The sequence below is a fragment of the Arachis hypogaea genome, chromosome 15 (assembly GCF_003086295.3).
Source record: "Arachis hypogaea cultivar Tifrunner chromosome 15, arahy.Tifrunner.gnm2.J5K5, whole genome shotgun sequence".
Taxonomy (NCBI): Eukaryota; Viridiplantae; Streptophyta; class Magnoliopsida; order Fabales; family Fabaceae; genus Arachis; species Arachis hypogaea.
The window spans coordinates 28,291,353-28,363,441 of NC_092050.1; the positions used below are offsets into that span (position 1 = coordinate 28,291,353).

The window sequence follows — 72,089 nt, forward strand, 5'->3', positions numbered from 1 at the left end:
GAGGGGGAAAAGAGAAAGAGATTAAAGAGGAGAGAAGAGAGAAGATAGGAGAGGAGAACCGCATCCAAAACTCAGGTGACGATGACAACCTTCAACAAAGCTTGGTGTTCGTTTGCTCTTCATAGGAGAAAGAGGTTTTCTCAACCAGAGAGAAAGACAACTTTTTTTTCGTCCAACATCTTTATTATGACATTTTTTTAGTAAAATATGCTTTTTGGGCCTAACGTTTTTGAAATTTTTTAAAATTGTTCCTAACGTTTAATTTGATTCAATTTTATTCTTACCGTTTCAAATAAGTTTTAGTTTTATCCCTGCCGTCAATTTTTTAACTGTTAATAGTTAATAAATATTTTTTCTTCCAATTTTACTCTTATTCAAAATTCTAATTTTAACCCCAATCTACTTAAAAGTTCTAATCTAATCCCAATCCCATCAATTCCACCCTCTATTATCTCATCTCTTTTTTGGTTACTATCAACATCTCTCTTCCATTAACAATCACCACTACCAATACATCCCTACTGCCACTCTCACAACCAACACAACTTAACTTCTAAATTTAAAATCATCATCATTAACTTCATTTATCACTGACAGAAGAATAGAAGAAGAGAAGAATCAAAGGAGGAAGAGAGGGAGGAGAGAGAACTGGTGGAGGACGCCATTACCGCTGCTATCACTGTGACACACGCAGAGAGAGAGAGAGAGAGAGAGAGAGAGAGAGAGAGAGAGAGAGAGAGAGAGAGAGAGAGAGAGAGAGAGAGAGAGAGAGAGAGAGAGAGAGAGAGAGAGAGAGAGAGAGAGAGAGAGCTCACCGGTAAGGTGCTAGAATAGCCATTACAAGTGTCTCTGCTTTATGTGATTTGTCTCTTTCTCCTCTTAGACTCGTCGGTGGTTCAATGGCAGCGGCATTCCTTGGCCGGCAGTTCTTTACTTCTTTCTTCATTTCCTTTTTCCTCTCTCTTTGTGTGATGCTGACAATGGTTATGATGCGACTGAACGAAAAATGAAGTTGAACGAGGGAAAAAGATTAAGTTTTTAAATTGGCATTAGGCGATGAATGGGTTCTAGTCATGGGTTAGGTTGGGTTCTTTAGGGTTTAGGTAAGTTTGGTCTGGTCCGACTCGGATAATGTCCAAAAAAAAAGTTAAAATTAGAATTTTGAATAAAGGTAAAATTAAAAGAAAAATATTTATTAACTATTGACTATTAAAATATTGACAGTAAGGGTAAAATTGAAATTTATTTGAAACGTAAAGGATAAAATTAAATCAAATTAAATGTTAAGGACAATTTTAAAAAATTTCGAAAATGTTAAGGACAAAAGTCATACTTTACCCCATTATTTTTTAAACCCAATAAACTTCCATTTGCAATTTCATTTATTTTATTTTTCTTTTTCAAACAATTAATTTTGCAAGTTGCTTTTTCTTCTCCTATTCTTCCCTTACTCAACTATATTATCAAATTCTTTAAAAATTTTAACTTAAAATTATTAAAACCATAATCATTATATACTAATCAATAAAACACTAGTAAGAATGGCGTAATTATATTTGCAAACCCTTTCTCCCATTTCAAAGTGGTTAGGCTGGCTCATTGCAGAATCCATCTAAAAAAATTTTATTGACATTGGTGATTGATGCACAACTACCCTAGCCCACTAAAAGCTAAATCCAGCTAGAGCTTAACGACAACTTCCATTCCTGGCCCAGAAGGAATATGTTGACATGAGGAGGGACATATTTACTAGTTATATCATCGGCAATCGCCTGAATCTCAAGACGTTCTTCGAACCAATCATAGACTTTATTGAGATAGGTAAACCAAAGGAACTCCCTCCCGGGGAAGAGTTAGGAACAGGAACAAGGAGAAGAGTTAGGAACAGGAACAAGGAGAAGCGAGAACCACTTAAAATTTCAGTTAAAAATAACTTTTGATAAAATATATCCATGTTCTAGTGTAACTTTGATGGTTTCACTTGATATGGTTTAAACTTTAAACAATTCACCAAGTACTAAATTGTTTGGATTGCATGTACAGATAATATCATGAATTATTGTCGTGGTCTACAACTGTGTTTACCTCATTGTAGAACTGGCCATATTTTATATTTGCATGTTTTAAATTAAAAATCAGCTGTGTTGCAAGTTGCAACCAACTAATAGACCATTTTTATTTTTCCAATTTAAGGTAATTAATCAGCTTCTTCCCTTGATTTTAGTTAATTAATAATTAAACTAATTAAGTTGGAATCGTCTAACAACATAGGCATATAATGATATAAACAATTTATTTTCTTATATCTCCACCTGGGAAGATGGAATAAATAGTTATAATCCGTTAAAACAGTTAAACTAAATTAAGCTGTATGTAGAAGAAATGCTTAATTTGGTCACCAACTAACATAACAAAAATATGTAAATAAGAAAAAATATATGAAAAGGTATAAAGAGAAAAGGGGTTCTTCCTTCATTCTCCATCCATTCAACGCATATTCCCTTCTTTACCCTCTCAGCTCATAACCTTTCTCTAAACCTCGATCAGTGTTTATTTTGGTTCCGTCCACCATGAACACGATCTTCAACAGGTTCCGTAATTTAGACGCGTATCCAAAAGTCCACAAAGAATTTTATAACCGCACAATCACCGGCGGTGTCATCACTGTTGTATCGACCATCGTCATTGTTTTTCTTTTCATTTCTGAACTAAGTTTGTACCTTCATACTAACACAGAGACTAAGCTTTTGGTGGATACTTCTAGAGGAGAAACCCTAGACATCAATTTCGACGTCACTTTTCCTTATGTTAGATGTTCGTTGCTCAGTTTAGACGCAATGGATATTACTGGCGAGCAACATCGTAATATAAGACATAATATCCTGAAAAAAAGAATTGATGCTCATGGTAACGTGGTAGCAATGATGCAAGATGGAATTGGCGCCCCGAAAATCCAGATGCCTTTACAAATACATGGTGGCAGATTAGGGTACGACGAAGAGTATTGCGGTTCTTGTTATGGTGCTGATGGCAATTGTTGTAATTCTTGTGAAGAAGTTCAAGAAGCGTATAACAAAAAGGAATGGGCGTTGCCGGAGAACTTGGACTTGTTTGATCAGTGTCAAAGAGAAGGGTATGTTCAGAGGGTAAAGGATGAAGAAGGTGAAGGATGCAATATTCATGGATCTCTTCAAATTAATAAGGTTGCTGGAGATTTTCATTTTGCAATTGGGAAAAGTATTCTTAACCATTCAACTTCTTCATTTCTTGTTGATTTGCTTGCTTTACGAGATAATAATCATTTTAACATAAGCCATCAAATCAACAAATTCAGTTTTGGAGCCCAATATCCTGGATTAGTAAACCCTCTTGATGATGATGATGCAAAATGGGTGCAAGGACCGGTTCATGGACATGGAATATACCAATATTTCATCAAGGTAGTTCCGACAATATACGAAGATGTTACAGGTCATGTTATCTATTCAAATCAGTATTCTGTGACAGAACATTTCACGAATACAACAGAGCAAGGTTCAGTTCCTGGAGTATTCTTTTCTTATGACATATCTCCAATTAAGGTTATTTTCAAAGAGAGCCATACTCCTCTTTTACATTTCTTGACCAACATTTGTGCAATTATTGGAGGGGTGTTCACTGTTGCTGGAATATTAGATTCATCCATATATTATGGTCAGAGAAAAATCATGAAGAAGATGGAGCTTGGCAAATATAGATAACAGATGAGATCCATGTGTTAACATCAATATTTAGCATAATTATTGTTTCTGTATATTGGGAAATTACCACTTTTAAAAACATAAGACTTGTTAGATTGAATGTTTTGTATCTGATAAATTTTGTATATACATCTTCTTTTTAATACAATACCCTTATATTATACATTCTGCTATCCAGAAAATTCTGTCCTTCAAAATATTCTACATAACTAAGATGGTATTTTGGTTTTTCCTAAGATCTGACAGACTCAAATAATTTACATATATAATAGCACTTTATTGAGAAACCAAATGAAGATAATGGAGGATTCATGGTATTAATTATTCAAGGATCAGAGACATGAGGCGTGGACCAGGATAGTGTGTTTGGTAGGGAGCCAAGATTGTATGTGAATTCATATGCTGCCAACCGACACAGTAGCATTACCATTGTTAAGTATAAAATGTTCTAATAGTTTTAGAAGGGTATAAGCAAATAGTATTAAGTATGAATTGCAGGCGTATGCATTTACCAAAATATCACATAGAGAGGAATATGTATTTTGTTTTTACACCTACTTATGCCCAAAAACACCTCATAAAGATCTTTATTTAAAAATATATTTATTTATTTATTTAGCTATATTTTAAATAAAAATAATAATTTTATAATATATTAAAATCAAATCTTATAATCTATTATTTAATGATCAAAATAAAATATCTTCACATAAAAATAACTATAAAATTTTTATTGGAATATCTATCATTTTTTTTTCTCACAATCTCTTAATCTATCAAGTTAAGTATTATAATTTGTTATAAATCTAAATTCTATTTAAAAATAAAAACTTATCATTAATCAATAAATTATTACAAAAAATAAAATTTGAACTTCAATACTTAAACATATAAGTGGTGAATGGCATGTGAAAAAATGAAAATAAACAAATATACATGATGAATTGATTGGTCTATAAAATTAGGACGGTCAAACAAACTGATCCGTTTTATTTAAGTAAGTGAGTTAAATGGGTTAATCCGTTTTAAATTTATTTTATTTATAGGTCATAATAATTTTTATGATTCGAACTATTTATGGCCAATCTAATAGATTAAATGAATTGGTCCGTTTACTATTTTATTATATTTTTTAAAAAATATTTTAACAAAAAATATTATTTTTATGTCAAAAATTTAAATAAATAATATTTTTTAGTTAATGAATCAAATTTTTAAATCAAAATAAAAAAATATTGGCCAAAACTATCCAAAAATACAACTATTTTTGGAAAAATATATATAAAAAAATTAAATAAATTATTTGTTTAACCCATTATTTATTTTTAGTTAATTGAACTCAACCCATTTAAAAATAAAATTTGTCCGTTTAAACAAATAAACATTTACATTTTAGCGTCCTATAGAGTGCATGAAGTGCTTGACCTTGAGATATTACAGGCAGCACCGAGAAAGGAAGTAAGGAACACATAATTAAGTCAATATGCATAAAATTTCCAAGGGGATGAAGATTGTTATAGCGTGGGTAATAATAGTAGGAGAACTTGCCTATTACCCAAATCAAATTTTATAGTCACGAAATTAAAATATAATTACTAGTACTTTTATTAAAAGTTATAATCATGTGTCTAGATGATTAAAATTGATATAGGATCCACCTTTTCTTTACCTTTAAAAAAAAAACACAAGAGGGTCGTTCTCACAATAATATTTTGATAAAATATCTAATATTCCGGTATAATTTTTAAGAGTTTAATTTTTATACAAAATAATATTATAATCTTTTAGATTATCATTTGAATAAGAGTAGCAGAATTTATAAAAATTTGGAAAGATAGAAAACTCGAACCCGCAACCTCTTAATTGAGTATGGGGAGTTTATGCCATTTGAGCTATTACTCAATTAAGAGGTCGCGGGTTCGAGTCTCATATCTTTCCAAATTGCCAATAAGTAATAGCTCAACTGGCATAGTCTCCCCATACTCAATTAAGAGGTTGCAGGTTCGAGTCTCCTATCTTTGGTAAAAAAAAAAAAAAGTAGCAGAATTTATACACTCAATTTAGTATTTAATTATTTGATCAAGCTAATAATCTAAGAGTAAACAAAATAGGAAAAAATAATATTATGTTGACACAATTTAATTTATAGTGATAAGATTTTTTTTTTGGTGACATTTATAGTGATAGATTGAATAGTTATACATACCTTTGTACACCAATTCTATGGTATACAAATAACATTTTCCTTCAAATAAATGATTTTATTTGAAAGACTTTTAAGTTGGTGGATGTTTGAACACTTTTGCTAATGTTTCAATTTATGATTAAATATATTTTCATACACTAATCATGCATAAAAGTTAGATTTTGCCTGTTAATTCTCTAGTACCATATTTATTTTTAAAACTCGTTAGTTCACTTTATTGAAATTGATAATTAAAAATTATTAGATGATAATTTATTTATTTAAAATCTTAAATTATTTAATAATTTTGAATTATTAGTTTCATATAAAAATTCATGTGACATCTAAATGTCCGTGTTTTTGTTTTCTTAGTGTGCCATTTGTCTTTGGTATTCAAACCTGGTCAAAGCCTAATTCTTCAGGAGTCAGGACCCATATCATTTATGGTATGCCAGAAAAATATAAGAATACCTTGAGCCCAATATAAAAAAGAAAAGAAAAACATAGAAAAAGAGAACATGGCGTCGCCCGGACTCGAACCGGAGACCTTCAGTGTGTTAGACTGACGTAATAACCAACTACACCACGACACCTTGTTGTTAGAGTTATTACAGATTTAGTAATAATAATAATATATGTAATTTAAAAATGTTAAATTAATTACACTTTTTGGTTTGGGTAACGATAAACTGAAGCAGCAAGGAGGAGGAGCTGAAAATCGGAGAAGGAAGAAGCTATGCTCCGTTCAGCTTTGCTTCCGGCCCCCTACAATTTTTTGCCGGTTCGAGTGAGAACCGGCACGTGCCATTCCTTCGCTCTCGCACGTGCCTCTCAGGCTATTGTCTCCCCACTCTTTTCGCGCTTTGGTCTCCACTTCCATCGGTTCCGACAACCCCGTGTGAGTTTACGCGCCGCGCGTCGCTCCCCTGTCACATCTTCGAGGAGGCGACGGCGTCGTGGCACGAAAACGAACGACGATAAATTCGATTACTACGACGACGACGACGAAGACTTTGAGGACGACGACGTCGTTTTGGGCGTCGATAATGAGTACTACGACGACGATGATGATGAAGACGAAGACGAAGACGAAGAAGGTGGTGATGAAGAGGGAATGATGCCGTTTGAGAAGATGAGGAAGTGGTTGAAGCACAAACCCAGAGGGTTCGGGGAAGGGAAAGTGTATGATACTTCCGTTGAGGACAAGCTGCTCGACGAAATGCGTCAGAGCAGAGAAGCACAAGCTGCTAACTTGAAGAAGCTCAAGAGCGGTGTCGTTAACTCCAAAAAGAGTGAAGAAAAGAAGAAAGGTTTAGTTACATTTGAAAACTGTTCGAATTTTATTCCACAGAGTGATTGCTTTTGTGCTATTATTCACTTGTTTGTGTTTCATGTTACTATGTTTGGTGAAATAATACATTCGTTTTAACCTTTAAGCAGATTTTGATGGTTTCTTAATTTTTTCTTCTTATCATGAATTCTGTAATCTTTGTTGATCCAGAAGTGCAGATTTTATGGAGCCTGAAAAGAGAATATGAGAACTTGGTAATGGTCAAAGGAAATTGCTAGTGGTCTAGTGTTGTTTATATGTTGTTGATGTTGTTGTTTGTTTGTTTGTTTGTTTGTTTGTTTGTTTGTTTGTTTGTGTTTGGCCTTTGGATGAAACAGGCCATTGTTTACTTCTTTTTTCTGCGGTGTCTACAATTTGGCATTTGACTATTACTGTTGTCATGAAATTTTGAAGATGCCCAAGTTGTTCCTATTGGTGGTCGAGTGCGCTTGGTGAACCTGCCGAAAAAGAAGAACATTCATAGGGATCTGAAATCTTCATTTGAAGGGATTCCAGGCATAGTGAATATCGTCCCGGAAGTTATTGGAAACAAGAAGACACGGGACCCTATTTGCAAGGGTTTTGCTTTTGTTGATTTCAAGTGTGAAGCAGATGCAGTTAGGTAGGTGTGTTCTAGAACTCTAGTCTATACACAGTGCATGGAGTTCTTGCAATGAGAGAGATATTATGGTGATAATTTCTTTGTGGTGCTAAGGGTATTTGAGAATTTGGACTTTTAACCCAGCTTAAAAGTTTTTTCCCTTTTAGAAACTCTTATTTTATTTATCACAGTGAAAATATGTAAAACTTTAAAAGATTGTTTTCTTCTCTTGGTTAACAAATTCAAGCTTCATTTCTTTTACTCGGGTGAAGTGGAATGATTTCAGATGTGTATTTCTAGGAATTAAGGATCTAGTGATAATGGTTGTTGATTTCTTGTACCATTATCAATGCCAGAAAGTGTTGCTGGCTCACAGTGATTTTAATTGTTTTTCCTGTGGTGGCATATTTTACTCAAATGATCATTCCTTCAGGTTTATAGAGCTATATTCTGGACAAAGTATTGCTTTTGGCAAGATTCAGAAGCCAATAAAATGTGAATTTGTAAATGCACATTCTTCCTCTCCTGTTTCTCCGAAATCAAGTGCAAATCTCAACACTACTCCACTTCTCATGGTCTCTGGTGTTGAAGAGGACTCAAATGAGGTTTCGAACGTGAAGGATTCTGCCCTTAGTTCTTGGGATGGGACCACTTCGGATGATTCAGATGAAGCAGACAATCAAATATACGGAGAAGGAGAAGAAGAGAGTGCTGGAGAGGATCCTGATTCTGCCACTGTGTTCAAAGGAGATTATGATGAGAGTGAAGAGGATGAAGAAGAGGGTTCTGTAGGGGATCAGGTTGCTGCCACAGCTTTCATGACAGATTATGATGATAGTGTAGAAGAAGAAGAAGAAGAAGAAGAAGAAGAAGAAGAAGAGGGTTATGTAGAGGATCTGCATGCTGCCACCGCTTTCATGGCAGATTCTGATGATAGTGTAGAAGAAGAAGATGAAGAGGGTTCTGTAGAGGATCAGGATGCCGCCACTGCTTTCATTGATGACGATGATGATGATAGTGTGGAAATGCAGATCAATTCCGAAATTGGTTCACTTTCCTTAGAGCAGATAGACAGAAACCCTACAGCTGAACCAAATTCATCTGCTGATGTTGGACAAGAGAGCGTGCAGAAGAAAAAGCGAGCTAAGAAACAGAAAGGCAAGAAGGTTCCAAAGTTAGATGTTCCTGGATCCGCAAAGAGGTAATTATCTCATTATCTGTGTGCATTTTACACATGTTTATCAGATGATGATTCTCATGCTTGCTTTTCATTCTAAAATGTTTATTCCATTGACATTGGTGCAGGTTAAAGATCAAGGAAAAGGCTGTACTAAGTGATGTTTTCGCCAAGTATGGATTAAAAGCTGCCGTAGCTGCTTCCAAGGAAAGTTAGTACTATGCCAAATTCGAGAGATTTGCAAGGCTAAAACCATTATCCAGCATGTTGGAAATTGAGAATCAGAACTAAAAAGCCACATTGCATGCAAATGGACTTTCTAGCTGGCCATAAATGCCAGTTTTTGGATCAGTGTACAATTAAACAGTTCTGTAGTAACATAGGGGCAGCATTATTTCTATGACTGCCAAATCATTCTTTATTAATATCATTTCTCTCTTCACATGAGTTGGAATCCAGATGTTCATCGGAAGCTTTCATATCGCAAACTGCCATATCAAAACGACGACTGATCTATTGGCCACTTGGAAAATCATACTACTAAATGTGATTGAAATCACACGTTTCAACAATAAGAATTGAGCATGCATCTATTGAAATTTTCATTCATTATTGATTAATTTTATAATTTTTTTAACAAGTCTCCAAGTTAGTGTTTCAAAAAGAGACAAAGACAACGATTGAAAGAAGTTTTAGTATTATATTTGGTGTAAAGTGAGACATATACTGAAATAAGAATTTAGTTCTAATTTAATTTGCATAAAAAATAAAAATGGAATTAATTAATTGAAATGAAGGTATTTTAGGTATAAGATATTATTAAAATTTTAGTTTTTGTCCCAAAAATTTTTAATTCCTGTCTCTACTTTTTAGAAGTACTAAAATTCTAGAGATAAAAATTAAAATTTAGTATCAATATCTGAACTAACAAACATATATTAGAATTAGCCTCTCAATTTCCGTTCCAATGCTTCAAATGATTCCAATTATTTCGGGAATGAAGTTTAGTTTAGTTGGATTAATAGTACTGCGCCATTTGTCATGTTATTAAAAAAATTGTTTGATTTTTTCGTTAACAATATTTCCTAAGACTAAGAATCTAAGATATTAAGAATTACATCGACCTTCTCCTTTACCAACAAAGAAGAAAAATCTGCGTCCGTTTTTTCCTTCATTAAAGAAGGTATTAATATAAATTAAAATTATAATTATCCAAGCTGGAGTAGCTCAGTTGGTTAGAGCGTGTGGCTGTTAACCACAAGGTCGAAGGTTCAAGCCCTTCCTCTAGCGTATTATACTTTCCTTTGCAGTTCTTATAATCTTTCGTTTTGCTATGCGTATGATCCATTCAAAAACAGACTTCGGGAGCAAGAAAAGCACGGTTTATGTTCTGGCCCCCTTCAGAACGCTTTCGAGGCAGTGGCTGAGTGACACGCACACTTTGACATTCTCCCAAGTCCCAAACCGTGGCATTCTCCAACCTCCACGCAGCCCAAAAAAAATGAACATTGTGCTTAAACGAGGGCTCCGAAGCTTATCAACGACTAAAATCACTGCTGAACCTTCCTTCGTACTCTCACGTTCCTCACTTCGCTTTCTATCTTTGAAACCCTCCTCCAACTACGTCGTCCCCAGCACCGCGGCCAAGATCGCCGACGCTGACGATGACGACGAAGCCGGAGATGATGTCACTCGTTCGCGCGGCTCTTCATCTTCCATTGTCGAACCACCTGTCACCCCAACCCTCCTTCAGCCGAGAGTCGTGGTTTACGACGGAGTTTGCCATCTCTGTCACGGAGGTTTATTCCCCTTTCTTGCCTTCTCTACTTTGATCATACTCATTTTATTCCATTTTTCAATATATATTTTTATTTTTCGAGAAATTTCCGAATTATTTTTTTTATCTGATTCTGGATATTAGCGGCTGGTTAAACAGAAGTGAAATTTTATTAGTAGAAGCTGCGGGAAGAATAAGGGTAATTAGGGAAATATAAAAGCCTTTCGATTATTTTTTTAAGCTCTAGAACTTTGTTGTATAAATTATGATGGTTTACAAACGCGTTTTTTGTTTATTTTATTTTATTTTTTAAAAATTAAAATTGTGTGTCTTTAACGCTCAATGGTTTTTTATTGTGTGCTCTGTTTTGTGGACCCTTGAGCCTTTTGTTTCTATACAGCCTTGTGCTCCAAGGGGAATTAGGAAACAACAATATTGGAGGGAATGCTCTTATCTTGGGGATTTCGTGAATACCAATGCATATCTAATTGGCATCCATGGTTTGGATTTTTTTTTCTAGATCAATAGGGATTGGACAGTTGCTTTCCCTTGTTTGTTGTTCCCACGAAATTTATATCTTTAAAGTTTAGACTGTTAGTGTCCAACATTATCATTATAAACCCGAGCGGTGAGTTTTCCAGTAGGTTATTGTTACTTTGCAAATGCAATGGTGAAACTGTAGTATAATTTATCTAATCTCTTGTAATTTATTTAATCTCTTGAGGATAACTTTAGTTATGGGGGATGGAAACTGCCTCTATAATGTTATATGAATCACAAATCAAGCATGGGGGAGTTAAGTGTTGTTCATAGTGATTTGAGCACTACAGTATTAAAAATTGAACCTGGACTAATTATTAATTTTTCTAAAATCTGGCTTTACTTGCTGGCCTGTCCACTGAAAGAAAAAAAGACTGGACTACGTTTTACTTTGTATGTGAAGAAAGAAAAGTCAATTTTGCAAGCCTTGTTTACCTCATTGTTCCACGTTTGATGTGTAGTCTAGTGTTTTGGTCTCTTATATCTTGACAATTCTGTATTGACAGGAGTGAAATGGGTAATCAGGGCAGACAAGGACAAAAAGATAAAATTCTGTTGTGTTCAGTCTGAAGCCGCGGAGCCCTATTTGAGAGCATGTGGTCTTGAAAGAGAGGATGTACTCCGCCGCTTTTTATTTGTTGAAGGCCTCAACGCATATTCTCAGGGATCTACTGGTCAGAATTCTCTTATTCATTCTGTTTTAGCTTCACTGATATCCATTTTGTCCTTTTGGTTGTCTTAAATTATCTGCATGACATTATTTTTGGCCATGCCTATGTATGCACAATATTTTTAACATAAATCCAGCAGATTGCTAACTTAGAAGGGACCATTATGCGATTTGTCTTGGATGTTGGTATTAGATCATGGATAGTAAATATTTCTTGGAAAATCTTGCTTTCATTAATTTTTGTGTTGAATTGACTGGGTAATAAATGTGTTTCTATTATTAGAAAAGGTGATTTAGTGCATGTCTCCCACTAATGGTAGGATGGAGAGGACTAATTCACTTAGATGCACAGCTGTTGCTCACTGCCATATATGCCATCTTAAAATCAAAAGTAAAATACTCTGAGTTGTGCTAATGGATCCAAAATTACAAACTATTTTCTTGGAATCATGATGGAGTTCTGGTTTTGTTTGAATAGTTAGGCAATTTAGGCTGTGAAAGAGTAGACCTTGCTTTATTTTTTATTTGAATATGCTATTTACCCGAATAAATATTCTGTCTAGATCAGTTGTTACTCGGGGGAAGTCTCAGTGAATAGAAGAATTATTTGTGTCAATAAATTCGTCCTGTTAAACATATTGAGACTGTTTTCCACCCTCCCTCCCTCCCTCCCTCTTGTTTTTGATAAATACTTTTGTCTTCTGTGTAGGCTCCTATTTAGTGAATGTCTTCTTTCTCATTATGCTTACTGTTCAGATTAATAGTTTTCAACAGAGAAGATTAATGAGAGAATATATTGGTATGTTGTGATGTAAAGGATAAAATACTAACACTGATCTATGAGAATACTAGACTTAAGTCTTCAGACTGATTAATGTCAATATATATCTAATATTAAAGATATCTAATATGCTCATGATATTTAAGATAAAAGTATAAAACCATTACACAATTTACAAAGGTGTTGAGGTATAGTTCATCTCCGATTCATGGGTGATACTTCTCATTCTAAGTTTTTTACTCGCATAAAACAAGCTCAATAATTACGCTGTCCAATTGTGTGCCATTTCAAAGTTGCGTTTGATTCTCAACATGTAAAATTTCAAAGTTACATCATGATAAATCTCTAAATCTAAACCCAGTTACCTTGTCAATGACATTTGCATGATGCTTGGGATAAATATCAGAACATATTAGCTAGACATTAATCACAAATGAGCAATTGTAAAATATATTATCACCATTCTCTCCTGGTTTCCATGTATGTGAGTGTGTCCATCATTGTGACTCATGACTCTGCAGCTGCATTGCGAGTACTATCATACTTGCCACTACCTTACTCTGCTTTGAGCACACTCTGGGTGATTCCAACTCCAATCAGGGATGCGGTCTATGATTATGTGGCGAAAAAGCGGTATGAATGGTTTGGGAAGGCTGAAGATTGTTTGGTTTTGCAAGAGAAAGAGCTGCTTGAGCGTTTCATAGATAGGGAAGAAATGATGGGCCGAGATCAACATTTGTAGTTCTAGTTGGCTAGTTGTTGCTGCCAAAATGTATCAGTCACGCTCACTTTTCTGATATCTTCTCTTCGAGAGAGGTAAATTGTAAATTCCATTTGCCTGAATGAATGGTATCCTTTCCTTCATTCAGAAAACAATTTGCTTTTCAACGTAGTTAGGATTAGGACACGACATTCTTAAGATTTAGGTTAGGGAAATACTATTTGTACATTAAAATTAGCCACTAAAATCAGCCACCAATGTATTTATGTATAAATACATGTATGATTTAATTTATTTTCAATATGTATTTGTATTCCAACATATATTTTATACTGGTGGCTGACTTTGGTGACTGATTTTGGTGTACACGTAATATAACCTTTTAGGTTATTGGCAGTTTAGAGTGTTGATATGTCAATACTATAGGTGCAATCTAGATAACAATCTCAAAATAAATAAATAAATAAATAATAAAGAAAAAGAAAAATGTTATTTATGCCCTGAATCTAGCTCGCTCTCTATATGTATACGGCAACAATTACACAACTACCACTTTTCTTTTTTTCTCAAAATAAAATGTAGTTTTTTTTTTGGTGACTAAATAAAATGTAGTTAATATAACATAATTAGTTTTTAATAGCGAACAATTATTTTAATAATGAACAATACCCCGAATCTAGATTTGCTTTCTCAACTTTATACATTGCCAAAATATTGGAGCTTACAATGATTTAGTATCATGACTTCGAAGTTTGAACGCTTACTAAATTGTTGCAGGATAGAGCGATTAACGTGCAAGTCTAAATTGTTACGCCTGTAATGATTTATATAAATTAAAACAAAACAAATATGTAACTAGAAAACAATTTAGGACATTCATGTAATATATGGTCATTTTTACCCAATCCTCTCATAAATGGTGAAAATTTAGGTAGTTGACTTCATGTGAAGTTGATAGTTGAGAGTCATTAGATGAAATTTTAGTCAAATCATCTAATGGCTCTCATTTATCAACTTCACGTGAAGTCGAGTTTCAATAGGGGATTAATTACCCTCTATGTTTTGTTTAATTGTTATTGGAGAAATTTATTTGAAGATAATGTCTAAAATGGTCTATGAAATTCTCAACTCACATCAAATAAGTCCCCCACTTTTTAAAAGATCAAATATATCCTCTATTCTTGGAAACGCGAGTCTCCGTTCGTCCAAAAGTCACCATCTATATTAACGTTGCTAATGTGTACTGTCAAGTGTTGATATGGATAGACAATGAGTTCAACTAAAAATAGTGTCTAAACTTTATTTTAAAAAACATAAATTGGTCCATTCTCAATTTTAAAACCCTGATTCCCAAATTTTCATCTTCATAATTTGTTCTGATATGTTTTTCGTCTTCTCTTTTGCACTGCTTAAACTAAATTTTGATGAATGCAATTATGAACAATAGCAATGATAAATGTGACGAGAAAATGTTAGAACGAGTGTATATTTTGTAACCCCACATACTAGCATACATCTGATTACACTAAAGGGCACAAGACCACCAATAAAAAGGACTATGAAATGCCGACTAAAACTAGAGATGCAGTGGCCAGTATCCAATGGACAAGCTGTTGAAAGAGAAGCAATTATTAGCAGGTTGCGTTAAGTTTTCCATCATAGGCACAATAAGACTTAAAGAACCTTTGGAGGAATAAAAAAATGAGATTTGAAATCAAAACTTCTCCTACCAAGACACACTTAAAGTGGATGAATATATGGCTTTCATGTCAAATATAGGTTCTTCAAAAAGCATTTCTTAACATCGACTTCAAATTTCACAATTTGAACGTTTTCATTTATATCAGCAAAGATAATTTACCTGCACAGTTGTATTCTCGAAGAAATTCCGAATTAGAGGTGTCATTTCAAAAATGTCATCTGGTATTCATGTATCGCCCATCTCTGGAAATGTATTAAATGCATGCCCCTGGTAATCAACATGCAAGCAAAACAATTATCCTGACTATGAATATAGCAAGAATCACCATAATGGAAATAGGAGAGCAGTTGTGGCACCATAAGATATTACAATAATGTTGAGGATAGAGACTATGAAAATGGTCCAGTGTAAAGAATCGCTGCTAAACTAACACTCCTTTACTGGAATCATAATCAAATCACACAATAGACATAGGATGTTGATAGAAAAATATAACGAGACATCATTTACTTTCCATGTTAAATGCGGATAGGATTACCCGTCCATTTCCAACAAACTGGCCATAGAAGGATGCTGATGAGTACCCGGCAAAAACAATTGAAAGGGCATATAGCAGGACAAGGTAATTCAACTATCCTCCACGACTGTAGGGATAGAGGGTTCCAATAAATGCTAGAAATAGCAAGACAAAAAGCCTACCAGACAAGTCGACAGACAAATGATGCAGCAAAATATATAGATGAAAAAATTAGAAATTTGTATAACTTTTTTTGAGAATTACAATTTCTCTCTATAACAAAGAGATTATAATAACATCATCTCTTGACAAACGGAGAATACACCTCTTTCTGTAATCTAAGAGAAAATCTCTCAAAGAAAAAATTCTTTATATAATTCAATGTTACTAATTTTTATTGGATGAATTGATTGAAATGAATTAAAAAAATACTTAATTTATAGATGAATTTGTTTAATATGAACAATCCGTCAATTAGAGGTATATAATTTTTTTTCCAATCTTTAAACTTCTATGATTATAAATTAGGATTGTTTATCACCTTTTATTTTATTTAGCTATTATTTATTTATTTTCTAAAATTAGCCTTACTAATTTTCACAATCTCTCACTTAAAGCTAATTTTGGTAAATTTTCAAAAAAAAAAAAAAAATTCATGTTGCTCATGTATTCAATAGGCCATATAAGGATCTACACCATTTAAACTTTTCAGTATTGATTGGTTTTATCATGGCATCTACTAGGTTATCTTTTAGTGTGAACCTTTTGCATATCAACACTCTCTTCTTCTACTACTTCTTATATTGTACTCCAATGTGTTTTGTTTTTGAATGAAAGACAGGATTTCTTGCAATGTGCAAGGCACTTTGATTGTTACAATATACAGAAATTTTCTATTTTTGGTGTCCGAGTTCCTCCATCAACATTTGGATTCAAATAGCTTCCTTGCATGTTTGTGTAGCTACCATATATTCACCTTCTGTAGTAGATAGAGCAACAATAGTCTGTAATTTTAGATAGCCATCTCACAGCTCCTCCTGCAAGTATGAATACATATCCTGTAGTAGATTTTCGTTTATCAAGATCACATGCTATAAAGTACATCAACGGCCTCGAAAGATTGAAAAGAATGAAGCAAAGAAGACAATTTGGAAAGCAATTCAGAAGGGAAGCTATCTGGCATCTTGCTGAAATGAGCTTTTCTCACCCAAACGAGAAGCTCGCTTAAACGAGAGTTTCTTGTACAAATGAGAATCACGCTTAAATGATATTTTCTCGCTTAAGCAAGAATCGTGCGTGCGCGAGACGACTCTACGTGCTGAGTTAATGAAACACGTGCATTCTCATATTTTGGGCTTTCCAAAAGCTCCCAATAGCTATTTTTTTGATATATTTTGAAGTCAAGATGAAGAGGAAGGAAGAAACACTCATACACTTACTCATTATTTTTACATTTTCTTAGAAGGAATTGGATGTCGGGTGACAATGTGAATCAAAGTTCACTAGAGGTAGAATATCAAGATTTGGAGACCAAAAATAGTGCAAGGCTAAATTCATGGGATTTTGAATGAGGATTTTGAGGTTAAAGGAGAATTCAAAAATTTTGTCACACGAATAGAAGTTTGAAGATTAACAAAAATGCGAATGGACAAATAAGGTTTGGGACCTCCGGTATACAATGTGACATTCAACAAGTTGGGGGACTCTTTCCTTGTCTTGAAATTCTTAGAAGTTTGTTGCTAGTAATTTAAAATCCTGGAGATCATTGGAAATTCAAGCGTTGGTGGGAATTAAAGGATGAATTTAAGCGTAAACCGCCTTGACAAAAGCCTCATTAACTGTCCAACTTAAAGACGATAAATAAAAGTATTAGGTAGGAGACACTCTACCATAGTAAAACCTTTAAAATTTCACTTTTTTTTATTATTCTTGTAAATATTTATCTTCTTTATTAACTCATTTTGGTAGATTTTTTTTGTTAATTGCATGTTTGAATGGTAGAAATAGTTTTTGGAGATTGAAAATTTTATTAGAGGTAATATGTAAAAAAAAATCGTTCTGTTCATTGTTTTTCTTAATTTGATTCTTCTTTTTGGTTGTATTTGTAAAGTTTTTAGTTAACTATTTATTTTAGATTTTAATTTGATTGTAGAAGGTAAAAATATAGATTAAAAAATCCTTTTTATGCTTAGGTGGCTTTTAAAAAAAGAGAGGAGCTTGCGTACATGAGCTTATGTCTCGCGAAGAGGGAAAAACAAATGGAAAACGTCGCTTTTGCGCGAGCATTTCTCGCGTAAGCGAGCCCCCCCCTCCCATCTTCTCTTGTGCAACAGCCCCTCTCCCTCTCTCATCTTTACCCTCCACCTCCATCACCGCCGTTGAGCCTCCCGATCACTACCATGAACCACCGCCGCAACCCTTTTGCTTTTCTTCTCTTCTCCTCTTTTCTCTTCTGCTTTGCCTCGCTGCCATTATCTTCGAGCACCTTTATCGCAATTGCTCCATCGCCACCTTCGTCGACTGCCACACCACAGACCACCACCCTCTTTTTTTCTTTTCCCCTTCTTCTTCTCCTTTGTCGACCAACCTGCCGCGAAACCCATTTCTCTCTCTTTCTCTTCCCCTATCCCTTGCCTTCTTTGTCTCGCCGCCGGCTACCATCCAACGCCGATGCGGGCGTCTTCTTCTTCCTTTCCTCAAAACCTCGCATTCTGGCTCTCTAGCTCGCCCTTATTTCTCCCTGAGACAGAGCCTTCAGAGTAGGGCACATCTGGCAGCTCGCTTAACCGAGAATCTCGCTACGCGAGATGACTCCACGTGCTGAGTTAATGGAACACGTACATTCTCATGTTTTGAGCTTTCCAAAGACCCCAATAGCTATTTTTTGATATATTTTGAAGCTAAGATGAAGAGAAAAGAAGAAATACTCATACACTTACTCATTATTTTTACATTTGCTTAGGTTTTTAGTTGGATTCTAATATGAGAAGTTTCAACTTCTCTCTAAAATCCCTAGGGTTTTACTTGATTTTCCTGTTAGTTTAGGTTTTAGTTTTGTTTAATTGTAGTTTTAGCTCTTATTTTCTTGTTGTGTTATTATACTTCTCTTAGAATTTAGTGTTAGTTTAGCTTTCTTTAATTTTGCTACTTTATGAATTATGTGAATTTATTGTTTTATTTATGCTTATTTGAGTTATTATTATCAAATTTCTATAGTTGATTGTTATAGTTTTTACTATTTTTTACAATTTATGAAATTTTATATTTATGCACACCAAGTATTTGATAAAATATTTGGACTAGTTATAGAGTAGATTTTCTCCTTCTTGGCTTAGGGTTGAGAATTTGGGTGATTTTGAGTCATTAATGTCTAAGTTGATTGATAATTTAGAGATATTAATTAATCTTATTTTTCTAACGCTAATCTTTTACTAATTCAATTAGTAAGTTAGTTAGGACTTATGGATTAGGATTCATTAAACCTAATTGACTTTTCTTAATTTGCAGAGGTTAACGAACTGGGTTTTCTCTTTGTAATTATCATGTTGTGGTTAGTGACAAGGATAGTGATCCTTAACTCTCAAACTCTTGCCAAGATCTTTTTAGCATTTGAATTTACTTTTTTTTACTAGTTAATTGTCTTAATTGTTCTTAGTTTAATTTCTTGTTGCTTCTTTAATTTCTTACTATTTGAATTCCTGTTAATTATGATCAAAATCTCTTTTTTCTGCATAGCCAATAATTGAGCACTTGATTATGATTCCTAGGGAAAATGACTCGGGATTAAACTCGTGGTATTTGATTTGAATTGTGACATTTTAAACTAAACTTGGAAGGGTGTTGAATTCCGGTTTAGAGCTACAATGAACTTGAGCTTTTAAACTTGTGAAATTTCTAAACTGGTGTTTAGCGTTTGTCATGCAGCCTCAGAGTACTTAAGATTAGGATATTTTCTCGGTTTCTTCACCAATTTGCAAGCTAGCCACTTCTTATTAGCCAGTATATTCTTAGTCTCCCTTGGGCAAGTATGATCATTCATAAAAGTCTTGATCTACTAGCAATTGCCCTCACTGCCCTGAAAAGCATATACGACCCAACCACAATCTTCCCTCTTACACAAAACTCTCATCCTTACACTATCGTTCTTCCTAAACCAGATCCATCTTCCTTCCTGAATACAATACTCACGCAAAGTCTCCTTGAACTCCTTCTTTGTATTAAATTTTATTCCAACCTCAAGTTTAAGCTCTTCAAACCTTCCTCCTTCTCTGAACACTGGAAAGACCTCATCTAAATCAATCTCCTCCAACTCATCTTCAGAGCTAGGAAGAGTCTTCATTTTCCTCGAATGCCATGACTTTCCACCATCAGATTCATCATAAGTTCCATCTTAAGCATCATGATATGATATATCACCAACTTTTGGAGTTGGTCCAAAAAATAGTTCATCGTCCTTAGACCTTGATGAGTTTACACACAACAAACCATCATCTCCAACCATAATAATACTATTCTCTTTAATTAGTTTGGCAGTTGTTGCAATCCTTAGTTTAATATCATTTTTTTTCTTGTTGATTCATTCTCTATATTATTATAACTATCATGACTATTTAATGATCATCTGAGCTAAACAATGTCACTGTCACAGTTTTAGGCTCTTTTTCCTTAGCAGATAATCTTTTAAAAGTCCCATTATAAGCTACTCTTATTAAAGACCTTCTTGCATATGTTGCTATATTTTTGCTTCTTTAGGAGCATCTCTTTGGTGGATCACGCTTCTTGGACTCTTTCAGTTTGAGCTTAGTTATAAATTTTGCAGTGAATTGGGTCATTGTTTTGGTGGTGGGTTGGACTTACTACTATGAATTGCAGTGGGTTGGGTCTTCGGTTTTGGTCCTGGACTGAACTTACTACTTAAGGTTTGTTGTGGTGATTGTTTTTGGGATAGAGATACTATTTTTAGAATTAACTGAGTTTGGGGTGGGAGTAGCGCTATGACTTGGTTCTGGAATTGGAGTTGATGATGATGTGGTGGAGATTGTTTTGGTTGTGACATTGGTGGTGAGGTTTGGGTTGGGAATAAGGACTTCTAGTACAAGGTTATCTTTTAACACCATCAACTCCTTACTTTTGGATGCTGGTTCTTCTTCCTCATTAAACATAGGTTAAGAGACTCCATGCTCATAGTACATGTGGACAATTTCCTTGTTCCTTTGAGCATGATAACACATTTTCATGAGCTCTTTATCATGTGTGATAGCTCAGAGATCAGTTTTCAAAGGCCTGTTAGGAGTTAACCACCAATATTGAGTCACCTTGTCATAGCCAATGTATTTGTGGTAGTTTCGGACTGAGAAGACATCTAGAGTGTCTACGTCAATTTCAAACAACTCAAAAATTTGTCCACCATTGTAAGACACACCTCCATCCTGCTCTGTAATAAATGACCTTTCACTGTGATATATGATGGTAATAAAAAGATCATCTATTTGCAATTAAAAAAATTGACTAGATTAATTTTGCACTCAATATATAAACCATATTTTTTTGTTTCTCGTTCATCTTAAACCATATGGCTGGATGTGCTAACTCGTGCGTCATCTTCTTGTGAAGTGTATTTCATGAAAGCAATAAGAACAAAAAAGAGATCACTCTTATAAAAATAAAATAATGGTGTTCTTTAAAATGGGAGATGGATTTATTCTCAATGTTTTTGCTGTAAAGAGAATCTTTAAAGTGCATTTAGTTTGCCAATGAGTAATAACTCAAATGGCATAGTCTCCCCATACTCAATTAAGAGGTTGCGGGTTCGAGTCTCCTATCTTTGGTAAAAAAAAATGCATTTAGTTTGTATTTTTATTTTCTATTTTTATTTTTAGTATTTTTTAGATTTTGTGAAGAAAATAGTGAAAACAGTGAAAATAATAAAATCTTATTTTCTATTTTTGTCTCCTATTTTCACTTTTTTCTTCACGAAATCGAAAAAATAAAAAACACTAAAAATAAAAACAGAAAATAAAAGCATACACTTCATGGAATTTTTCTTAAGAAAATGCTACTTCATTTGAATAAAAGCATCATAAGATAATATTATGAATAACCTTTTGAGGAAAGCTAGCTAGGGCCAATAACTTTTATGATTTGTAGCCATCAAGTGACTATCAATGATATTTTTAATGGTGTGAGATTTCATCTAATGATGTGAGATTACTTACTTTTCTTTTGCTGGTTATATGCTCGTCAAAATTTAATACAGTTGCTGTCACTAGACTTTTATTAACCTTTTTTCTTTATACTGGGGTTATCCGTTATCATCAATGACTCTAGCTTAGAAACTAGAAACTCCTTCCAAAGATACACCATTGGCTTAACGTTGATTTCACAAATCTTTACTAAACCTCTCCTGCATCCTGTTCCTGCGCTGGTGCAACAACTTTCTTGCCTTCTCTGATTCCGAATGAGCTGGGACCTCTTGTAAGTTTTAATGAAGAGTTGGAAAGGCTGAAAAGCACACTGATTTCAATCAAGGCCGTACTTGAAGATGCTGAGGAGATGCAGTTCGTGCATAGCTCTATAAAAGATTGGCTTCAAAGGCTCAAAGATGCAGCTCACGTGATAGATGACGTCTTGGACGATGGAGGACTCAATAACTGTTCTGGATCACCAGGCAAGTTACAATGCTCTTCCTTACCCTCTCTTAATCCAAAGCATGTTATGTTCCGATACAAAACTGCTAAGAAAATGATTAGATGAGATAGCAAAAAAGGCATGATTTTCATTTGATGGAGATTGTTGTGGATAGTGTTAAAGGTGAGTGAAGCTGAGAGAGAGAGAGTTCAAGAACAGAGGAAATTGAGAGAAGAAATGGAATTTGGATTAACTCAATCTACAGTGAAAGAACTCAAGTTACCATTACTACGGCAACAGGTTTATATAGTGCTAGTTTAATTCTAACTAACCACTTCCAGCTGGCAATAATAGTAACAAACTTAGTAACTAATCTACTTAAGTTACATTCCGCTGTGTGTTGCTGTATGGTAAGTGTATGGGTCTGCACAAGGTTCTCCATCAAGTAACAGATAGAACAACTGGGGTCATTGATTGGCGTCAAACCACTTCAGTCATTACTCAACCTCAAGTCTTTGGAAGAGAAAAAGAAAAAAGATATATGGCATCATACACTTATTGAAAGGAGAAGGTATTCATGGGAAGTCTCTTTCGATTTAAAAGAGAGGAACGAGACTGGCTCTCTATATAGGACAGCAACCTATGGAGCTTACAAGATGAGACATTGTTTTTCCTTCTGAAGACATTTGTGATCAAGCATGGAATGAATTATATTGGAGATCATTTTAAGATATCGAGACGGATGAATTTGGCAAAGTCAAATATTTCAAGATGCATGATCTTATTCTGATCTTGCTCAATCCGTTACACAACAAGTTTAATTTGTTGCATTAGAGATGAAAAGTGGAATGCTGAAGGGCCTTACCTCTTTGAAGACACTGTTGATTCAGCGTTTCTCCAGATTAGAGGCAGACCTCAATTGTGAAAGCTTAGAATCATTGACAGACCAAGTTTTGGAAGGGTTGCATTCTCTCAGAGTATTCAAAATTTTGTACAATCGCAGATTCAGATTGTCAGGAGATATTCCTGGAAAGCTCAAACCATAAGCATAACAAGCTAGGGAGCAATGATGTAATATTACCTAACCTCAGGGAAAATCATGTTTTTTTTATTATTATTTTAGCTTTTAGGCTTTTATCATATCAAACATATAATCACATAATGACATATTTAAGAAAGTATAAAGTTTACTTCAATGGTTTTTGTCAAATATATACGATTCATATACTTAAGAAGATTTAAATATATATTTGCACGATGGCATCAGTTCTGTGTAATAACAGCAAAAAAAAGAAACAGGGTAAAAATTGAAGCAAGTCATGCAATCTTGTTTCTAACTTATAACAACAAAAAGAAAAAAAGTAATACGTAACCAATTAATATTAACCAAGAATCAACCAACAACTTATTGGATCCATATATCACATGATCTTCAATTTGGTATGCTTTTTAATCCCAAATTCACTCTATTCGAAAGATCGAATTAATGTGGTTATGAATATTTCAGTATCAGTTTTTCCATTATTTAAACTTATGTTTACTGCACGTTTAATTTTGTTTTGGTTCAGTTGCTAACTTGCTATGACTTCGGCGGTCAATGTTTTTACGTAAGTTAGCAATATTTTCATATTACATGATACAAACTTTAATATTTGGAAGGTGAATACTACCCTACTTTCTCTGAAGTAATATGTAAGTTACTCTGATGTGTCACATTTTAATTGGGTGTTTATTTTAACATGAGTTATCTTTTCCACTCTTTCGTCGTCGTTGTGCCTCCCAAGCATCACAGTCTCATTGGTGTTTCATTTTCTCTTCCCAAATCAATCTTCTAGAAAAGGTACTTTAACTATTTCTAATTGCATTTACTCTTCCCCACTCTTTCGTCGTCCTCGTCATCACGCCTCCCAAGTGTCACCGTCTCATTAGGTGTCTTATTTTTTCTTTCCAAATCATTCTTTTAGAAAAGGGCCTCCCAAACATCACCGTCTCATTGGGTGTTTCGTTTTCTCTTTCTAAATAATTCTTCTAAGGTACTCTAACTCTCTCTAATTGCGTTTACTCCTCCCCATTGTACTACTCCTTCGTCGTCGTCGTTATGACTCCCAAGCATCACCGTCTCATTGGGTGTCTTGTTTAATCTTCCCAAATCATTCTTCTAGAAAAGGTACTCCAACTCTCTCTAATTGCGTTTACTCCCCCTCACTCCTTTGTCGTCGTCATCGTTGCCTCCTAAGTATCACCATCTTATTGGGTGTTCCATTTTCTTCTTCTGTCAGGCAGTCACTGTCTTCAAAAGATATTAACTCTTATGAGATTAAAGTAACTCAGATTAAAATAAACACTCAATTAGAATATAACACATCAAAGAGGGTAACTTACATGTTATTTTAGAGAGGGTAGGATAGCATTCACCTATTTTTAATTGTATGCAAGATAGAAAAAATTGAGATTTTACGTGAAATTAAAAAAGTAAATTAAGTACGTAAAACCAGTGTTGCAGAACTGGACCGAACCGAAAAACCGGTGAACCGGTGCCATAATCGGTCTGAGTAAGCTTTCGAACCGAACAAGAAATCGAACCGAATCAAACCGAATTAAACCGGCCGAGGTTGATCAGAACCGGCGAACCGACGGGTTTCATTTAACCCGGACCGGTTCGAACTCTTTTTTTTTATCCTTCGCTTGAAACGACGTCGTTTCTTATTAAAAATCTAAAAAAAAAAAAAAAACTAAAGCTGCTGATTGCTGAAATGGAACCCTAGCCCCCATCGTGTTCACTCCATCCCCTGTTTCCCTTCCCAACCCTTTTGGCCATGAGAGACCACCATGACTCCATGAGAGCTGAGGCCTAAGAGATAGAGACTAGAGATTCTGCTTCAGTTTCAGCCACCTCGTCGCCAGCGCGGATCGGAGACCCGTTCAGCCTCAGGCAGCGCGGCACTCACCACCGCAACCACACGGCCACACTAGTGCGCCACTCACCACCGCCAAGAAGCACGTCCACGGTCCATCGAAGATTTAAGTCGCCGCCTCGTCGCCTACTGCCTGCTGCTTGTCAGTCGTCAGTCGTCACCTCCGGCCTCCCTCTTCTCTGCTCAGTGCTCGTCCCTCCATCCCTCCAGGGTCCAGCCCAGGTATGTATTTTTAATTTTTTGAAGTTATTCAGGATATTAAATTTTCAATAATTTAGTACTGATAGTTAGAATTAATTGATTATTGTAGATTGATTATGTATGTTGGTTTTTGTTTGAGATTGTTGATTGTTCACATAATCACATATGTTTGATTTCTATTTGATTTCTATATGTTGGCAGATGAGAACATGAATACTTTCACATGTTTTTCTGTTTGATCTCTCTTGTTTATTGATTTATTTTTTATTTCTGTCCAGTTTGTTGATTATCCATTGTTGTTAGATTGTTGATTGTTGATTATCTGTTATAGTGTTATATATGTTGGTTGCTGTTGTATATTATTCTTAGTAGTTAGTGGATTGTTGTTGTGCATTATTCTTGGAGATTAGTGTTATATATGTTTGCACACATAGGACACTCCTTGATCCTGTTTTCTTAAGCACTTGTTTGGCTAAGCCTTTGATTGCAGTCACGTATAGCTTGAGTAAGGTGTCAGAGTTCATAGCTCCAATTAGGACTGTTAGCAGGGACGGATCTAAGTGCAGTGGTGTGGGGGCAAGTGCCCCCACTACGATTTGGAATTTTTTTGAGTAGTATATGATAATAATATTTATTTGCCCCATTAGATTATTAAATTTGACTCCACAATAATTTTTTATTCAACTTTTGGTACTTAATCGTCAATTTAAAAATTTTATATTAGATATTCATTAGAATGATCAATTCTCATATTTAAACGAAATTAGTGTTCTTTTTTAAAAATTAACTCAAAAGAATATTATTTATCTTATTTTCAAATTAGCTTTAATTTTTACGTAGCAACTATATTAATTGAAAGAACTTTGTTAACTATGAATATCAATAAGAGTCGGCTTCTAATTGTGTTGGGAAGTGAATTTTTAAATAATTATTTAGTAATATATATGGGAAGAGAGAAATTTTGATGGTAGTATTAACAGAAAAATTACTTAATTTTTTAAAAATATAAAACTTAAAAGAATAGAATTTAAAATTATATATTATTATTTAAATTACTATTTTAGTGTTTTAGTTTGTATATTAGATATTTTAAAGGCTAATCATATTTTACAATAACAAAATATAATCATAACAATAATCATGCTATATGTACATAAAAAATAATTATCTGTATAAAATATATATTAAAATATAAAATACACATTAAAAATAAGTTAAATAATACATATATTTATACATAGATATATAGTGGTTAATAGATAATTTAATATTTAATTTTTTATATACACATATTATTTTTATTATAAAAATTATTATCATGTTATATAAATTTTGTCCCCACTACCAAAATTTTTTGGATCCGTCACTGACTGTTAGACTCACAAGAGATAGAAAACAAGATTGTGATTTGGTGTGTGGAAAACAGGTGACTTAGTAGTATGTCCAGAAGGAACAACTTGTAGGGAGCCATACCTATTAAGATTCAGCTCATTGTTTGCTGTGTTGCTGATGAAATAGTTTCTGTGGCTATGAATGCTCATGTCATCATGTTCTATGGGACCACAGTGGCAGGCTTGAAGTGTTTGGACCCCATCTTTTTCTTCATGAATCCTCGGCCATGTTACCACATTCACATTATGTTTATTTTCGTATTACTACTTATTTTTAGGATTTGAGACTTAATGTTTATTAAAATGTTATTGGAGATATATTTTTTAACTGTTAATTTTTAAGTTTTTAGCTATTTTATACGTTTTACTTATGTGGGACCGGGTTAACCGGTTCAATCAGTGACCCACTGGTTGAACCAGTGATCCAGTGACCCAGTAACCTGACCGGTTCGATCACCGGTTCGGTTCTGACAACTATGCGTAAAACATAGTTGTCAGAACCGAATTGGTAACTGAACCGGTTAGGCTATTGGGTTATTGGGTCACTGGTTTAATCGGTAGATTATTGGTTGAACCGGTTGATCTGGTCTTATGTAAATAAAAAATAAAAAATAATAAAAAATTTAAAATAAAAATTTAATATACATATTTTCACTAATATTTTAAGAATATCTAGCTATTCTAAAACAATATAGAATAGGAACAATAAGTATTTTGTTAATTTTACTCTATCATAAATATTTTTATTTTATTTTTATATTAAAATAACTATTATTTTCAAATTTTAATAATTTATTAGTTAGTTTATATCTATTATTCTATTATATATTACAAGTATTTATTAAAAAATATATTAATAGATATTATATAATTATGAAAAGAAAAAATAAGTGAGTTTATCATTATTGTTAAATAAAAATATAATTAATCTAAGAATGAGTGAGTTTATAACTAAAATTAAAATCTATTAAATAAAAGTAAAATATTTGATGATATATATATATATATATATATATATATATATATATATATATTAACAAGAAACATGACAAGCTTGGTGGTTGTGAATGACCTTTTTTCCTGCGGATATTTTCGGCCCCAAGGAATAGAAAATACATTCATGTCCCTGACATATCCAAAATGTGGATAAATTTACCTCTCCGTTGAAGTTACTCCATTGGACCCGACGAAAAACTCTGATGTGGCAAACGTGGTACTGACTTGGCGGTTACGGGATGACACGTGGTCTGTAACTTTTGAAAAGAAGACATATTAGTCCCCCACACACTAAAACGATGCCGATTCACCCCAACCCTCCAAACAAATTTTAATCCCCTTCTACATTTTCAACAATACTTCACCAAATCCAGAAGTAGAAAATTCAGCACTTCTAGTTCTGCAATTCCAGAATTCAGATTCGGTTTAATAAGATATAGAATTAGGGAATGCATCAACAACAATTCCAGAATCATCAGCAATGCATCCAAAACACACAAACAAAGAATCAACAAAATAACAAATCGCAGCAACATCAACGAAATTTCAAGAAAAATGAGAGGCATGAGTCTTTGCAAATTCAAATTCGACAAGCAATTCAGCGACATATTCACCAACAACAGAGCACAAATTCAATTTCACAGGCTCAGTTCACAATTCAACAAGTCCAGATTATGCAATTTATGAAGAACATGTAAGAACTCCTCATAATTCTAGAAAAATTGCTACGCTCTCAAATAGAATCAGCAACTTATCAGAAATTGCATATGCAAAATTCGAAGAACACTTGGATCTACATTGGGCGCATTTGGAGGAAACGGCTCTGGCCAAGGAGGAAGTTGCCGTTCAGGGCGGCGAAGCAGCTGCAGAGGAGTTGAACCTCCCACCGCCAAAGCCACCGTACTCGTTTACAAAGGTGGCCGTTGGCCGGGCGACAGCAAGCATCGCTGGCAAAGCTGCAGTTCTACATCGAGGCAGTGGCACCGAGGTTGGCGCCGTCTCAAAGGAGGTAGGAGAGGACACTGCGCATGATGGAGGCGGCTAGATCCAGAGCGGCGAGGACGGCTTCGCGAGTGGTTCCACGGGTGTGCTTCGTGGCGGCATTGTCGCGACGCGAGGAGCACCGAACGGTCATGTGGAGGTAGCGCTGAGTTCCGACGGCGATCCTTGCAGAGGTTAGTTCTGTCATGCTTCTTTGATTGTGGCCAAGCCATCACTACTGACGGCAGCAGTCTTCCCCTGGGAGCGTGACAATGAGACTAGAACAGAGCAGTGGGACACGGTGGTTGTGGAGGGTGCGCATGGGGGCAATCAACGGTGCCTTTGATGGTGGAAATCGCGGCGACCGGCGTGCCCCATGGTCGGTGGGAGTCGTGGGAGACACAAGAAAGAAGGGGGTTTATGGGTAATGCAGAAGGGGATTAAAGTGGATCTGGAGGGTCCTTGGTGAAACGGCATCGTTTTGGTGTCGGAGGACTAATATGTCCTCTTTTCAAAAGCTACATGCCATGTGGGCTCCCGTAACGGCCAGGTCAGCGCCACGGGAACCACGTCAGACTTTTTCGTCGGGTCCAACAGAATCACTTTAATGGAGGGATAAATTTGTCCACGTTTTGGAGGGGTGAGGGACATGAATGTATTTTCCAATCTTTGGAGACGAAAATGTCTGCAGAAAAAAAGGTCAGGGACTTATTTGTCATTTTCTCAAAATTTTAAATTTCGGGCGGTTCGGTTGGACCAGTTTTCACCGGTTCGTCCTGGTTCTTTGTCTTATACGGTCCAAATATCAGACCAGACCAATATAGGATCCGGTTTACTAGTTTTCTGGTCGATCGACTGGTCCGGTTCAGTTTTAATAACTATGACGTAAAACATAAAATCGTAATAAGACTTAAATGGTAAAATCGTAAGACCTACTACAAATTTCGTAAAATCAATTATTTCATTTAAAATCGTAATATCGAAAGATTTTAAGAATTAAATTAAGATTTTACCTACTATGGTTATATGGATCTAGATATAACTCTTTGAGAGGACAAATTTACTTCCGGATCTGCTATACATCCAAACTTTATTGTCATCCAAGTTCAACCAAGCAGGCCCAACACCAACAAAAATCACTCTCATTAAAAGAGCGTGTACACGCACTCAAAATTCCCAACGTTACTCTTCGCGCTCTAATATGAAAATTGTTCTTCTTCGTACATGCAGATTCTTCTTCCCTCCTCTTCCTCTTCCTCCTCCTCCTCCCTCCTCTTTCGTTATCATCATCACTAACAATATTTTGCTAACATCTTTATTAGTTCTTATTTTCTCTGGTACCATCATTAAATAATTTTGGTTCATTTCTTAGTTTATTTCGGTTCATTTGTGTGTTAATTGAGGTTCACTTGATGCTGCTGATAAGTATTGACCAAATTTTTTATTCCTTAAGTAATTTCGGTTCATTTCTTAGTTTAATTGAAGTTCATTGGGTCCAAAAATAAATTCAATGTGTTTTGTTGATAATTGAGTCTTTTTTTTATTAAAAAAGAATAAAATTATTTATTATCACTTTATTCAATTATATTAGATTTCATTCCACTCCGTTCAATTTGTCTTGAAAGCCATTTCAATCATTAGGACAAATTATTCATCGACAACACATATGGACTGCAAATGAACCGAAAATATTATTAAAGCGAAATCATTGTATAATATCAAATGAACCAAATATTTGTCCATTATATAAATTTGAATTCAGAAATACCTGCGTCTAGAATGAAGCGAAAATATTATCAAAGCAAAACCACTGTATAATAATAAATGAATCGAACATTGTGCATAATATAAATTCAAATTTAGAACACCTGCATCTAGAATGAACCGAAAAATGCCATCAAAATGAAACCAATGTACAATACCAAATGAATAGAAAATTCTGTTCATAAACAACTGGATTTAGCAATTGCATTCCATTCAATTCAATTCAAAATTAAATAATCCAAATCTCGTCCGCTTGATTCGATTCAAAAGAATAATCCAAATCACTCTCATTCAATTGATTTGAAGTTGAATCATTCATTACTTTGATACACTATTAAAATTTGAAAATGAAGAAGAAATATGAAATCTGAAAACGAAGAAGATAAATGCAATGCAGATCGAAGAAAAAAACAAAGAAGAATAGGAAGAAGATAAATGGCATGCATATCGAAAAAAAATGAAGAAGTACGAAGTTTTACGTTGTAAAATCAGAGCAGAGAAGAATACGAGAGCTTTACGTTGAGGAAGAGAAGCTCTACGTTGAGATAGAAGAACAAAGAGAAAGTTTACGTTGAGAAATAGAAGCTCTACGTTGAGAAAGAAGCTTTACGATAATAGAAAGGGGGCGCGTGATCCAAAAAAAACTTGGTTGACTTGGTTAAGGAAATTACATAAATGTGGAGCATTATTGATTTACTTCTAACGCAAAAAAAATTCTAATAAAATTAAAATAGAAGAATGGTAGAGGTTCAATTTTGAATGAGTATTATGATTATGAAATAATCTTTTCCTAATATATTTTGGGTTTAATTACCAAAGATAAAGATATCAAAAAGTTCTCAAAAGATATTGAATAATTTTTTATCAATAATGAACAAATTGAGGCAAATAACTTTTTGAACAAATTAATCAAATTGAGTTGGTTTAGTGGTTAACTCACTAATAATCTGTTAAAGCGTAGAGCTTAAATCCGTAACAAATTAATCTTTATCCTATTGGATTAAGAGATATCGTAGAATACAAAAAAAAAAAAATTTTTGAACAAATTTGTCTCTATAAAATATAAGAATAAAAAAAACATAAAAAAATACATTATATAAATATCTCAATTTGCGTTCAGGTTTGATAGCCTAAATAACTCACAGTACAATACACTTTTAATATATTAAGGAGATTACTGTGATAATATAAAATAAGTATGAATAAATAAAAAAATTGTTAATCTTACTACTTTTAAAAGTTTATAAGTCTAAAAAAATAATTTTAAAAGATACAAACAATAAATAAGTCTCAAATTGATTTAAAAGTATGATAAAAATAATAAAAAATATCATATTTTTATAAGTGATAAATAATTTTAGTTTTGTATTTAGCAAATGATTTGTTCACTTGGTTTAAATTTCTGTGTATATATTTGGATAATTATTTAAAATATATAAAATTCAGAACAAAAGTTAATCTCTAATTTTTTTTAAAAAAAATTAAGCGTTTTAGTCATTCATGAAATAAAATATTAAAAAATATTTACTTGGTATAAAATCACCAAATTTTAACAATGAAAACATTTCTTTTTTATTATGTAAAAAAATCGTATCAAAATTCGATTTCTTTTTTTTTTTTTGAAAAATATATATTTTATATAGGATTATTTTTGTGATTTTATTATATTCTTAGATATTTCAAAATTTATTTGTCAATCATATCTTTTAGAATTATTTTTGTCAATAATATAAATTTTTAAGTATCATTTTAATCGTTTATCTCTATTAAAATGAAATGACAATGGTATAAAACTCTATATATCAAACTTTTAAAATAGATAAATAGTATAGCACTATAATATCTCTATCTATATCTATATTTATATATACTAACAATAGAGAAGTAAACCATGCTTACTGTTATTTTGAATTAATTTATTTAAATAATTGCATCATTAAAGTATACAATTAATATTTTTTGGTTAATTATGCTAACTAATGGATATACATATCATTTTTTGTAACCTTTCTAACAATCAATAAAATAGATTTATTATTTATATTCTTTGGACAATTACATAGTGTCTAATAGATATAATGATTTTCCTTTTGTTATTATTCTAACAATATTTAATTTATAATTAATTATTAATTATAAATACTATTCTTAGCTATAGCTACACCATTATATACTTATTCTTTTAGTTTAATACATTTTGTAAATTCAGTATATAATACTACTTAGTTATTCATTTATTTATAAAAGAAAGTTAATGAGGAAGACTTATGATTGGAGTCAAAGCTTTAGGCTTAACGTGTGTGTATATATATATATATAACATTAATTACTTAAATTTCTTTTTATATTTAAAAAATATTGCTCTGATTTACCTTAGACAATTTTTTTGTAATTATATTTAAAATATTATAGAATTACTTATTTAGACACACAAAAAAACACTTATTTATTTAGAATTTATAGTGTATACTTTTTGAGATAGAGTTAAAAAAATTTGAGGGGTTTAATTAAGATACAGATTTAGTTACTAAAATTTGTATTAAAAATTTATAAATTAATATCAATTTTAATATTTTGTATATAATATTCATATTATGTTATTATAATTTTTTTATTTTATCAAACAATTAAGGTGTACACAAACAAATTAAGGTTTAATTCTTAATATTGATATGAATATATCAAAAATACTTTAAAAATAATTAATATTTTATCAAATAAAGCATAATTTTTGCATATGTATGTTATTAGCTATAAAGAAATAATTGTGCCAAGAATTATTTTTTTTTTTTGAAGTAAAGAATTCAACACAACTAAGTGGAGCAACAAAAGACAAAGAAAAAAAAAAAAACAAAAATCAATCCACAGTAATCTCTTGCATTGCCATCAACAATCATTAGGATAAACTCTATTCCACTCTTTGTAGCTCATAAGCAACCTCTTTATAACTTCCACAACTCCTGTTTCTTGGCTCCTAAAGAGTCAATTATTCCGTTCCATTCATATGTGCCAAACGATAGCAAAAAACCCAATTAGCCACTTATTACGCTCCTCCTTCTTTACAGGCACTCCTGTCCAGCTTTTATAGTTCTACTTAATTGTCCCTGGAATAGCCCACAATCTACCATAGTCAAACAACCAAGCACACCACACCTGTCAAGTAAATTGACACCAAAGAAACAAGTGGTGAACGTCCTCAACATCCTCTTTACATAAAACACAGACACTATCATGCTGATCAATCACGTCTAACATACGTAATCTCTCCTTAGTATTGATTCTACCAACCAATACAAACCAGGCAAATAACTCAATCTGTGGAGGTACTAAACATCTCCAAATGGAACTAGTGAAGCTATAGCTAGTAATGTTCTCTGGAAGTATTTTCACCTGCAAACCCTACACAAAAGAGTTAGTAGAATAAACGCCTGATTTATCAAATTTTCACACCAGTCTGTTCTCTCTCTCAATTATTAACTTGACTGATTGTAGAACTTCATGAAGTTGGTTAATTAGTTCCAACTCTCATTGGAATAGTTCCTTTCTCCACTGAAAGTTCCATATCCATTCTAGCCCATCCCATAATCTACAATCCCCTATAACAAATCCGTTCTGATTTGAAATCGAGAAAAGCCTTGAAAAAGCCTCCTTCAACACATCAAATGGTAACCAATTGTCCTCCCAAAACCGGATTCGTCTACCATTACCTACCTCCAAGTATAAACCCCTGATCATCTTCTCCCTCACCTCCTGCTCTTTTATCTGTAACTGACAAATATCCTTCCATGGTCCCCCTCTAGCAGGTACAGACTGATGACACAATAATACATCAGGATTTAGATTATTATAAGAACATACAATCTTGTTTCATAATGGAGAATCTTTCTTAGAGAACCGCCACTATCATTTGAATAATAGTGCTGTATTTCGAAGTACTGCATCCCCCACACCCAAACCTCCTAACTTTTTTGGAACTTGAACTATTTCCCATTTCACTAATGGTATCCCATGCTTGCCATCTTCATTACTCCAAAGAAATCTCCTCTACAGTGAGTTTAACTTCTCTGCTACTACTTTTGGCATTTTGTATAAGCTAAGGTAGTACACTGGCAGACTATTAAGTACTTATTTAATAAGGACCAGCTTACCAGCTTTATTTAAGGTTTTTGTTTTTCACAAACTGAGTTTCTCTTTCACTTTATCTATAATCGGCTTCCATGTCTTGACAAGTCTCGGATTCGCTCCCAGTGGAACACCAAGATATTTAACTGGCAATGATGCTTCCTTACACCCCAACAAAGTGCACATTCTTCTCGTCCACTTTCTCTCACAATTAACTGGAATCAAGCTGGATTTATCAAAATTAATACTCAACCCAGACATCACCTCGAAATACTGCAAAGGCCTCTTGTAATTCCTGATTGTACCTTCATCTTGTGGATAGAACAAGACGGTGTCATCCGCAAACTGTAAGTGAGACAATTCAATGTTGTCTCGTCCAACCAACAACGGAGAAATCCTACTATTCCTCACAGCCTCAGTTACCGTCCTATGGAGCACATCAACAACTAGAACAATGAGAAAAGGGGAGAGAGGATCTCCTTGCCTTAAACCTCGTTCCATCTTAAATGATTTAGATGGCGAACTATTTATTAGAATCGACATAGACGCCGAGCATATACACTCCTTGACCCAACTTCTCTATATAATACCAAAACCCGTCTTCTGAAGGACGATATCTACAAAACTCCACTTGACTCTGTCATATGCTTTTTGAAATCCAATTTAATTATCGCTACCATCTTCCTCCTCGTCTTCAGCCACTGCACAGTCTCACAAACAATCAAAGCTCCATCATGTATCTTCCTCCCCTTCACAAAAGCAGTCTGTATCTCACCTACTAAACCTGGCATTACACTTCTCATTCTACATACCAATACCTTAGATATGACCTTATATACACACCCTACCATGCTGATTGGAGGAAAGTCTTTTATTTTCTTAGCCCCAACGAACTTTGGAGCCAATGCAACCCAGGTAACATTAGAGTCTCTTGGTAGCTTCACAGTTTGAAAAAAGTCCACCACTGCTGCAGTAAATTCCGATCTAATCTCTCCCCAACACTTCTTGATGAAGTTCATGTTATAACCATCATTGCATGGTGCTTTAGACGATCCACAATCCCATACTGCTTCTTTTATTTCTTCAACTGACGGCATTATCTCCAGAGCAGCCGCCTCATCTTCATGTATCTGATTAACCAATCCATCTCGAAAACCAACCAAAGCTGAAACTTCCTGATGATACAACTTTTTTATAAAAGTCCCTTATTGCAATCTTTATTCTGGTTTGATTCCTCACCAACCGTCCATTTATGACTAGAGCTTCAATACGATTGTTTCTCCTCCTTGCAGAGGCTACATGATGAAAGTACCTAGTATTCTTATCCATATGCTTGGCATGCCAGGACCAAGATATCTGCTTCCAATGAACTTCCTTCCTAACATACCATTTCTTACAGTAACTAACCAGAGTTTTTCTTCTTGCTTCCATTGTACTGTCATACACCCTATTACTAACCATATCATCTAATTTTTTTATCCCTTCCTCAAATTGTTTTATCCGCAAATCAACATTGCCAAAGTGTTGCTTATGCCATCTACTGAACAGTACAGTCAAAGCCTTCAACTTATCTGTAAAATCAGCATCTCCTAGACCCCTCCATTCCTCCTTCACCAATCGAAGGAAGCCCTCCTGTGTGAACCATGAATCTAAGCTACTGAATGGCCTTGGCCCCCCACCCATCCTGCTATCCTCCACCACCATTGGACAATGATTAGATAGACCCCTTGGACCTCCTCTAATTCGCATTTCAGGAAATTCATAAATCCACTCCAGATTCACCAGTACTTTATCAATACGGCTACATGACTGACCTCGGAACCATGTGTACTTACGATCATGCAATTCTAGATCTACTAGCTCCATCTCCTGGACCCATTTTTTAAACTCTTCTGGTGATGTTGTTAACATACTAGCTCTTTTTCTTTCTTCCACCTGTACAATCTCATTAAAGTCTCCCATATAGCAAAATGGTACTTGACAGAGTCCTGACAGAAAACTCAACTCTTCCTACACAAGTAACTTCTCCTCTCTTTTGTGTGCACTATACACCAAGCAGAATGCACAGTTAAAACTGTTTTTCAGTAACACGCCTTCAATGTATAACCATCTATCGCCTTTAAGGATATTATTCATCCTAATCATTTTTTCATCCCACATGATTAACAATCTCCCAAAATCCCTTTCCAATCCGACAAATTCCCATCCTACGGCATTATTTCCCCAGATTTGCATGACGTCAAATTTTGTAATAACCTCCTTCTTTGTCTCTAACAATTCTAATATATTAATATTATATTTTTTCTTGAAATTTTTCACCATACTAATAATCTAGGAACTGAAAATAATTTATAATAATTATTTTTGCATACCTTATTTTGATTCTTCGGACAACTTCTCCTTGCTTTCTCTTTTTGTTTTGCTTGTCTTTTCTTCTCTGCAATTGCCTCATTTTGAGCTTGTAGAATTGTCATAATATTTTCGTCCTCATTATACTGTACTGCTCCTGATTCCACCGCCAATTTTCACGCAGCTCTATTTTTTGTCATGTCATCTTCCCAATTATTTCTTTGTTTTTCTTGACCAGAATCATTGTCTTCAACCTTCTGTGAACCTCTAGAATCCTCCAAATCTCTCACACTCCCTTCCATCCCTATCGTTGTTTCCTCCAATCGAGTGTTTTCCTCCCCTGAGTCCGACGCCTCCCCGTCATCACTCCTCAGCCTGTTTCATCGTTCATCCTGGTGCACCTATTGAGAGTAGTTACTCCTCCAATTTTATTCAGCATCCCTCTTCCTTCTACTATGTTACCATGTGAATCCTTCTCTGTTGCTCCTCTTTCTCTCTACACTGCCTCTCCATGAACCAAACCATCAGTGGCATCCACTACCGTGATCGAATCATGAGATTCTTGCGAAGCACCTCTATCCACGCCCTTTTCTCCTAGGTTACCACCTTCGCACCCACCATCCATTAGCATTAGAACCATGTCTCCCTCACCTGCTCGTGCATTATCACGCAGTTCAGTACATTCGGGAACGTGTATAGCTAAACCGTCCTTATTGAAAGCAACTCCCTCCATTGCACAACGACTCACGGTCTCCATCAACGCTACCTTTGGAAACCAGACCACTACATAATCTGCCTCGGCATCCCTTGATTCGGCTCCTGCAGGTCTGGAGGTGCCGATACCAGCAACACGCTTCATTGGAGCATCCTTGTCACCAGCTGCTGGGTCGGGTCCGCAAACTGGGTCGAGCGAACTGCTGCACCCTCATGTCCCCCAACTCCTCATCAACAGGGCCACGTTGGTTTAAGAGCCCAACAAGCTTCAAAATCTTTATTACTTTTATCCACCCCTTTATTTATAGTGTGGCCCACTAGAGTTTCCTCCCATTCCTTATAATTCTCCACTTTAGCTGGGCTTCGGTTGGTTTGGCCCTTTAAAACATTCTCCCCTTCCTTTTCATTTAACACTCTATTGGGCCTCACACTATGAATAAATACTAGATTTGGATTACCTTCAAACACATCATCCACCTCATGCCTTGCCTCGCCATAATACCATGTTACTGTTTCCTCCGAATTTGATTAATCACTAAATGAGCGAGATCCTCTAAATTCCGCTATGTTAGTAACACCCTTCATTATTGGTCCATCCGTTACCTGATTTGAAATTCCCTTATTCCATTCATTCAATTCGTCTAGCTGAATTATCGTCCTACCCTTGTCACATTCGACCTCCCGTACCAGTTGTACCACCGTCTCTGCAGCCGCATTGCACCCCAGCATCCATGGGCTCTTGGTCACCGCATTAGCATCATTATTACCAGTATCCAGGACCAAAGCGCCACTGGTACCTTCTCTAACTTCCATGTTAGCCAAGCATTCTGATCCATATCTTTCTCCACCAATTTTCTTAATGAAAATGTCGAACCCACTAGTACCTATGGTTATGTGGATCCATTCATTAATAACATAAAAAATGCACGTATCAATTTGTATTTGTCCCCCACTAAAAGACTTGCACGACTCTGTGTCTATATCGCACTTTACCATTTTCCCCCACTGTTCTCCAATCAGTCTAAAAGTGTCGACCGACCAAACGTGCAATGGAACGCCAAAGCACTCCAACCATACCCTGCGTGTTTCACTTCTCTCATTCTCATCTCATCTCCATACATTATGGAACATATTCAAAGAGTTATATTTACTATTTGTGTAGCACCTTTTAGCACCTCATCATTGCACTAAAAGTACGAGCGCTACTTACCTCAATTCCTTTAATTGTATACTATGTTAATTTAATATTGAGCCTTTGCGAATACGAATCAAAACTTTAATTAAGAAAACAAAAAGTTTTCACTTTAATTAATTAATCACAAAGATATATATTCACATAGCATTATTTACATATACTTATTTCAAGATACTCAAATACAAGTTCTATCCCCTCTAAAAACTAAAAACAATAAACGACGAGGGAAAAAATAAAATCTAAGAACTTAACTCGTAAACTCAATCTTCTATGCTCCTGTAGTTCCGCACTATGCCTTCGCACCTATAGCTGAAAGGGGTAGAGATAGGGGTAAGAACTGGGGAGTTCTTAGTAGAGTCGGGTTAGAAGTTAAGTTTGTTTCATTATGTTCTCAAACAATAACAACAGTCAACAAAGTATAATCCAACTCAGCAATTACAAAACATAGAATCCAATCACAAGCATACACAATCATAGAAAATACAATTACAAAGAAATATGCGCAAATAAGTATGATGCATGTCTATCCCTAGTGCAGGTAATGAGCTCATCTGTCGGTTTCGACCCGCTCCCGACGCAACTCAGCAACCTTTGTCTGAGTTTGGTTTTCAGTGTCATAACCTCTGTAAGCAACTTCTGTATTACAGGTGCGACTCTCTTGAGCCGATGTATGTAAACATAACCTCTGTAAGCAACCTTTGTCTTACAGGTGAGGCTCTTTCTAGCCAATGTATGTAGTGATAACCTCTGTAAGCAACCTCTGTCTTACAGGTGCGACCATCCCCTGGATTGGCCGATGTATCTCTGGAAAGCAAATTTTGGTGGACTCACCACCATATCTTTGCTCGTTTTCAGCATGTAAACAATCATCTCTGCTTCTCTTCTTTTCTTTTCGTTATTTTGTTTCTTTTCTTTTCTATTCTCTGCTCTCCTGTGGTAGAGGTTCTTTAGATTCTTTTAATCTTTTGACTCTCTCTGCTCTCCTATGACAGAAATTCTTTAAATTCTTTTCTTTTCTTTTCTCATCACTCTTTTAACTCCTTACTTTTAACATAAAAAACTATCTTCACACTCTTCCCTCATCTTTTTCTAAATGTTTTATGAAGAGGGGGATCATGAGATCCTTAACTTAGATTTGTCTTTCTAAAGCTTTTAGAAAAACTTGTTTGTTTACCACTCTTTGTTTTATTTTTTATAATACATACAATAATATTCTTATAAAATAATATCTTGATAAATAATAATTTGTAATAATAATTTACTCTAATGTAAATGAGTAATTTTAACCACATATTTAAAATAATATTTATAATACTCTTAAAATTTATTTTATAAATTCTTATTTTCAAACTTTTATTAATTACTTTCTAAACCACAAATTCTTTAATATTTTATTTTTGACTTCAATATTTTATAAAATTTTATTTAAACCTTCACTTTGTTTCATATTTATATAAATAACCCTGAACTTTTATAAAATACCCATTTTACCTCTGAACTTTATTTATTACCCAAAATACCCAAAAAACTTATATAATTATAATATTAAACTCAATCTTTTCATAAAATACAAGTATATTTCCTCAAAAATAATTCTTCTTGGCTTATTCTTCTCTTCACCAAGAACCGAAACCCTCCTTATTTTCTTTTTAAAATATACATTTAAATCTTAATCCGTTTTTGAGTTTTACGATTATCGATTTTTCACAACTTTTAATTTAATTCCTCTGCCATTAAACCTCACTCATTTTATTCAAAAATTAATACAATGTCAGCCCCAAATCAGTCTCGTTATCATAGTTTGGGCAACACAAACATGACCAAATCACAAGCTTAATCACATATAACCATATATCAACGAAATTTAATATAAAGTCGATCAAACTTCATCAATAATCAATTACAATAACCATTCACTTATCCAAAACAAATTTAATTAGTGAGAATTTACCGAAATTTATCTTCATGTAAAATTAAAATACTTGAAATTCCGGAGAAGTTTTTTGACTGAGCTGCTGAAGAAAAAAATGTCAGAAATCGTCTGTGCTTCCTAAAACTCCAATTGGACAAACTTAAGGGAAAGAAGAGTTACATCACCGTCAATTTTCATCGAACAAAAGTGACACCAACATATAAAAGAGAAGAAATCACCTGGAACCTCGAGGGTTTTCACGGTTTCTTTCTTCTCTCTCGATCACTCGTTTCCTTTATTGTTCGGTGGTGAAGAAAGAAATAAATAAAGCATAGTGATGATTAAGGAAAATAAAGAAACATGTGTCATATTATTATATATACATATATGTATACAAGCCACCTTTCTTTCTTTTTCTCCCTTTACGTTTTGTTAAATGCAACCAAGTAGTAGTAGTACTACTATCAGTGGCAGAACCAAAAATTTCATAAGAGGGGTCAATTAAATATAAAATATAACAAAAAATTAACAAAATATAATTTATAGCATATATATAAAAAAAGTAATTATATTATATAAAAGTCAATGTTCGACTACATACTTTAAGATTTTGATATTTTTTAATCTTGCTCAAGTTGTATCACAGGTTGTTCAATAATATTTTGAACATTACTCAAAGAATCTGAAGCTGAATTTTGTTCATCATATATTCTCTCTTTTCTCTTGAAAAATGAGTGAATTATTTTTATTTTTGACATTTTTAACTTAACTTGAACTATCTAACAAAAAAAAAAAAATAATTACATATATATTATTTTCTTTAAAAAAAATATTAAATCTATTGAGCAATAACAAATAATTTTAGAAACACAAATATATAATAATAAAAAATAAAGTTATTGATTTACCTGATTATTTTTTTGTTCCAAGTCTCACCCAAAAATAATTCTATTGAGTTTTGCCTCACTTCAATCTTTGAACACTGTCCATTATAAAAAAAAATAAATTAATTATTTTAAATAAATAATATAAATAATACTTGACATTGTTATTAACTTAAAAAAATTGAAATATATCTCTTTGAATTTTTGTTGTGCATTCAATGGTTAATATTTTGCTGTTCACTTCTCTTCAATGGTTTTTCTTCATATGTCTTGTTTTGGTATGGAAAGAAAATTAGAATGAGAAGAGTAGAAGACCAAAAGTTTGGAAACCACTAAAAGAGAGAGAAAAGTGGCGCTGATGCCTCTGATGGTTTGAAACAAATATTTAAAAAATGTACTAGTGTTACTTTAATTAATAGTATGGGTTTGGGCTAGTATAATAGAATCATTTTTTATTAATTATTAGAATGGGCTATTTGTTAACAAGAGCAATAATTCAAATATCTAATACATAGTGCAGTTTTTAATTATTTTAATTTATAAAATTTTGTAACTTATATTTTTTTTAATATTATATATAAAAATAAATTTAATATTATTAATTATTACTATTTACTATTTTTTTTAATTTTGGGGGGACCATGGCCACCTTAGGTCCCCCCGTAGATCCGCCACTGACTACTACTACTAATAATAATAATAATAATTGACAACTAGTAATTTATAAGTAATTTTTTTAAATTATTTTAGGGTTAAATATATATGAATTACTAATATAAATGACATTAGTAATTTAAGGATGAAAGATATACGATGAAACATTAACAAAATTAAGCTCATCAAAAAATACCGATATTTACTCATACCAGCGAATATCGAATTCGATAATAATATTATTAACTAAACACTATTTTTAAATTAAAAATATCAATTACTCAAATTAAAATATGCATATAATTTTTATTTTTTATAAATTACTAGAATTATAATTTTAATTATATAAAATAGTTCATCATATATATATATATATAAGAATATAAATTTAATTAAATTCAAATAGTTATAAAATTAATTTAATTACTTATAATAAAATAATTTTTAAATATAAAAAACTCTAATTTATAAAAATAAATTTTAACTTATTTATATTTATATTTTTAAAATTGTGATTCATTACAATTTGCAACCACATCCTCTATCTCCAGCAATCTATCAAAAGTCAATAAAATTTTGTACGCTCCCACTCACTTCTTACTTTTTCTGTCAATTTGGTGAAGTCAATGGCAGTTGTCGGTTTATTGTTAAAATCACTCCTTTTGTTGATACAAAAATAAATTTAAGTATAATGCACTATCACTTAAGTAAATTTTTTGCTTTAAGAATATAAGTATTTTATTTTATATTTATTAAATAAAAAAGATCATATACTTTTATTTGCAATTTTTAAAGATCGTGTACTTTGAAGAGTTTTTTAAAATTTGTTTGTATTTATTAAAATTAGAATGTCATAATATAATCTAATACACTAATAAATATTTAAATTTAGTCTTATATTTATATAGTATGATCTTTTTAAATTTTTAAATTTATTTTATCAAATACAATTATTATTATTTATATTTGGATAACTTTTAAAAAATTATCTTTTAAAAATTAATTTTAATAAATTACTTACAGAAAATAAAAATTTTATCAAACAAACTCTTAAAAACTATATACGATTATTAGATTAAATAACACTAATTTTTATTCCTATTTGTTATTATACTATGTTAGATCTATATGACAACCGTCTTTTCGAGGAATAACATAATTTCAAGTTTGATAGAATAAAATAAACGTTTCAACTGGGAGAACTTATTTTTACACAAATCACATAAAACTTTTTATAAATTAATTTGTCCAGTTTCATTTATCTAGCCTTCAGTTCACCGGTGTAGGTTAAGAAAAATATGTTGGAAACTATTTAATTTTTTAATTTATTTGTGGACAATATATATATATTAATTATAAGAATAAAAGATAAATAGGTCTTGACTTTTTTTTTTGCGGACATTTTCGTCCCCAAGGATTGGAAAATACATTCATGTCCCTAACCCTTCCAAAACGCAGACAAATTTACCCCTCCATTGAAGTGACTCCGTTGGACTCAACGGAAACGCTGACGTGGCTCCCGTGGCGCTGACCTGGCCGTTACGGGAGCACACGTGGCATGTAACTTTTTAAAACAGGACATATTAATCCTCTCACACCAAAACGTGTAGCTTTTCAAAACAGGACATATTAGTCCTCCCACCCCAAAACGACGTCGTTTCACCCGAACCCCCAATCTTTCACATTTATGACCCCTAATCCTTCCAGTGAAGTGGGTCACTGTCCTCATCAAGTGTTCTTAAGTGTTCTGTAGTGAGTGCAACACTTGATTTGAAATTTGTTTCGAATTTCTTATCTTCAACCTGGGAGCACAATTAAAACAGTAAGAAAGAAAATCTCTTGTTTTCATCTCAGCATTTAGAAGTAACAACTACCTTTCTTAGAATATCTATGACTTCATTGTAAGAAATCATTTCAGGAAAATCTGACGCAGTCTGCTGAAGATGAGTGAAGCAGGCATTTCAATTCTTTTGGCAATAAACTTCATATCTTCATGGCATGTTTCTAAAACATACATAATGAGGTGATTGAAATAGTCACTAGCACAATTCATGGCATCCTCCAAGCACCACAAAATACAATGTGCTATTAAATGACAAAAGAAGCCTCCAAATCAGAATATAAGAAGGAATTAAAAGTTTACAACTATTAATTAAAGGGACTATGACTTGAGAACTTTGTATGTTAATTTAAATATGTAAAACTGCACTAATTTGATGCACAAGTATAATAAATTTTTGTCATATTTAATTAAATTAAGGTTTCTTAATGAGCAACTTCCATTTTTTTTACTTTCAATATCATTCTGAGAAGTTTGCTATATATATAATTTTTTGTGGCTGTTCAGAAGATAAAATTCAATTCTATAAAGAAAGAATATAGAAATTCTCTGCTTGTTCATATTTAATCATAATCCAACCATTGTTTTTGCTTGTCTCAATTTTTCCTATTATTAACTTTGGAGATACAGCATATATAAATTATTTCTACTCTAGCAAATTTCATTGGGTTGGATCAGCAACTTAGAAGGATGGCTAATAATTCTGTATATATAAGTAATACTGCATTCTATGGATTCAGATATTGAAATGTTAAATAGATAAATGGTATGCAATAAACTGAGTATATTATAAAGCAGTGATATAGAGAGAAAAAAATGTTACCTGCAGCTGCGAAAAAGCCATTTCAACCTCAACCATCCACATTTCTGAAGCATACTTGGCCGAATCTGTTTTATCTGCCTGGAATCTTGGTCTAAATGAGTAGACATTTCCAAGAGCACATGCATAACTCTCTAGATGCAAGCGACTTGAGACAGTCAAGAACAAATCTCTAGAAGCATCAACCACCTCATCCTTCGATGATAAGGATTTTAAATTTTTCTTCTCTATGGCTTCCAACTGTGATACCAATTCATTTGTTTTTCGCAAATCTTGAACTGCAGCAGCCAGAGCTTCACTATTGCTCTCAGTCCTTTTCAAAGTTTCAACTATATTGCTCTTCTCTTTAGCAGCTGCCTTCACAATATCAAGGCTAACACCATCAGTCTCATGGATAATACTAAGCTTCTGCTTGTCAGCTTTCTGTTCCAGGCCGGCCACCTGGAACAATTTGCCAAATTCTTCGCAGTCTGTGGTGGTTATAATTGGTGTTTGCACATCAAGGAATCCTTAACCATTGAAAAATGAGTGGGTTGCAAACGACAGAGCATTACGAATATGCATGACAGTTGCCACCTACATGTCATTTAGTGAAAAACAAAACAAATTTAGTCTTAACTTCTCATCATTTTTAAGAAATAAATATATGATTGTCATTCCTATAATTAGGATGCAATGAGCAACCATCAATTTTATTTTATGGTTAAGATGATAAGGTTCTATACAAATTGAGTTAATTCAACCAACTACCCATGTCACCTGTCAAGAAATCTAAGCTAACTATGGATAATTAAGATGAATAGAATGAGTAAATATCAAAGTGATTATGAATTTCACCGTTGTTGTACGCGGTCAAAACTGGAAAAAGTCCCTTAACATCTCCAGTGGAACTCTCTTCTTTGATAATGGATACTTGTCAACATCTACTATCCCAATGTGAAGAACTTTGTCAGCTTTGAGCTCAATAACATGCTTTTCTTCTGTTGCTGGTCTTTCTATTTGACCTTCGACTAGTATACAGGTTCCAGTAGGTGGTTGGGGTTGGAGGCGGCTGAGGACAGTGACCCACTTCACCGTTTCTGTGGAAGGATTAGGGCTCATAAATGTGAAAGATTGGGGGTTTGGGTGAAACGACGTCGTTTTGGGGTGGGAGGACTAATATGTACTGTTTTAAAAAGTTACATGCCACGTGTACTCCTGTAACGGCCAGGTCAGCGCCACGGGAGCCACGTCAGCATTTTCCGTTGAGTCCAACGGAGTCACTTCAACGGAGGGATAAATTTGTCCGCGTTTTGGAAGGGTCAGGGATATGAATGTATTTTCCAATCCTTAGGGACGAAAATGTCCGCAGAAAAAAATGTCAGGGACCTATTTGTCCTTATTAAATTAAATAAGTTATAATTATTTTTATTTAAAATTAAATAAAAATAAAATCAGATATTATTTTTATTTGAGTTTTTGATACTATTTTTATTTGGACGTTAAGGTTTAATAGATGCCATACTTAGCTATAGTGACATCAGGATTTCAGTCTCCAACATACTAAAACCGCATTTGGAACTCTTTTCCATTAAAAGAGTTACAATTTCGTCGCCCTACTAGAAATACAGAAGGTTTTGGTTGAAAAAGACTGAGACAACTTTTCTATTAATTTCTATGAATAAATGTACCTTAGCTTTTGTATTCTGACATATATTTTTAATGATCTAAAACGGATGATCTGAATTATAAAATAATTTATTTTAAAAAGTGATATCAGAGTCATCCTTATTTAAATCATTGAAAATATTTATTTTTTAGTATTTATTTTACTGAATCGATATATGTATATATTGATTATATGTATTTGGCTTGTAATCTCGAATTTCATAAAGCATGTTTGGATTATATTATTGTTATCCATATATATATATAAACCTCCAAAAGTTTTTTTTTTTTGTTATAAAATAAGGATTATCATTATCACGTGATAAAATTGGAGATTGTTTAATTTTTTTTATTATGTAAATGTATGTACTCTATCTTTTGACAAGGTTGTGAGAACTAAATCGGTCAATAAATCGATTAAGTGATTAATTTAATAGTTTAATAGTTTAACTGACGTTGAACTGTAATTGAACCGATTTAATTAAATATAACATAAAATTATTAAAAATTTAAAATAACATCTATTGTAAGATAGGATGCAGAGCAAATAAAACATTGTATGAATTAAAATTGGTCGAAATTTGGTTCTTTCATTTAAGTTTCTCAATTTTCATGTATATATAACACATTAGCAATAAGACTTTTATGATAGGCAACCGAAATTTGAGACCACAAATTTTAGTATGGTGCAAGAAGAAAAAAAAATCAGTATAGTCTCTAATTTGAACTGGAAGAAGCAATTTCACAACAGAGTAAAAAGCCTAGAACACAAGAAAATTGAACAATTAAATTAACTAAAAAAAAACACAATAAAGAAGCATGAATAACCTTTATAAATTAGGTTTCCATTCCTGAGTTTTCTATTTTTGTAAATTAGGTAATCCTTTTATTCTTTACTTTTTAATTTCATTCTTTTTTTCTATGAGTGAACGATCTCTTTATCTGAACTTCACCCAACCCTTATTTTGAAGCCATATAGTAAATCCAATGTAGAATTGTAGCAATGTTTCTCTTTTAAATCAATGACAGTAAAATAACAATTTACCAAAATAACAAGTAAAACAGATTGGATTTATAATTCAAATTTCAACATAATTAATAAATTAAAATTTAAAAAATTAAATTTATAACTCAATCTCAACAGAATCAATTCAGCATCAACAAACTGAATTCAAATAAAATTTCAGAAAATTAATATCTCAAAACTCAGCAGAATCATCAATAATACATCATACGCATATTTAGAACAGAACAAAGAAGAAAATAATATAATACAATTACAACAAATTGAACATTATTAAAGAGGATAAAGGGGAGGTTTTACTATTGGCAGCGAAGGGGAGGAAAAAACAGCATACAGCCAGAGAGCAGAGAGACAGAGAAATTCAAATTGGGAACTTTGGTAATGTGAAACAGAGAATCAATGACGATGAGACACGGTGCGGAGCAAAGAGGTAGCGACGACAAGACTGGAGGGGAGCAGAAAAGGGGTCACAGCCAAAAACAGCGAGGAGGGAAGAAGCAGACACGACACACAACAAGGAGGAGAGAAGTAGTGACGACCCACGGCGAGGGATGGAAAAGCGGCAACAACCAATGGTGAAGAGCAAAGAAGCAGCAACAGAGAGAGCTCGAACAGAAAAATGACGATGCTAACAACAGTCCCGAATCGACCTTAGCTTTTGACGACACGAGGAGAAGAGCAGAATGAAAGAAAGGGGAGATGGTGGTGGTGGCTCTGATAGGGTTTAGGAGAATCTAGGGTTGGTGAGGGTGCATTTTTGAGAGAAAGAAAGGGGAGGGGGTAATTCAGCTGATAAACCCCATTTTTAGGGTTTATCTTGTGCTTAATTTAGTAGATTTTATCCATTATTCTCACACTTATTCATATAATTTGCATGTTTTACATTTTCCTTCCTAATTTTGTGCTATGAATGAAAACATGCTTCTTTGGCCTTAAATTTGCTAATTTTAATCCTCTCTTATTACCATTCGATGCCGTGATATATTTGCTGAGTGTTTTCAAAGTTTATAGGGCAGGAATGGATTAGAGGACGGAAAGAAAGCATGCAAAAGTGGAAGGAACGCAAGAAAATGATGTTTTGAGAAGCTGGCAGCGACGCGTACGCGTGGGAGATGCGTACGCGTAACTGACGCGTACACGTGACAAGGATTTTTGCCAAACGATGCGTACGCGTGGACGACTGATAAACCACTATTTTATGGTTTATCTTGTGCTAATTTGAGTGGTTTTTATCAACTCTTTACTCGCTTATTCATATGATTTGCATGGTTTTACAATTCCTTCCTAGTTTCGTTCTATAATTGGAAACTTGCTTCCCAAGCCTTTAAATTACCAAAAATTAATTCTCTCTTTTTACCATTCAATGACTTGATATGTGTGTTAAGTGATTTCAGGGTTTACAGGACAGGAATGGCTTAGAGTATGGAAAGGAAGCATGCAAAAGTGGAAGGAATACAAGAAACTGAAGGAACTACTAAAGCTGTCCAGCCTGACCTCTGGGTACTAAATCAACCATAACTTGAGCTACAAAGATTCAAATGACGCGGTTCCAGTTGCGTTGGAAAGCTAACGTTCGGGGCTTCGCAACGATATATAATTTGCCATAGCTGCCCCGAATCCAGGCGACTCGAACGCGTGGATCACGCGGACGCGTGACCTGGCAAAAACCCAATCCACGCAAACGCGTGGACGACGCTTCCGCGTGACTTTGCAGCGACCTGGATGTATCAAACATTGCTGGGACGATTTTTGGACTGTTTTTGACCCATTTTTTGGCCCAGAAAATACAGATTAGAGGCTATAAAGTTGGAGAATCAATCCAACAATTCATACAACTTTCATATTTCACAATTTTTAGGTTTTAGATGTAGTTTTAGAGAGAGAGAGGCTCTCTCATCTCTCTTAGGATTTAGGATTAGGATTTCTCTTAGATTTTAGGATTAGAATCCCTTCGTTTTCTCCAATTCCAGGTTCAATGTTTCCAACTTTAATTTATGTTTCTCTTCTACTTTTAGATACTCTAATGCTTTTATTTGTTAATTACTTATGTTGCCAAATTGGCTTATGAATCTTTTCATGTTAGATTTGAATATTCTATTTAATGCAATTCGAGGTATTTCAGATTTATGATTATTTTATTCTATTTATGATGCTTTCAATTTAATTTAAAATTTATTCCCTTTTTGCTTTGGTAAAGTAATTGGTAACACTTGAGTTATCAAACTCAGCAGTTGATTGAAAATTGGGAGTTGCTGATTGATTTGGATCGCTCTAAAGCTAGTCTTTCCACAGAAGTTGACTAGGACTTGAGGATCAAATTGATTGGTCTACTTGAATTTCCTTTATTTAGTAAGGGTTAACTAAGTTGGAGCAATAACAATTCTCATCACACCTGATAAGGATAACTAGGATGGGATTTCCAGTTCTTATACCTTGCAAGAGATTTTTATAATTATTAATTTATTTTTCTTGCCATTTAAATTACTTGTTCCCTATTTCAAAAACCCAAAAACATACCTTTTTCATAACCAATAATAAATCATTCTTCCATGCAATTCCTTGAGAAGACGACCCGAGGTTTAAATACTTCGGTTATAAATTTTATTGGATTTTGTTACTTGTGACAACCAAAACTTTTGTACGAAAGGAATTGTTGTCGGTCTAGAAGCTATACTTACAACGGAAATTTATTTGTGAAAATTCTAGATCGCGCGAGAGTTTCGTTCGTCAAAATGGCGCCGTTGCCGGGAAATTACAAATGTGTGCCTTATTATTGGTTATTGTAAAAATTTTATTTTGCTTGTTTATTTATTTTTATTTTTGTTTTTAATTTTTATTAGCTACTATGAGTTCTCACTCCCGTCGCTTTGAGTTTGGTTCTAATGTTGTTCAAAGGAATGGAAGCTATAATAGGAACATGCATCAAGGTCGAAACAATCAAAGATGGAAGGAGCCACGAGGATCTGATCAACCCTTTCGGCAACAACACCTTCCAAGATACCATGGACAACGACCATCTTACAATGCATGCCAAGACAATAGTTATGGTGGACCTTTTCGTGACAACCAACCTCCACCAAATTACTATGGTCAAGAGCCATTCTGAGATGCATACCAAGATGATAGATATGGTAGACCCTTTGTAGTTACCAACAAGCCCTATCATATGCTTATGAACCACCTCCACAACACACCTTTGAACCACCATACTCACAAGCCCCTTTACACCATTCACCTCCATATGACCCTAACCCATATCCACCCCAACCTCCACTGGATGACAACACCATTGGTGTTATTCACCAAGGGCAAACAGAGCTTCATACTACACTTGCCTCTATCACTAATCTCACCTCTACTCTTCAAGCACTTATATCCCGCATGGACCAACCCTCTACCTCCAATATTCAACCCTCAAGCTTTAGTACACTTCCTTTTCAACCACATAATAATATTTCCATCCCATCACCACCCTCCATGGAAGAGCACCCACATCCATCAATCCAAGAGAAAGATGATCCCAGCTATGCTATTGACAAGGAACAAGAGAAAAGGGATCGTCTTCGCAAATTCATACTTCATAAGAAGCTAGAGGAGGCCCTACAGGTGGAGGTAGTAGAGACCCTTAAAGTCGAAGAAGCGGTGGAAGAATTAGTGAAGGAAGACATCAAGGAGGAGTCTGATTTTGTATTAGAGCAAGTGGAGAAGGCCGAAATTATCAAAGAAAAGGAAGTGGTTGCAGACTTAGGAGATGCTGAACCTCCATTGGAAAGTCCAGTCCTAGAGCCTCCTTCCAAGATGTTTGATGTTGATGTTGAGGAAGGTGTACAACCTCCAAGGCATATCATGGTTGAAGACTTTACAGAGGTTGATCAAGAGATGGAGATTAAAAAAGAAGAAGCACAACCTCCCATGCCCTTGGTAAGCCATAAAGAAGAGTTTGATTTGGAAGAAAGCTACCAAGAGGAAGAGGGTGAAATTGAAGAAGCTTGCAAGGAGGTGGAAGTTTTCAAAGAAGAGCACAAGGGAGTGGAGCTTGAAATCACCTTGCCAAAGTTGTTGGAGACCTCTCCGCCTAAGTCACCATCATCCTTCACAACATTCAAGTGGGTAAAATTCATATCCCTTAGCTTTTCTCATCCCACTTGAATATGGTTTACTTGAGACAGATGGTCAACTTAGAGCTCTTTGTGGCATTAAGAGTAAGAGGAAAATTGTTAGTGGTATGCAAAATTGTTACTCTGAGGTTGTAAAATTTGTTATTCGTTCTCTCCCTGGCAATGGCGCCATAACTGGTGCACAATACCATGGTCCAAACATAACTTCACAACTTCGCACAACTAACCAGCAAGTGCACTGGGTCGTCCAAGTAATAAAACCTTACGTGAGTAAGGGTTGATCCCACGGAGATTGTTGGTATGAAGCAAGCTATGGTCACCTTGTAAATCTCAGTCAGGCGGATATCAAATGGTTATGGAGTTTTCGAATAATAATAATAAATAAACAGAAAACAAAGATAAAAATACTTATGTATATCATTGGTGAGAATTTCAGATAAGCGTATAGAGATGCTTGCGTTCCTCTGAATCTCTGCTTTCCCGCTGTCTTCATCCAATCAGTCTTACTCCTTTCTATGACAAACTTTATGTATGGGCATCACCGTCGTCAATGGCTACATCTCATCCTCTCTGTGAAAATGGTCCGATGCGCTGTCACTGCATGGCTAATCATCTGGAGGCATCACCGTTGTCAATGGCTACATCCCATCCTCTCTGTAAAAATGGTTCGATGCGCTGTCACTGCATGGCTAATCATCTGGAGGTTCTCGATCATACTGGAATAGGATTTACTATCCTTTTGCGTCTGTCACTACACCCAGCACTCGCGAGTTTGAAGTTCGTCACAGTCATTCAATCCCTGAATCCTACTCGGAATACCACAGACAAGGTTTAGACTTTCCAGATTCTCATGAATGCCACCATTAATCTAGCTTATACCACGAAGATTCTGATTAAGTGATCCAAGAGATAATCATCCAATCTAAGGTAGAACAGAAGTGGTTGTCAGGCATGCGTTCGTATGGGAATGATGATGATTGTCACATTCATCACATTCATATTGAAATGCGAATGAATATCTTAGAAGCGGAATAAGTTGAATTGAATAGAGAAATAGTAGTACTTTGCATTAATTTGTGAGGAACAACAGAGCTCCACACCTTAATCTATGGTGTGTAGAAACTCTACCGTTGAAAATACATAAGTGATAAGGTCCAGGCATGGCCGAATGGCCAGCCCCCAAACGTGATCAATATGATCCTAAGATGAACTAAAAATCATAAGATGATCTGAAGATGTCTAATACAATAGTAAAAAGTCCTATTTATACTAAACTAGTTACTAGGGTTTACAGGAGTAAGTAATTGATGCATAAATCCACTTCCGGGGCCCACTTGGTGTGTGCTTGGGCTGAGCTTGAAGTTTACACGTGGAGAGGTCATTCTTGGAGTTGAACGCCAGTTTGTAACGTGTTTCTGGCGTTCAACTCTGGCTTGTGACGTGTTTCTGGCGTTTAACTCCAGACTGCAGCATAGAACTAGCGTTCAACACCTTTTTGCGTCATCTAAACTCGGCCAAAGTATGGACTATTATATATTGCTGGAAAGCCCTGGATGTCTACTTTCCAACGCAATTGGAATCACGCCATTTTGAATTCTGTATCCCCAGAAAATCCACTTTGAGTAAAGGGAGGTCAGAATCCAACAGCATCAGCAGTCCTTCTTCTACCTCTGAATCTGATTTTCGCTCAAGTCCCTCAATTTCAGCCAGAAAATACCTGAAATCACAGAAAAACACACAAACTCATAGTAAAGTCCAGAAATATGAATTTAACATAAAAACTAATGAAAACATCCCTAAAAGTAACTAGATCCTACTAAAAACATACTAAAAACAATGCCAAAAAGCGTATAAATTATCCGCTCATCACAACACCAAACTTAAATTGTTGCTTGTCCCCAAGCAACTGAAAATCAAATAGGATAAAAAGAAGAGAATATACTATAAATTCCAAACTATCAATGAAACATAGCTCCAATCAGATGAGCGGGACTTGTAGCTCTTTGCCTCTTGAATAGTTTTGGCATCTCACTTTATCCATTGAAGTTCAGAATGATTGGCATCTATAGGAACTCAGAGTTCAGATAGTGTTATTGATTCTACTAGTTCAGTATGTTGATTCTTGAACACAGCTACTTTATGAGTCTTGGCCGTGGCCCTAAGCACTTTGTTTTCCAGTATTACCAACAGATACATAAATGCCACAGACACATAATTGGGTGAACCTTTTCAGATTGTGACTCAGCTTTGCTAAAGTCTCCAATTAGAGGTGTCCAGGGTTATTAAGCACACTCTTCTTTTGCTTTGGACCTTGACTTTAACCGCTCAATCTTAAGTTTTCACTTGACACCTTCACGCCACAAGCACATGGTTAGGGACAGCTTGGTTTAGCCGCTTAGGTCAGGATTTTATTCCTTTAGGCCCTCCTATCCACTGATGCTCAAAGCCTTGGGATCCTTTTTATTACCCTTGCCTTTTGGTTTTAAGGGTTATTGGCTTTTTCTGCTTGCTTTTTCTCTTTTTTTTTCGCTATTTTTTTTTCTATATTTTTTTTCTACAAGCTTTTGTATTCACTGCTTTTTCTTGCTTCAAGAATCATTTTTATGATTTTTCAGATTATCAAATAACATGTCTCCTTGTCATCATTCTTTCAAGAGCCAACATATTTAACATTCATGAACAACAACTTCAAAAGACATATGCACTGTTCAGGCATTCATTCAGAAAACAAGAAGCATTGTCACCACATCAATATAATTAAACTAAGTTCAAGGATAAATTCGAAACTCATGTACTTCTTGTTCTTTTGAATTAAAACAGTTTTCATTTAAGAGAGGTGATGGATTCATAGGACATTCATAACTTTAAGACAAAGTTACTAAATACTAATGATCATGTAATAAGACACAAACATGGATAAGTACTTTAACATAAAGAAAACAAAAAACAGAGAATGCAAGAACAAGGAATGAGTCCACCTTAGTGATGGTGGCGTTTTCTCCTTGAGGAACCAATGATGTCCTTGAGCTCTTCTATGTCTCTTCCTTGTCTTTGTTGCTCCTCCCTCATTGCTCTTTGATGCTCCTATCCTTAGTTGCTCCCAATAATTGTGTGGGGGAAAATGTATCCCCTGAGGTATCTCAGGGATCTCTTGATTTGCAGTCAAATGTTTTGCCACTGAGCTATAGATCCTTTACATGAATCTCTCCATCTCCCATGACTTGGAGGTGAAAGCTTTTGTCTTCCCTTTTTTCTTCTCTCTCTCTTTTTTTTTGAGGTTTCTCTGGCCTTAGGTGCCATCAATGGTTATGGAAAAGCAAAATAAGCAATGCTTTTACCACACCAAACTTAGAATGTTGCTCGCCCTCGTGCAGGAGAAGAAAGAATAGATGAAGAAGAAGATGTGGAAGAAACTAGGATTATGAGGAGGGAAGGTGGGGATCCTGTGGGATCCACAGATCCTGAGGTGTCAAGGATTTACATCCCTGCACCAATTAGGCATGTAAAATGCCTTTGAATGCAATTCTGGCGTTTAAACGCCGAACTGATGCTTGTTTTGGGCGTTCAACGCCCAGATGCAGCATATTTCTGGCGTTGAACGCCAGCTTCATGCTTGTTTCTGGCGTTCAGCGCCAGCTCCATGCTCTGTTCTGGCATTGAACGCCAGCCAGATGCTCCTTACTGGCGTTTGAACGCCAGTGAACTCCTCCTCTAGGGTGTGCTGTTTTTAATGCTGTTTTTGATTTTTCTTCAATTTTTTTCAGTTGTTTTTGTGACTCCACATGATCATGAACCTATGAAGACATATAACTAATAAAAACATAATTAAATAAAAATTGGGTTGCCTCCCAACAAGCGCTTCTTTAATGTCAATAGCTTGATAGTGGGCTCTCATGGAGCCTCATAGATGTTCAGAGCATTGTTGAGATTTCCCAACACCAAACTTAGAGTTTGAGTATGGGAGTTCAACACCAAACTTAGAGTTTGGTTGTGGCCTCCCAACACCAAACTTAGAGTTTGACTGTGGGGCTCTAGTTGACTCTGTTTTGAGAGAAGCTTACTGTGCCTCATTTCCATGTTTACAGAAGGATGTCATTGAGTTTTAAACTCAAGGGAGTCCTCATTCAATTGAAGGACTAGTTCACCTATGTTAACATCAATCACAGCTCTTGCTGTGGCTAGGAAGGGTCTTCTAAGGATGATGGATTCATCCTCATCCTTCCCAGTATCTAGGATTATGAAATCAGCAGAGATGTAAAGGCCTTCAACCCTTACTAATATGTCCTCTACTTGTCCATAAGCCTGTTCTCTGGAATTGTCTGCCATCTCTAATGAGATTTTAGCAGCTTGTAGCTCAAAGATTCCCAGTTTCTCCATTACAGAGAGTGGCATGGAGTTTATTCCTGACCCAAGGTCACATAGAGCCTTCTCAAAGGTCATGGTGCCTATGGTACAAGGTATTAGGAACTTTCCAGGATCCTGTTTCTTCTGAGGCAATCTCAGTTGATCCAATGCATTTAGTTCATTGGTGAACAGAGGAGGTTCATCTCCCCAAGTCTCATTACCAAATAAATTGGCATTCAGCTTCATGATTGCACCAAGGAACTTGGCAACTTGTTCTTCAGTGACATCCTCATTCTCTTCAGAAGAAGAATACTCATCAGAGCTCATGAAGGGCGTAAGGAGGTTTAATGGAATCTCTATGGTCTCTAAATGAGCCTCAGAGTCCTTTGGTTCCTCAAAGGGAAACTCCTTGTTGATCACTGGACGTCCCAGGAGGTCTTCCTCCTTGGGATTCATGTCCTCCCCTTCCTTCTTGGATTCGGCCATGATGGTTATATCAATGGCCTTGTACTCTCCTTTTGAATTTTCTTCTGTATTGCTTGGGAGAGTACTAGGAGGGGTTTCAGTTATTTTCTTACTCAGCTGTCCCACTTGTGCCTCCAAATTTCTAATGGAGGACCTTGTTTCATTCATGAAACTCACAGTGGCCTTAATAGATCAGAGACTAAGTTTGCTAAATTAGAGGTATTTTGTTCAGAGTTCTCTGTCTGTTGCTGAGTGGATAATGGAAAAGGCTTGCTATTGCTAAACCTGTTTCTTCCACCATTATTAAAGCCTTGTTGAGGCTTTTGTTGATCCTTCCATGAGAGATTTGGGTGATTTCTCCATGAGGGATTATAGGTGTTTCCATATGGTTCTCCCATGTAATTCACCTCTGCTATTGCAGAGTTTTCAAGATCATAAGCTTCTTCTTCAGAAGATGCCTCTTGAGTACTGTTGGATGTAGCTTGCATTCCATTCAGACTCTGAGAAATCATATTGACTTGCTGAGTCAATATTTTATTCTGGGCCAATATGGCATTCAGAGTATCAATTTCAAGAACTCCCTTCTTCTGAGGCGTCCCATTACTCACAGGATTCCTCTCAGAAGTGTACATGAACTGGTTATTAGCAACCATGTCAATGAGTTCTTGAGCTTCTGCAGGCATTTACTTTAGGTGAATGGATCCACTTGCAGAAGTATCCAATGACATCTTAGCTAATTCAGACAGACCATCATAGAATATATCCAAGATGGTCCATTCTGAAAGCATGTCAGAAGGACACTTTTTGGTCAGTTGCTTGTATCTCTCCCAAGCTTCATAGAGGGATTCACCTTCCTTCTGTCTGAAGGTTTGAACATCCACTCTAAGCTTACTCAGCTTTTGAGGAGGAAAGAACTTGGCTAAGAAAGCCTTGACCAGCTTATCCCAAGAGTTCAGGCTATCTTTAGGTTGAGAATCCAACCATATTCTAGCTCTATCTCTCACAGCAAAAGGAAAAAGCATGAGCCTGTAGACTTTAGGATCTACTCCATTAGTCTTAACAGTATCACAGATCTGCAAAAATTCAGTTAAGAACTGAAAAGGATCTTCAGATGGAAGTCCATGGAACTTGCAGTTCTGCTGCATCAGAGAAACTAGTTGAGGTTTAAGCTCAAAATTGTTTGCTCCAATGGTAGGGATGGAGATGCTTCTTCCATGTAAATTGGAATTAGGTGCAGTAAAGTCACCAAGCATCCTCCTTGCATTATTATTATTTTTGGCTGCCATCTCCTCTTCCTGTTCAAAAATTCCTGTAAGGTTGTCTCTGGATTGTTGTATTTTAACTTCTCTTAGTTTCCTTTTCAGAGTCCTTTCAGGTTCAGGATCTGCTTCAACAAGAATGCTCTTGTCCTTGCTCCTGCTCATATGAAAAAGAGGGGACAGAAAAATAATAATAATAGGGATCCTTTTTACCCAGGTATAGAGGTTCCCCTGTGTGAGTAGAAGAAGAAAAGAATGTAATGTAAAGAAGGGAAGAAGAGAAAATTCGAACACAGATGGAAGAGGGGGTTCGAATTTGGGTGAGATAAAGTGTTAGTAGATGAATAAATAAATAGAAGGAGATGAGAGAGAAAGAGAATTTTCGAAAATAATTTTTGAAAAGGAGTTGATGATTTTCGAAAATTGAAGAAGAGTTAAAATTAAAATTTAAAATTTAAACAATTAATTAACTAAAAAGAATTTTTGAAAAAGGGGGAGGTATTTTCGAAAATTGGAGAGGGATTAGTTAGATAGTTTTGAAAGGGATAAGAAACAAACAAAAAGTTAATTAGTTAGTTGAAACAAATTTTGAAAATCAATTTTTAAAAGATAAGAAGATAAGGAGTTAGAAAAGATATTTTAAAAAAAATAAGATAGAAAGATATTTTTGAAAAGATATGATTGAAATTAGTTTTGAAAAAGATTTGATTTTTAAAATCACAATTAATGACTTGACTCACAAGAAATCACAAGATATGATTCTAGAATTTAAAGTTTGAATCTTTCTTAATAAGCAAGTAACAAACTTGAAATTTTTGAATCAAAACATTAATTGATGATGTGATTTTCGAAAATATGATATAAAATTAAGAAAAAAATTTTTGAAAAATATTTTTAAAATTTTCAAAAATAATTAAGAAAAATGAAAAAGATTTGATTTTTGAAAAAGATTTTGAAAAAGATAAGATTTTTTAAATTGAAAATTTGATTTGACTCATAAGAAACAACTAAATTTTAAAAAGTTTTGAAAAAGTCAACTCAAATTTTCGAATTTTATGAGGGAAAAAGGGTAAGATATTTTTTTGATTTTTGAATTTTTAATGATGAAAGAGAAAAACATGAAAAAGACTCAATGCATGAAAATTTTGGATTAAAACAATGAATGCATGCAAGAATGCTATGAATGTCAAGATGAACACCAAGAACACTTTGAATGTCATGATGAACATCAAGAACATATTTTTGAAAATTTTTATATGCAAAGAAAACATGCAAGACACCAAACTTAGAAATCTTTCATGTTCAGATACTATGAATGCAAGAATGCACATGAAAAACAAGAAAAGGCACAAAACAAGAAAACATCAAGATCAAACAAGAAGATTTACCAAGAACAACTTGAAGATCATGAAGAACACCATGAATGCATGATTTTTTCGAAAAATGCAAGATGAACATGCAATTGACACCAAACTTACAATTTGACTCAAGACTCAAACAAGAAACATGAAATATTTTTTTATTTTCATGATTTTCTAATTTTTTTTATATTTTTCAAAAATTAATTTGAAAAAGAAAAATAAGGATTCCAAAATTTTTAATATGAATTCCAGGAATCTTTCAATGTTAGCCTAAAGCTCCAATCCGAGGGTTAGACATGGCTTACTAGCCAGCCAAGCTTTAGAAGATACAAATCAGTCATACAATAACAAATTTGATTAGCAACAACTAGCTTGCTCTTGTAATGATGACTTGGAAGCCTCAGTCCAAATGAATTTAGACATGGCTTTACAGCCAGCCAGGCTTCAACATGCTTCATGAAACTCTAGAATTCATTCTTAAAAATTCTGAAATAATTTTCGAAAACAAAGGGAAAATTTTTTGAAAGATTTTGAAAACAAATTTTTTTTGTGAAAAGAAAACGAAAAGAAAGTTACCTAATCTGAGTAACAAGATGAACCATCAGTTGTCCAAACTCAAACAATCCCCGGCAACGGCGCCAAAAACTTGGTATGCGAAATTGTTACTCTGAGGTTGTAAAATTTGTTGTTCGTTCTCTCCCTGAAAATGGCGCCACAACTGGTGCACAATACCATGGTCCAAACATAACTTCACAACTTCGCACAACTAACCAGCAAGTGCACTGGGTCGTCCAAGTAATAAAACCTTACGTGAGTAAGGGTCGATCCCACGGAGATTGTTGGTATGAAGCAAGCTATGGTCACCTTGTAAATCTCAGTCAGGCGGATATCAAATGGTTATGGAGTTTTCGAATAATAATAATAAATAAACAGAAAATAAAGATAAAAATACTTATGTATATCATTGGTGAGAATTTCAGATAAGCGTATAGAGATGCTTGCGTTCCTCTAAATCTCTGCTTTCCTGCTGTCTTCATCCAATCAGTCTTACTCCTTTCTATGGCAAACTTTATGTAAGGGCATCACCATCGTCAATGGCTACATCTCATCCTCTCTGTGAAAATGGTCCGATGCGCTGTCACTGCATGGCTAATCATCTGGAGGCATCACCGTTGTCAATGGCTACATCCCATCCTCTCTGTGAAAATGGTCCGATGCGCTGTCACTGCATGGCTAATCATCTGGAGGTTCTCGATCATACTGGAATAGGATTTACTATCCTTTTGCGTCTGTTACTACGCCCAGCACTCGCGAGTTTGAAGTTCGTCACAGTCATTCAATCCCTGAATCCTACTCGGAATACCACAGACAAGGTTTAGACTTTCCGGATTCTCATGAATGCCGCCATCAATCTAGCTTATACCACGAAGATTCGGATTAAGAGATTCAAGAGATAATCATCCAATCTAAGGTGGAACAGAAGTGGTTGTCAGCATGCGTTCGTATGGGAATGATGATGATTGTCACGTTCATCACATTCATATTGAAATGCGAATGAATATCTTAGAAGCGGAATAAGTTGAATTGAATAGGGAAACAATAGTACTTTGCATTAATTCGTGAGGAACAGCAGAGCTCCACACCTTAATCTATGGTGTGTAGAAACTCTACCGTTGAAAATACATAAGTGATAAGGTCCAGGCATGGCCGAATGGCCAGCCCCCAAACGTGATCAATATGATCCTAAGATGAACTAAAAATCATAAGATGATCTGAAGATGTCTAATACAATAGTAAAAAGTCCTATTTATACTAAACTAGTTACTAGGGTTTACAGGAGTAAGTAATTGATGCATAAATCCACTTCCGGGGCCCACTTGGTGTGTGCTTGGGCTGAGCTTGACGTTTACACATGGAGAGGTCATTCTTGGAGTTGAACGCCAGTTTGTAACGTGTTTCTGGCGTTCAACTCTGGCTTGTGACGTGTTTCTGGCGTTTAACTCTAGACTGCAGCGTAGAACTGGCGTTCAACGCCCTTTTGCATCGTTTAAACTCGGCCAAAGTATGGACTATTATATATTGCTGGAAATCCCTGAATGTCTACTTTCCAAGGAAATTGGAAGCGCGCCATTTTGAGTTTTGTAGCTCCAGAAAATCCACTTTGAGTGCAGGGAGGTCAGAATCCAACAGCATCAGCAGTCCTTCTTCTACCGCTGAATCTGATTTTTGTTCAAGTCCCTCAATTTCAGCCAGAAAATACCTGAAATCATAGAAAAACACACAAACTCATAGTAAAGTCCAGAAATGTGAATTTAACATAAAAACTAATGAAAACATCCCTAAAAGTAACTAGATCCTACTAAAAACATACTAAAAACAATGCCAAAAAGCGTATAAATTATCCGCTCATCACAACACCAAACTTAAATTGTTGCTTGTCCCCAAGCAACTGAAAATCAAATAGGATAAAAAGAAGAGAATATACTATAAATTCTAAACTATCAATGAAACATAGCTCCAATCAGATGAGCGGGACTTGTAGCTTTTTGCCTCTTGAATAGTTTTGGCATCTCACTTTATCCATTGAAGTTCAGAATGATTGGCATCTATAGGAACTCAGAGTTCAGATAGTGTTATTGATTCTCCTAGTTCAGTATGTTGATTCTTGAACACAGCTACTTTATGAGTCTTGGCCGTGGCCCTAAGTACTTTGTTTTCCAGTATTACCACCAGATACATAAATGCCACAGACACATAATTGGGTGAACCTTTTCAAATTATGACTCAGCTTTGCTAAAATCCCCAATTAGAGGTGTCCAGGGTTCTTAAGCACACTCTTCTTTTGCTTTGGACCTTGACTTTAATCGCTCAGTCTCAAGTTTTCACTTGACACCTTCACGCCACAAGCACATGGTTAAGGACAGCTTGGTTTAGCCGCTTAGGTCAGGATTTTATTCCTTTAGGCCCTCCTATCCACTGATGCTCAAAGCCTTGGGATCCTTTTTATTACCGTTGCCTTTTGGTTTTAAGGGTTATTTGCTTTTTCTGCTTGCTTTTTCTCTTTTTTTTTTTTGCTATTTTTTTTCTATATTTTTTTTTCTGCAAGCTTTTGTATTCACTGCTTTTTCTTGCTTCAAGAATCATTTTTATGATTTTTCAGATTATCAAATAACATGTCTCCTTGTTATCATTCTTTCAAGAGCCAACATATTTAACATTCATGAACAACAACTTCAAAAGACATATGCACTGTTCAGGCATTCATTCAGAAAACAAGAAGCATTGTCACCACATCAATATAATTAAACTAAGTTCAAGGATAAATTCGAAACTCATGTACTTCTTGTTCTTTTGAATTAAAACAGTTTTCATTTAAGAGAGGTGATGGATTCATAGGACATTCATAACTTTAAGACAAAGTTACTAAATACTAATGATCATGTAATAAGACACAAACATGGATAAGCACTTTAACATAAAGAAAACGAAAAACAGAGAATACAAGAACAAGAAATGAGTCCGCCTTAGTGATGGTGGCGTTTTCTCCTTGAGGAACCAATGATGTCCTTGAGCTCTTCTATGTCTCTTTCTTGTCTTTGTTGCTCCTCCCTCATTGCTCTTTGATGCTCCTATCCTTAGTTGCTCCCAATAATTGTGTGGGGGAAAATGTATCCCCTGAGGTATCTCAGGGATCTCTTGATTTGCAGTCAAATGTTCTACCACTGAGCTATAGATCCTTTACATGAATCTCTCCATCTCCCATGACTTGGAGGTGGAAGCTTTTGTTTTCCCTTTTGTCTTCTCTCTCTTTTTTTTTTTGAGGTTTCTCTGGCCTTAGGTGCCATCAATGGTTATGGAAAAGCAAAATAAGCAATGCTTTTACCACACCAAACTTAGAATGTTGCTCGCCCTCGAGTAGGAGAAGAAACAATAGATGAAGAAGAAGATGTGGAAGAAACTAGGATTATGAGGAGGGAAGGTGGGGATCCTGTGGGATCCACAGATCCTGAGATGATCCTGTGAGGTTCACAGATCTTGAGGTGTCAAGGATTTACATCCCTGCACCAATTAGGCATGTAAAATGACTTTGCATGCAATTCTGGCGTTTAAACGCCGAACTGATGCTTGTTCTGGGCGTTCAACGCCCAGATGCAGCATATTTCTGGCGTTGAACGCCAGCTTCATGCTTGTTTCTGGCGTTCAGCGCCAGCTCCATGCTCTGTTCTGGCGTTGAACGCCAGCCAGATGCTCCTTACTGGCGTTTGAACGCCAGTGAACTCCTCCTCCAGGGTGTGCTGTTTTTAATGCTGTTTTTGATTTTTCTTCAATTTTTTTCAGTTGTTTTTGTGACTCCACATGATCATGAACCTATGAAGACATATAACTAATAAAAATATAATTAAATAAAAATTGGGTTGCCTCCCAACAAGCGCTTCTTTAATGTCAATAGCTTGATAGTGGGCTCTCATAGAGCTTCACAGATGTTCAGAGCATTGTTGAGATTCCCCAACACCAAACTTAGAGTTTGACTGTGGGGCTCTGGTTGACTCTGTTTTGAGAGAAGCTTACTGTGCCTCTTTTCCATGTTTACAGAAGGATGTCCTTGAGTTTTAAACTCAAGGGAGTCCTCATTCAATTGAAGGACTAGTTCACCTCTATTAACATCAATCACAGCTCTTGCTGTGGCTAGGAAGGGTCTTCCAAGGATGATGGATTCATCCTTATCCTTCCCAGTATCTAGGATTATGAAATCAGCAGGGATGTAAAGGCCTTCAACCCTTACTAATATGTCCTCTACTTGTCCATAAGCCTGTTCTCTAGAATTATCTGCCATCTCTAATGAGATTTTAGCAGCTTGTACCTCAAAGATTCTCAGTTTCTCTATTACAGAGAGTGGCATGAGGTTTATTCCTGACCCAAGGTCACATAGAGCCTTCTCAAAGGTCATGGTGCCTATGGTACAAGGTATTAGGAAATTTCCAGGATCCTGTTTCTTCTGAGGCAATCTCAGTTGATCCAATGCATTTAGTTCATTGGTGAACAGAGGAGGTTCATCTCCCCAAGTCTCATTACCAAATAAATTGGTATTCAGCTTCATGATTACACCAAGGAACTTGGCAACTTGTTCTTCAGTGACATCCTCATTCTCTTCAGAAGAAGAATACTCATCAGAGCTCATGAAGGGCGTAAGGAGGTTTAATGGAATCTTTATGGTCTCTAAATGAGCCTCAGAGTCCTTTGGTTCCTCAAAGGGAAACTCCTTGTTGATCACTGGACGTCCCAGGAGGTCTTCCTCCTTCGGATTCACGTCCTCCCCTTCCTTCTTGGATTCGGCCATGATGGTTATATCAATGGCCTTGCACTCTCCTTTTGGATTTTCTTCTGTATTGCTTGGGAGAGTACTAGGAGGGGTTTCAGTTATTTTCTTACTCAGTTGTCACACTTGTGCCTCCAAATTTCTAATGGAGGGCCTTGTTTCATTTATGAAACTCACAGTGGCCTTAGATAGATCAGAGACTAAGTTTGCTAAATTAGAGGTATTTTGTTCAGAGTTCTCTGTCTGTTGCTGAGTGGATAATGGAAAAGGCTTGCTATTGCTAAACCTGTTTCTTCCACCATTATTAAAGCCTTGTTGAGGCTTTTGTTGATCCTTCCATGAGAGATTTGGGTGATTTCTCCATGAGAGATTATAGGTGTTTCCATATGGTTCACCCATGTAATTCACCTCTATTGCAGGGTTTTCAAGATCATAAGCTTCTTCTTCAGAAGATGCCTCTTGAGTACTGTTGGATGTAGCTTGCATTCCATTCAGACTCTGAGAAATCATATTGACTTGCTGAGTCAATATTTTATTCTGGGCCAATATGGCATTCAGAGTATCAATTTCAAGAACTCCCTTCTTCTGAGGCGTCCCATTACTCACAGGATTCCTCTCAGAAGTGTACATGAACTGGTTATTAGCAACCATGTCAATGAGTTCTTGAGCTTCTGCAGGCATTTTCTTTAGGTGAATGGATCCACTTGCAGAAGTATCCAATGACATCTTAGCTAATTCAGACAGACCATCATAGAATATATCCAAGATGGTCCATTCTGAAAGCATGTCAGAAGGACACTTTTTGGTTAGTTGCTTGTATCTCTCCCAAGCTTCATAGAGGGATTCACCTTCCTTTTGTCTGAAGGTTTGAACATCCACTCTAAGCTTACTCAGCTTTTGAGGAGGAAAGAACTTGACTAAGAAAGCCTTGACCAGCTTATCCCAAGAGTTCAGGCTATCTTTAGGTTGAGAATCCAACCATATTCTAGCTCTGTCTCTCACAGCAAAAGGGAAAAGCATGAGCCTGTAGACTTTAGGATCTACTCCATTAGTCTTAACAGTATCACAGATCTGCAAAAATTCAGTTAAGAACTGAAAAGTATCTTCAGATGGAAGTCCATGGAACTTGCAGTTCTGCTGCATCAGAGAAACTAGTTGAGGTTTAAGCTCAAAATTGTTTGCTCCAATGGTAGGGATGGAGATGCTTCTTCCATGTAAATTGGAATTAGGTGCAGTAAAGTCACCAAGCATCCTCCTTGCATTATTATTATTTTCGGCTGCCATCTCCTCTTCCTGTTCGAAAATTCCTGTAGGGTTGTCTTTGGATTGTTGTATTTTAACTTCTCTTAGTTTCCTTTTCAGAGTCCTTTCAGGTTCAGGATCTGCTTCAACAAGAATGCTCTTGTCCTTGCTCCTGCTCATATGAAAAAGAGGGGACAGAAAAATAATAATAATAGGGATCCTTTTTACCCAGGTATAGAGGTTCCCCTATGTGAGTAGAAGAAGAAAAGAATGTAATGTAAAGAAGGGAAGAAGAGAAAATTCGAACACAGATGGAAGAGGGGGTTCGAATTTGGGTGAGATGAAGTGTTAGTAGATGAATAAATAAATAAATAGAAGGAGATAAGAGAGAAAGAGGATTTTCAAAAGTAATTTTTGAAAAGGAGTTGATGATTTTCGAAAATTGAAGGAGAGTTAAAATTAAAATTTAAAATTTAAACAATTAATTAACTAAAAAGAATTTTTGAAAAAGGGGGAGGTATTTTCGAAAATTGGAGAGGGATAGTTAGTTAGGTAGTTTTGAAAGAGATAAGAAACAAACAAAAAGTCAATTAGTTAGTTGAAACAAATTTTGAAAATCAATTTTTAAAAGATAAGAAGATAAGGAGTTAGAAAAGATATTTAAAAAAAAAATAAGATAGAAAGATATTTTTGAAAAGATATGATTGAAATTAGTTTTGAAAAAGATTTGATTTTTAAAATCACAATTAATGACTTGACTCACAAGAAATCACAAGATATGATTCTAGAATTTAAAGTTTGAATCTTTCTTAATAAGCAAGTAACAAACTTGAAATTTTTGAATCAAAACATTAATTGATGATGTGATTTTCGAAAATATGATATAAAATTAAGAAAAAAATTTTTGAAAAAAATTTTTAAAATTTTCGAAAATAATTAAGAAAAATGAAAAAGATTTGATTTTTGAAAAAGATTTTGAAAAAGATAAGATTTTTTAAATTGAAAATTTGATTTGACTCATAAGAAACAACTAAATTTTAAAAAGTTTTGAAAAAGTCAACTCAAAATTTCGAATTTTATGAGTGAAAAAGGGAAAGATATTTTTTTGATTTTTGAATTTTTAATGATGAAAGAGAAAAACATGAAAAAGACTCAATGCATGAAAATTTTGGATTAAAACAATGAATTCATGCAAGAATGCTATGAATGTCAAGATGAACACCAAGAACACTTTGAATGTCATGATGAACATCAAGAACATATTTTTGAAAATTTTTATATGCAAAGAAAACATGCAAGACACCAAACTTAGAAATCTTTCATGTTCAGACACTATGAACGCAAGAATGCACATGAAAAACAAGAAAAGGCACAAAACAAGAAAACATCAAGATCAAACAAGAAGATTTACCAAGAACAACTTGAAGATCATGAAGAACACCATGAATGCATGATTTTTTCGAAAAATGCAAGATGAACATGCAATTGACACCAAACTTACAATTTGACTCAAGACTCAAACAAGAAACATGAAATATTTTATTTTTTATTTTTATGATTTTCTAATTTTTTTTTGTATTTTTCGAAAATTAATTTGATAAAGAAAAATAAGGATTCCAAAATTTTTAATATGAATTCCAGGAATCTTTCAATGTTAGCCTAAAGCTCCAATCCAAGGGTTAGACATGGCTTACTAGCCAGCCAAGCTTTAGAAGATACAAATCAGTCATACAATAACAAATTTGATTAGCAACAACTAGCTTGCTCTTGTAATAATGACTTGGAAGCCTCAGTCCAAATGAATTTAGACATGGCTTTACAGCCAGCCAGGCTTCAACATGCTTCCTGAAACTCTAGAATTCATTCTTAAAAATTCTGAAATAATTTTCGAAAACAAAGGGAAAATTTTTTGAAAGATTTTGAAAACAAGTTTTTTTTTTGTGAAAAGAAAACGAAAAGAAAGTTACCTAATCTGAGTAACAAGATGAACCGTCAGTTGTCCAAACTCAAATAATCCCCGGCAACGGCGCCAAAAACTTGGTATGCAAAATTGTTACTCTGAGGTTGTAAAATTTGTTGCTCGTTCTCTCCCTGGCAATGGTGCCACAACTGGTGCACAATACCATGGTCCAAACATAACTTCACAACTTCGCGCAACTAACCAGCAAGTGCACTGGGTCGTCCAAGTAATAAAACCTTACGTGAGTAAGGGTCGATCCCACGGAGATTGTTGGTATGAAGCAAGCTATGGTCACCTTGTAAATCTCAGTCAGGCGGATATCAAATGGTTATGGAGTTTTTGAATAATAATAATAAATAAACAGAAAATAAAGATAAAAATACTTATGTATATCATTGGTGAGAATTTCAGATAAGCGTATAGAGATGCTTGCGTTCCTCTGAATCTCTGCTTTTCCGCTGTCTTCATCCAATCAGTCTTACTCCTTTCTATGGCAAACTTTATGTAAGGGCATCACCGTCGTCAATGGCTACATCTCATCCTCTCTGTGAAAATGGTCCGATGCGCTGTCACTGCATGGCTAATCATCTGGAGGCATCACCATTGTCAATGGCTACATCCCATCCTCTCTGTAAAAATGGTCCGATGCGCTGTCACTGCATGGCTAATCATCTGGAGGTTCTCGATCATACTGGAATAGGATTTACTATCCTTTTGCGTTTGTCACTACGCCCAGCACTCGCGAGTTTGAAGTTCGTCACAGTCATTCAATCCCTGAATCTTACTCGGAATAGCACAGACAAGGTTTAGACTTTCAGGATTCTCATGAATGCCGCCATCAATCTAGCTTATACCACGAAGATTCTGATTAAGAGATCCAAGAGATAATCATCCAATCTAAGGTGGAACGGAAGTGGTTGTCAGGCATGCATTCGTATGGGAATGATGATGATTGTCATGTTTATCACATTCATATTGAAATGCGAATGAATATCTTAGAAGCGGAATAAGTTGAATTGAATAGAGAAACAGTAGTACTTTGCATTAATTCGTGAGGAACAGCAGAGCTCCACACCTTAATCTATGGTGTGTAGAAACTCTACCGTTGAAAATACATAAGTGATAAGGTCCAGGCATGGCCGAATGGCCAGCCCCCAAACGTGATCAATATGATCCTAAGATGAACTAAAAATCATAAGATGATCCGAAGATGTCTAATACAATAGTAAAAAGTCCTATTTATACTAAACTAGTTACTAGGGTTTACATGAGTAAGTAATTGATGCATAAATCCACTTCCGGGGCCCACTTGGTGTGTGCTTGGGCTGAGCTTGACGTTTACACGTGGAGAGGTCATTCTTGGAGTTGAACGCCAGTTTGTAACGTGTTTCTGGCGTTCAACTCTGGCTTGTGACGTGTTTCTGGCGTTTAACTCCAGACTGCAGCGTAGAACTGGCGTTCAACGCCCTTTTGCGTCGTCTAAACTCGGCCAAAGTATGGACTATTATATATTGCTGGAAAGCCCTAGATTTCTACTTTCCAACGCAATTGGAAGCGCGCCATTTTGAGTTTTGTAGCTCCAGAAAATCCATTTTGAGTGCAGGGAGGTCAGAATCCAACAGCATCAGCAATCCTTCTTCTACCTCTGAATCTGATTTTTGCTCAAGTCCCTCAATTTCAGCCAGAAAATACCTGAAATCACAGAAAAACACACAAACTCATGTAAAGTCCAGAAATGTGAATTTAACATAAAAACTAATGAAAACATCCCTAAAAGTAACTAGATCCTACTAAAAACATACTAAAAATAATGCCAAAAAGCGTATAAATTATCCGCTCATCAGTTAGCAATAGGAGTTGCCCTGCAAGGTTCAAAACGGTTGCACACTCCAAGTTGAAGTGAAAATATTGGTGTAGAGCTCGATTGAATGGGTCTAGGAAGCTGTTTGGGTGCCGTAGTGAGAATTCGGATTGCTTACCAACCGGATGGAATCATCATGTTCGACTTAAAGATGGGTACAGAAACAAGATTTGGGATCCAGGCATACATGAGGATCAAATTTGGGAGCTCAAAGCTTGTGAAGAACTCCATCAAGGCTTGAGGAATTCACTTGGTATTGATAGAGCTTATTGGAGGTCCAAGCATTGGTAGAAGTTTCAAGACGAGTTCAAGCACAAGCCACCATGACAAGGAGCTCATCAAATGTCCAACTTAAGGACTATAACTAAAAGTGCTAGGTGGGAGACAACCCACCATGGTATAATCGTTCTTTTTTTATTCTTAATCTTATTTTATTTTATTTTTACTAGTCTTCATTCATAATTTCTGCAAATTCACCTGCATTCTGCATTTGCATATGCATATTGCATATAAAAAAAATTACGCGACGCGCAAGCGTCGCTGACTGATGAGCGGATATTTTATACGCTTTTTGGGGGTATTTTCATATAGTTTTTAGCAGGATCTAGCTACTTTTTAGTATATTTTTATTAGTTTTTATGCAAAAATTATATTTCTAGACTTTACTATGAGTTTGTGTATTTTTCGGTGATTTCAGGTATTTTCTGGTTGAAATTAAGGGACCTGAGCAAAAATCTGATTCGGAGGCTGAAAAAAGACTGCAGATGCTGTTGGATTCTGACCTCCCTGCACTCGAAATAGATTTTCTTGAGCTACAGAATCCCAATTGGCGCGCTCTCAATTGCGTTGGAAAGTAGACATCCTGGACTTTCCAGCAATATATAATAGTCTATATTTTGCCCGAGTTAAGATCACGCAAACTGGCGTTTAACGCCAAGTCTCTGCCTTATTCTGGCGTTAAACGCCAGAACTGGCATAAAAGTTGGAGTTAAATGCCCAAACTGGCACAAAACTTGAAGTTAAACACCGGGAGCAGCCTATGCACGTGAAAGCTTCAATGCTCAGCCCAAACACACACCAAGTGGGTCCCAGAAGTGGATTTCTGCACTATCTATCTTAGTTTACTCATTTTCTGTAAACCTAGGTCACTAGTTTAGTATAAAAACTACTTTTAGAGACTTACTATGTACCTCATGACATTTTACATCAGAACTTGTATCTTCTACGGCATGAGTCTCTAAACCCCATGGTTGGGGGTGAGGAGCTCTGCTGTGTCTTGATGGATTAATGCAATTACTACTGTTTCTCATTCAATCACGCTTGTTTCTATTTTAAGATATTCATTCGCACTTTAATATGATGAATGTGATGATCCGTGACACTCATCACCATTCTCAACCTATGAACGCATGCCTGACAACCACTTCTGTTCTACCTTAGATTGAATGTATATCTCTTGGATACCTGGTTCACGAGTTTGACTGCCTCTCCTGACAATAGAACATTCAAATCCGTGAGATCAGAGTCTTCGTGGTATAAGCTAGAATCAATTGGCAACATTTCTGAGATGCATAAAGTCCAAACCTTGTCTGTGGTATTCCGAGTAGGATCCAGGAAGGGATGACTGCGACGAGCTTCAAACTCATGAATGCTGGGCGCAGTGATAGTGTGCAAAAGGATCAATGGATCCTATTCCAACATTAGTGAGAACCGACAGATGATTAGCCATGTACATGGACCCTTTTCACTGAGAGGACAGCTGATAGCCATTGACAACGGTGATCCACCAACATACAACTTGCCATGGAAGGAGACCTGCGTGCGTGAAGAAGAAGACAGTAGGAAAGCAGAGATTCAGAAGACAGAGCATCTCCAAAACCTCAACCTGTTCTCCATCACTGCATAACAAGTATCATTTAATCCATGCTCTTTTACTTATTCTAATTAAAACTGAGAATTATTTTTGCTATCCTGACTAAGAGTTACAAGATAACCATAGCTTGCTTCAAGCCGACAATCTTCGTGGGATCGACCCTTACTCACGTAAGGTATTACTTGGACGACCCAGTGCACTTGCTGGTCAGTTGTGCAGAATTGCAAAAGTGTGATTGTGATTTCGTGCACCAAGTTTTTGGCGCCGTTGCCGGGGATTGTTCGAGTTTGGACAACTGACGGTTTATTTTGTTGCTTAGATTAGGAAAAAATTTTCTTTTTTGTTTAGAGTCTTCTATTATTGTTTTTGGTTAAAATTTTAAAATCCTTATTTTATTTTTCTAAATTATTTTCGAAAATTTTCAAAACCAATAACTTCATGATTTAGTCTTCTATTTGAGTTTAGTTTCATATTTTAAGTTTGGTGTCAATTGCATAAGTTTATTTTTCTTT

General features: G+C 35.0%; 4 protein-coding genes, 1 long non-coding RNA gene and 4 other non-coding genes across 9 annotated transcripts; 7 read left to right on the forward strand and 2 right to left on the reverse strand.

The window, feature by feature from the left end:
• Nucleotides 1–2,302: 2,302 nt before the first annotated feature.
• Nucleotides 2,303–3,905, forward strand: LOC112750075 (uncharacterized). Its single transcript, XM_025798604.2, has one exon. It carries the CDS (start codon nucleotides 2,571–2,573, stop codon nucleotides 3,738–3,740), a length of 1,170 nt encoding a protein of 389 aa, XP_025654389.1. The 5' UTR covers nucleotides 2,303–2,570; the 3' UTR covers nucleotides 3,741–3,905.
• A 2,539-nt stretch (nucleotides 3,906–6,444) lies between these two features.
• Nucleotides 6,445–6,518, reverse strand: TRNAV-AAC (transfer RNA valine (anticodon AAC)). Its single transcript has one exon. It is a non-coding gene; the product is annotated as a tRNA-Val (tRNA).
• A 74-nt stretch (nucleotides 6,519–6,592) lies between these two features.
• LOC112750076 (uncharacterized) lies at nucleotides 6,593–9,480 on the forward strand. The gene is made up of 4 exons (XM_025798605.2): nucleotides 6,593–7,235; nucleotides 7,670–7,877; nucleotides 8,290–9,057; nucleotides 9,162–9,480. The coding sequence occupies exons 1-4, from the start codon at nucleotides 6,662–6,664 to the stop codon at nucleotides 9,247–9,249; spliced, it is 1,638 nt and encodes a 545-aa protein (XP_025654390.1). The 5' UTR covers nucleotides 6,593–6,661; the 3' UTR covers nucleotides 9,250–9,480.
• A 769-nt stretch (nucleotides 9,481–10,249) lies between these two features.
• Nucleotides 10,250–10,323, forward strand: TRNAN-GUU (transfer RNA asparagine (anticodon GUU)). The gene has a single exon. It is a non-coding gene; the product is annotated as a tRNA-Asn (tRNA).
• On the forward strand, nucleotides 10,323–14,018 carry LOC112750077 (uncharacterized). The gene is made up of 3 exons (XM_025798607.3): nucleotides 10,323–10,832; nucleotides 11,857–12,024; nucleotides 13,323–14,018. The coding sequence occupies exons 1-3, from the start codon at nucleotides 10,367–10,369 to the stop codon at nucleotides 13,541–13,543; spliced, it is 855 nt and encodes a 284-aa protein (XP_025654392.1). The 5' UTR covers nucleotides 10,323–10,366; the 3' UTR covers nucleotides 13,544–14,018.
• An 11,097-nt stretch (nucleotides 14,019–25,115) lies between these two features.
• LOC140179639 (uncharacterized) lies at nucleotides 25,116–27,224 on the forward strand. Its single transcript, XR_011873338.1, has 2 exons — nucleotides 25,116–25,505; nucleotides 26,911–27,224. It is a non-coding gene; the product is annotated as an uncharacterized lncRNA (long non-coding RNA).
• Nucleotides 27,225–44,140: 16,916 nt separating this feature from the next.
• On the reverse strand, nucleotides 44,141–46,207 carry LOC114925338 (asparagine--tRNA ligase, cytoplasmic 2-like). The gene is made up of 4 exons (XM_029292923.1): nucleotides 46,020–46,207; nucleotides 45,661–45,682; nucleotides 45,110–45,547; nucleotides 44,141–44,248 (listed from the first exon to the last, which is right to left on the reverse strand). Exons 1-4 carry the CDS (start codon nucleotides 46,205–46,207, stop codon nucleotides 44,141–44,143), a joined length of 756 nt encoding a protein of 251 aa, XP_029148756.1.
• Nucleotides 46,208–57,486: 11,279 nt separating this feature from the next.
• LOC112752375 (small nucleolar RNA R71) lies at nucleotides 57,487–57,594 on the forward strand. Its single transcript, XR_003176814.1, has one exon. It is a non-coding gene; the product is annotated as a small nucleolar RNA R71 (small nucleolar RNA).
• Nucleotides 57,595–65,421: 7,827 nt separating this feature from the next.
• On the forward strand, nucleotides 65,422–65,529 carry LOC112752726 (small nucleolar RNA R71). The gene has a single exon (XR_003177147.1). It is a non-coding gene; the product is annotated as a small nucleolar RNA R71 (small nucleolar RNA).
• The last annotated feature ends 6,560 nt before the right edge of the window (nucleotides 65,530–72,089 follow it).

What these genes read in the sequence shown, in the direction of transcription:
- LOC114925338 (XM_029292923.1), bottom strand. Translation starts at nt 46,207, where the DNA reads ATGAGCCCTAATCCTTCCACAGAAACGGTGAAGTGGGTCACTGTCCTC. An exon ending in GGGATAGTAGATGTTGACAA is followed by an intron (nt 45,683 to 46,019) that starts GTATCCATTATC and finishes AATGACATGTAG; the next exon opens with GTGGCAACTGTCATGCATAT. An exon ending in TGGCTTTTTCGCAGCTGCAG is followed by an intron (nt 44,249 to 45,109) that starts GTAACATTTTTT and finishes TTGTGCTCCCAG; the next exon opens with GTTGAAGATAAGAAATTCGA.
- LOC112750077 (XM_025798607.3), top strand. Translation starts at nt 10,367, where the DNA reads ATGCGTATGATCCATTCAAAAACAGACTTCGGGAGCAAGAAAAGCACG. An exon ending in TTGCCATCTCTGTCACGGAG is followed by an intron (nt 10,833 to 11,856) that starts GTTTATTCCCCT and finishes CTGTATTGACAG; the next exon opens with GAGTGAAATGGGTAATCAGG. An exon ending in ATATTCTCAGGGATCTACTG is followed by an intron (nt 12,025 to 13,322) that starts GTCAGAATTCTC and finishes ATGACTCTGCAG; the next exon opens with CTGCATTGCGAGTACTATCA.
- LOC112750075 (XM_025798604.2), top strand. Translation starts at nt 2,571, where the DNA reads ATGAACACGATCTTCAACAGGTTCCGTAATTTAGACGCGTATCCAAAA.
- LOC112750076 (XM_025798605.2), top strand. Translation starts at nt 6,662, where the DNA reads ATGCTCCGTTCAGCTTTGCTTCCGGCCCCCTACAATTTTTTGCCGGTT. An exon ending in TGTGAAGCAGATGCAGTTAG is followed by an intron (nt 7,878 to 8,289) that starts GTAGGTGTGTTC and finishes TCATTCCTTCAG; the next exon opens with GTTTATAGAGCTATATTCTG. An exon ending in GTTCCTGGATCCGCAAAGAG is followed by an intron (nt 9,058 to 9,161) that starts GTAATTATCTCA and finishes ACATTGGTGCAG; the next exon opens with GTTAAAGATCAAGGAAAAGG.